The 72,089-nt window shown below is 49.5% G+C and overlaps 1 protein-coding gene across 1 annotated transcript; it reads left to right on the top strand.

Annotated features, from left to right (window-relative positions):
• The first annotated feature begins 14,234 nt into the window (after window positions 1-14,234).
• LOC147660665 (uncharacterized) lies at window positions 14,235-59,879 on the top strand. Its single transcript, XM_086951551.1, has 2 exons — window positions 14,235-14,573; window positions 58,336-59,879. The coding sequence occupies exons 1-2, from the start codon at window positions 14,378-14,380 to the stop codon at window positions 58,860-58,862; spliced, it is 723 nt and encodes a 240-aa protein (XP_086807677.1). The 5' UTR covers window positions 14,235-14,377; the 3' UTR covers window positions 58,863-59,879.
• Window positions 59,880-72,089: the final 12,210 nt, after the last annotated feature.

The raw sequence follows: 72,089 nt of genomic DNA, 5'->3' as shown, positions 1-72,089 counted from the left end.
GCTTGTGTTCACGCTTTACTGCTGTATCCTTCGTGTCAGCCAGGTATTTCATTAGTTGCTTTGGCGCTTCGCTTGCTTATTCGCTGCTTTACCTGCTGTTTTTCCATTGCGGGGAGCTTGTGCTCACCTCCCCGGTTCGGGCGATACGCGCCCGCCCCTCTTTGCTCAGTGGAATGGGAGTCTTGGGGCAGAGAAGCTCACGCGCGGTGCGCAAGTGCTTCTACATATTGTTTTGCGGGCGGCCGTTACCGCGCATGCGCGGCGGTCATTTTATTTGTTTGCCTCCGTTCTCACACGGAGTACTGCCACAGTAACAGCGTTTTTCGACTGCTCATGCCCACTGCCTGCAATTTTGGCCCCATTTACGCCCAAATTTCAGAAAATATTGCTTTGGGCTGTATAATTTTCATAGGCTTTGCCTAGAGTGGCTCATATTTTGGCAAGCCCTCCCTCCACTTTTTATTTGTTGATTAAGCAGGTTTCTGCCTGTATTCTATTGGCTTGCTTTGGGGTTGGTCAATCCCCCTGCATTGTGCCTTTGGTAACTTTGATTTGTACCTCCTCTGTGGGCATTATTTGATGCACTTGGTGTAATTATGGAAGGTTATTATGAGGAGGATGAATATTATATGGAGCAAGACTTGGTTGAGGCTTTGGACCAAGGAGTTCAACATTCTGTCAATAAGGCGCTTGTTCGCGCAATTGCTCCCTTGAAACGCCATCTCTCTAACTATGCACTGCTACAGGGCTGGTTACCTTCCTCTTCAGGTCGTGCTTTTTCATCTAAATCTCCCAGCAATCCCCACAAATCTAATTTTCAGAAATTGGCAAAGACTTTAGCCAGTGACCGTTCTGCTGCTAAATCCTCCAAAGAGGCTTCAGCGTTGCACGTTCATCTACAGACCAGGATGGTCCTCCACCTTCGAAGAAAGCTCGTAAGGAGCATTATGTTGATGCACCAACGCATCCTCGACTTCTCACATTTGAGCCATCTGAAATCGTTCATCCAAACTCTTCATCTTGGCTTCCGTCCCCAGCCGTGGCTGAATATGTTCAGACACATATTCGCCAGCCATTTGAAAAAGATGTCAGAGCTCGCCTTCGGTCTGAGTGTCCACGTCCTGACTTGACTGACAGGTTGGCCGACACTCTGGAGGTAGATCCTACTATGGTGACATATCTTAAAAAGTATGCTAAGGACCCAAAGAAGGGCATTGACAGGGCGTGGCGTTCCTGCCGAGATAAATTGTTGGATCTGCTGGGCCTTCTTATGAAGATGTTGGACCTAGGTTTTCAGGCCAAGGAATCGTCCTCTCTTGTGGATCCAGAAGATTTAATTGAATGGTCAAAGAAGGCTATTTGTCAATTGGGGAATGCCAATTGGGCAATGTCCTGCGAGCGTCGCCGCTCCATTTTACTTAAATTGGATCCCAAACTTGCGGAACTGTCCTCATCCGAATCCGGTCCCTTGGCTCAGGGCTTATTATTTGGCCAGTCATTCCTGAAGGAATTGACAAAATTTGTTGCAACCTTTAGTGGGCTGGATAAGGATCAAGTGTCCCTTCGGAGAGCCTTTCGCCCGTTTTTTGCAAGGGTCGGACGATACAGGGGACGATCGTTGGGCCGTCGGTCCAACCAGAATACCCAACGTGTATTCCAGTCCCAACGTGGCGGAGGACAAGATTCCGGCTACAACAACTGAGCCTCCTTCTATCCCTCACGTAAAGGGAGAGGTCAATATAAAAAAGGATGCTACGGTGGTACCCAAGGAGCACATAATGATTCCAACACTTCAGGTGAGGTTAATCCCGGCTTCGGAAGTTGTATTGGGGGGCAGGATTCAATTTTTTTCTACCAAATTGGCGGCTGATCTCCAACAATGCATGGGTGTTAGAGACTGTTCCGGGTTACAGGATAGAGTTCTACCATCCCCAACATCAGCCCCACCCACCTACGCCCCTGGTTTTTTCCCTTCAAGAGTAAGAGTTCATTTCAGCGGAAATCGATTACCTTCTGCAAAAAGGGGCCATTCTTCAAACTTCCCGCCATCCTCAGGGTATCGCAAGCACAGTTTTTCTGGTCCAGAAAAAAGGGGGCGGGTCCCGGTTAGTACTCAATCTCAAGGATTTCAACGGAGGGGTGGTTTATCGCCACTTCAAGATGGAAGGCATCCATCTTTTGAGGGATCTTCTTCGGGAAGGGGACTGGATGGTCCGTCTTGATCTGAAGGATGCTTATTTGTCAATTCCCATTTACGGTCCGCATCGTCGGTTCCTGCAATTCCAATGGCAGGGGAGTTGGTTTGAGTACAAGGTTCTACCGTTCGGCCTCTCGTCAGCACCTTGGTGCTTCTCAAAGCTTGTGAGGCCCATCTTCGAATCCTTGCGAGCCCGGGGTGTTCGTCTAATTATCTATCTGGACAACATTCTGATCATGGCGGATTGCCCTCAAAAGTTGATGACGCACTTGGAGTGGTCCATCACTCTTTTACAATCTCTGGGTTTCCTGGTAAACCCTCAGAAATCGGTCTACCTTCCTTCTCAGTCGATAGAATTTCTGGGTTTCCAGGTCAATTCCCTCTCTTGTCAACTCCTCTTGACGTTCCATCAAGAGGGAGTTGAATTTAGTTTTATCCAATCAGAGTGTGTCGTTGAGGTCTACAGCTCGGATTGTCGGTCTGTTAGCTTCCTTGATTCAGGCAATTTTCCCGGGCCCTCTTCATTACCGGGCGTTTCAACGTTTAAAGATCCGTCATCTCCAGAAAGGCCTTCGCTATTCAGATCTGGTCCCTCTTTCAGAGGAAGCGAGGTGGGAGATGCTATGGTGGTTGGACCACATGGAATCCTGGAATGGGCGAGCCCCGTTCGGAGCATCCCCGGAGGTGATGATAGAGTCCGATGCCAGTCTGTGGCGTTGCGGTCCATTTTCAACGGGAGGTCGGTGGTCTCAGGAGGAGTTGTCTCTCCTTATAAATTGCCTGGAACTACTAGTGGGGTCTTTTGCGATCCGTTGTTTATCTCCACGCCAAACCAATTGTTGCATACTTCTCCGCATGGACAATGTTTCAGTGGTTCGGTATGTCAACAAGTTGGGAGGGACGAGGTCCAAGATCTTGGAGGAAATCACCAAAGATTTTTGGCACTTCAGAGGAAGATCACAGTTATTGCAGAGTATCTTCCCGGTCACAGCAATCTGATTGCGGACTGGAATTCGCGACATCTTCGGGATTTCAGCGATTGGAGGCTTCATCCTCGAATGTTCCGCTCTCTATCCCGTGTTTGGGGCCGGTGTCAAATCTTGTCTCAATGCTCAACTTCCCCTGTTTTTCAGCTGGCGACCAGATCCGGGAGCTGCAAACCTGGCCATCGCTCCTGTGTTACGCTTTTCCCCCGTTTATGATGATTCCCAGGGTCCTGGCTCGTACAAAGCATTATCAGTTGGAGCTGATTCTGATCACTCCTCTATGGAGGGCTCAAGCTTGGTTCCCAGTTCTCCTGGAAATGAGTTGTGCAGTGCCGCTCCTTCTTCCCCAGCATTGGAATCTCTTGCTGGACCCTCTCGGCAATCCGCATCCTCTGATCGAGTCAGGCCACCTTCTCCTAGTTGCAGGCGAAGTTCGGGGATCGCTGGCAAGTCCCAGGCCTTTCGCGAGACGCTACCAGATTCATCAGCGGGGCTTGGTCACCCAACACTCACAAACGTTATGCAGGGGCTTGGAAACGATGGTGTGGTTGGTGTGTTCAACGGGAGGTGGATTCCGCTTCAGCAGTTGTCTCTCTGATTGTTAATTTTCTGGCTTCCATCGCCTCGTCCGGTCTTGCTTATCGAACGGTTAATAATCTCCATTCGGCTATTTCCGCAGGTCATATCAATATTGATGGCAAGCCTGCTGGAGAACATCCTTTGATTTCTAAGTTGCTTAAGGGTATTCACCTTGTGAAGCCACCTTGTCCAAAATAAGTTGCCTTATGGGATGTTTCCATTGTTTTGCGATTCTTGTAAGCCTGGCCATCCAATTCTTCTTTATCCCGCAAACAACTTTCAGCAAAATCAACTATGCTATTGTGTCTTGTTTCATGCAAACGCGTTTCTGATGTTCGTGCGCTGGACCTGGCAGGTCGCAGTTTCACGCCTGAGGGTGTTACTTTTGCTATTTCCAGACACACTAAATGTAATACATCTTCTGTTACCTATAAATCTTTTCTCAATAATCCCAAACTTTGCGTAGTTCAATGTGTTAAGGATTATGAGGTGAGGACTGCTTTTTTTCGTCATGATATGCAAGGTCATTTGTTAATTGCTCTACAGAAGCATTTTCGCCCTGTGACCCCAGTTACGTTGGCCCGTTAGGTCAGGTGGCTCATGACTGAGGCTGGTATTGATTTCTCTATCTTTGGTGCACATTCAGCACGTGGGGCTATGGCTTCTAAAGCTTTTTCGATGGGAGTGACTTAAATTGACATCATGAAGGCCGCTGATTGGTCGTCTGATTCTGTGTTTAAAACTTTTTATTATAAATCAATTGAACATATTACTCCTGTTATGGTGGATCAGCTTTAAACAAGCATAATCAGAGCCTCCAGTCCTGACATAGAATTCAAAATTTGCGAACATACGTGACAAGAATTTTCAATTCTATTAAGGACACGGAGGCGAGGATTATCCCACCCACTTTCTGCATTTTGCAAGTGTTACCTTGTTGATTATTGCTAATTGCATATGGTATTTTGTTTATTACTGTTCCTTGTTTTTACCCCCCTGCCCCCGTTTCTTGCTTTTTTCTGCATACAAGGAATATGTATTATGGCTCTATATTTTTTTTCCGGTTCTGATCCTAAATAGAGGCTTCTGTCCGGCCCGGTTCGCCCTGCCTGACGGTTATCTTCAATTTCCAGTTGACTACGGCTGCAAGCATCCGGACCTTCATTTCAGTGGATTTCTGTTGCCGCTGGTTTACTCCTCTTCTGAACTTCATATTGGACTGACCCTTTTTCATTTTGAACTGTTTTAGTCGCCAAAGAAAGAGGATTTGGTATTCTCTGTGGGGCGTTTTATACTAGTTACTCTATGATCTGTCATGTGATTCCCAAGTACTCATGGGTATTTCAGTTTGTTTTTTCCTGTTTTCTAATTGGCTGCTGAGCATTTCTAATAAAGAAATGAGAAAGCATAATCCTCGCCTCGTGTCCTTAATAGAATTGTAAATTCTTGTCACGTATGTTCGCAAATTTTGAATTATGATCCCAATCTGACCATGCCAGCAGCAGAAATCATGACACATGCTCTTATTCTGTGTTTATTGAGGGATGGGACGAGGACAAAATCATTTTTTATGGTGCAATAGAATGGAATATTCGGACGTCTCAGATTTCCCTTGACAGACCTCGTTTTTGGAGGACTGTCTTAGCGCCCTAACACCTTTTTACTGAACTAAATATATATCCCGGTTGTTAAGAGGATGGGTAAGCATGCGCACTAATTACAGTGTTGTTCACCTGCCCTTTCCTCACACCATGGACTAAAGTTCATTTATTTAAAAAGTTGTCTCCAGCGCTGCCTCATCTCACTTATGCATCACAGCAGGTTATAGCAATGGGGTAAAACTCTGTTAGAGAAGCCCATCAGCCAATGCCAAACCTGCCCCTGGGCTCAATGTACCATGGGGATAGAGTCACCAGCTTTTTAGTTTTATTCACTCGCCTCAAAAACAAAATGCCTCCATAGACTTTAAACACCCTTCAACATAGTGTTCATCCCCATTGACCGTCATAGGATCACCCTCAAAAAGACTGACTTCACTCGCATTTTTTAGGTTTAAAGCATTTTATTAAAACATAAAAAACATGGGGAAGGGAAATAGGAGGTCAAGTTTACATACAGTACACAAAGAGACATAGTGCAGCAATTCTGGTGGAAAGTGGGGAGGTCGGTAGTCCGGGAGGGGAAAAAAGGCATATGCTGTAAGGCAATAAGGTAGTGCGAACAACCCTCCAATAGTCCCCAACCTCCCAATCAAGCTAAGCATGAGTAGCGTCCCGCAACACAGCGAAAACAACACAGTCCCTCCAAGTCCCCCATCCCCAGAAAGGAAAGAGAAGAAAATAACACCCCAACATCCCCGTCTAATAGCCCGTTATAGAAACATTCACCCCAAGCCACCTACCCCCAACCCCCAATCCCCCCGATCCCATCCCTCTCAATCCGCTGGAGCCGCCGGCGGCGTCAGCCTGAGAAGGCGTAGATACCTTGGACAAGTAAGCTCGCGAAATTCCGTGGACAGCAGTGCCAAGAAAGGGTGCCAGAGCTCCTCGAACTGGTCTACATTTCCAGCCACTGTGAGCGACATCTTCTCCATACCCAGCACCTGCCAGAGTCTATGTAACCAGCCAGTGATAGAGGGGGCAGTAGGGGTGCGCCAGTGTACAAGGATATTTTGAACCGCTGAGCCTAGCGCTATAGCAATCTGCCTACCCCTGCGGGACTTCAGCGGGTACATCAAGTCGTTGGGAAGGCCTAGCAGAACATACGCCGGGAAGCGCGGGAGTTCAACCTCAAAGTGCTTGTCCACCTCATCTAAGACCTCCTTCCAATAAGCAGACAGTATCGGGCACCCCCAGAGAATGTGCGATAGAGTACCCTCCTGCCCGCAGCCTCGCCAGCAACCCTTGTCGGTGAGTTTGTGCATCTCGTAGAGCCTCTCCGGGGTGTAATACCAGTAGGTGGACACCTTGGTAAAGGTCTCCGTCAGCCCAGTGTGGTACGCAGAGTGCCTCGCCCGATATGCGATCTTGTCCCACTTCTTGTGGCTCAGGGTTCTGCCCAACTCCCTGTGCCAGCGCTCTCTCCCCGGGTTGTGGTAATGAAACGGCGGGGGTTGGAGAATTTTATATAGATCAGTGATAAGCTTGGCATCCGAGGTCCGGGTCACCAGCCACCGCTCGTAAGGTGTGATTTGTCGGGCAGCGACGTCGCGCACTGGGGTTGGAGAGCCCAGTGCCGGACCTGCATATAACGCAGTCTGTCCACCTCCGTCAGGCCAAATTCCTGTCGGAGTTGTTGGAAAGGGAGCACGCCCTCCGGTCCGTAGATCTGGAAGAGCACCCTGCAACCCACACTCACCCAGTGAGAAAAAGTTCCCGGTTCCAGGCCCGGAGTAAAGTCTGGGTTACCAACTATGGGAGTAAACGGTGAAGGGAAGGTAGTTAGCTCGCGGAGCTCACAAACCGCATCCCACACTCGCAGTGGAACCCGGGTAACAAAGGAGGCGTAGAGATTGGCCGGGCGATGTGCGCGCCGCAGGAATGGAACCTCTTGAAGGGTGCGACCTGCAACCGCCTGATCTTGAAAGAGCCAGTGCTTGTCCGATTCCCACCTGCTCCATTCCACCAAATACCGGAGTTGCGCTGCTTGAAAATACTTCCGGAGGTCCGGAACACCGAGACCCCCCGCCTACGGGGCAAGCGTGGAAAGAACCCTCTTCATCCGTGGCCTGCGGCCCTGCCACACGAAACGGGAGATGTCAGCCTGCGCTTGCTGTATCCAACCCACAGGGGGCTGGAGGGGCAGAGCGCGAAAAAGATACAAGATCTGAGGCAGTACGGTCATCTTCACCGCTGCGATACGGCCCAGCCACGAGAGCAGGCCCCTGCCCCATCGGCCGAGTTCCTCCTTAATCTTCTTGCTAAGGGCAGAATAGTTGGCTTTGACCATTTCAGGCAGCGAAGGTGCAAGCAGGATCCCCAGGTACGGCACCGTGGAAGAGGACCACTGCATAGGGAAAAGACGCTGGAGGTCTCGCCTGGTGTCCGCAGAGAGCGACACATCCAGGGCAGCCGATTTGGACATGTTCATTTTAAAGCCGGCCACGCGTGCAAAGGCGTTCAGTTCCTGGACGCAGGCAGGGAGTGACCGCCTGGGGTCATCCAGGGTCAGCAGGACATCGTCCGCATAGAGGCTAACAGTGTGGGTATACTGACCCATCTTAACCCCAATAGCGTCCGGATTGTCGCGAATCCTCTGGGCGAACGGCTCCATATAGAGGGCGAACAAGAGCGGTGAGAGGGGGCACCCCTGTCTCGTACCACGCTCAATGGCAAAACTACTAGAGCTGTGTCCGTTGACTCGCACCGCTGCTGACGGTCTCTTGTAACAATTGAAGACCATGGTGCGGAACTTCTCGCCGATCCCCAGTTTCCCGAGAACCAGCTCAAGGTACGGCCAATGAACCCTGTCAAAGGCCTTCTCCGCATCGACCGACAGTAACATCCGTTCCCCCGGGACGCGTGAGGCCTTTTCCAACACGTGCGTCACCCTTTTGGTGTTGTCGACTGTCTGCCTACCGGGCACAAAGCCAGCCTGGTCCGCCTCCACCAGGCCCGGTAGGTGCAATCCAAGTCTGGCCGCCAGGATCCCCGTGTAGAGCTTAAGGTCCACATTCAGAAGCGAAATAGGCCGATATGAACCGCACAGGGTCCGATCCTTCCCGGGTTTCGGAATAACCGACACCGTCGCGGAAAGAAGGTCCGGCGGGATGGCCCCCGGCTCAGAGAAGGAGTTGAATAGGCGAGCCAGGATAGGCGCCACAGCGGAGCACAAGGTCTTGTAGAACAAGGCCGTGTAGCCATCCGGGCCCGGGGCCTTACCGTGCTTCAATCGTGCGATGGCGGAGATGACTTCCTCCACATGGATGTCCCTCTCCAGGTGGTCCGCCTGAGCGGGCTCCAGAGCCGGGAGGGTCACAGACTCGAGATAGGCCTCAGCTTCTCCCGGTGGGGAGGGTTCCGCGGCATATAGCGCCTCGTAAAAGCTACGGAAAGAATCCGCTACATCCGCGTCACCGGAAACCGGAACCCCATCTGCACCCACTAGCTCCTTCACCACATTGCGTTGCTGCGCAGCCCTGAGTCGATGGGCCAGGAGCCTACCGCATCTATCTCCGCCCATATAGAAGGCATGCTTCAGACGCAACGCTGCGTATTCCGCCCGATCTAGATCTAGCGCAGAGAGGAGTTTCCTCGCTGCTTTCAGCTGCCTCCAGACTCGAGGAGCCCCCGTTCGGCGGTGAACCTGCTCAAGTTCCCTGACTTGCGCCGTCAGTTCATCCCTCTTACATTGCCGCTCTCTGTTCTCCGCCGAGGAAATGGAGATGAATTCCCCCCTGAGGACCGCCTTCAAGGCTGCCCACTGCGTCGCTAGAGACGTGTCGGAGTTGCTATTGTGGACCAGGTACTCCTGAATGACCTCCCCCACTCGCTTCACCACCGGCTTCTTGTGTAGAAGCGTATCCCGAAGCCACCACATCCCTCTGGAGGGGGGGGCAGCCGGCCAAGCAAAGACTCCGGAAACCGGTACATGATCGGACAGGGACAAGACCCCGATGTCCGCCGCCGTGGCGGCCGAGCGAAGCGGTCCGCTCACCAAGAGGTAGTCCAACCGCGAGTAAGTGCGGTGCGCGTGGGAGAAGTATGAATAGTCCCTATCGGTGGGGTGCATAGTGCGCCAGAGGTCATGCAGATCCATCTCTGCAATCTGGTCTTGCACCGCTCGGGAAAGCTCCCCCGTCTGCGGGAAGCGCTGGGCAGACCTATCCAAAGCTGAGTCGAAGACCATATTTAGGTCTCCCCCCAAGACAACATGGCGATCGGGCGAGGCAGTGACGTCCACCAACACTGATTCCAGGAAACGATCCTGGTGGGCATTCGGGCTGTAAACGGAGCCAACCGGGAAGGCGATACCCCCAAGCCGCATGCGATACACTAGGAGCCTCCCCTTCTGCTCGGCATATTTGTACAATACCTCGCCCCTGAAGGAGCTGGCTAAAAGAATGGCCACACCTGCAGTCTTGGTCGCCGCCGAAGAGAAGAATTGGGTGGGGAACTTGGCAGAGCGCAGCCTGTGACAATCTTTGGAAAGTAAATGAGTTTCCTGCAAAAGGCAAATGTCCGCCTGCGTCCCGTCTAGCAGGGAAAGGATCGCCCTACGCTTCACAGGGTTGTTCAGACCCTTAACATTAAGGGTCACCACCTTCAAGGACGGCATCGCTCCCAGGGGATCGAAACGCTATGCAGCAAGCGAGGGATCAGCGGAGGGGGCGCGCGGGTCAGGGGTGCAGGGAAGGCCAGAACCGGCCTCGTGTGTGCATGGGCAGTATCGGACGGGACCCCACCAACAACAAACCAACTCCTAAGCCCTCCCAGAACCAACCCATGGCAACTAGCCAAAACCATAAACAAAGAAAAACACCCCATTGTCTCAGTCCAGCCCAAACGGGCAAGTCTGCAGAAATCAATCAAGTGGACGTCCAGCCACTTACCTCCAACCGTTCCCCCCCAACCCCCAGCCCAAACCCAGCATCGTAGAAGCTAAGAATCTCTCCCCCCGGAGTGAAGTTAGGCCGTCATGGCCACGCCATTGGATTCAGGCAAGGTCCTGGTCGCCGTTCTCAGGGCCTCGGCCATGTCCGCCCTGATGGTAGGGGAATCAGGGCGGCTCGCAGTCGCCGGCGATTGTCGTCTCCTCGATCTTCGCCGGCCCCGTCTCTCGGGACGTCTCCATGCAGGCGTCGCTCCTTCTTCTTCCGTGGCTGTGAGTCCCAACACTCCGCAGACGTCTTGGAGGGAGCGCAGCTGGTGTAACACCCCATTCCATCGGAAGATTAGACGGAAGGGGTGACCCCAGGAGTAGGGGAACCTCATGTTCCAGCAGAAAGTCCGTAGCGATTCGGAAGGACCTACGCTTCTGCAGCGTGATGGCGGACAGGTCCTGGTAGAGCGCCATGGGTCGCTCTCTGAAGGTTAAAGGCTGCTTCCTGCGGGCCTCTGCCATAATGCGCTCCTTCAAAGGGAAATCCGGCAGGAACACCAGAATATCAGGGGGGGGTGCCGAGGACTGGCGCTGGCGGCCCACTCTGTGCGCTCTGTCTATACGGATCGGAAAGTCCGTGTCTTCCCCCAAAATGTCCCGGAACAGGTCCTGCAAATAGGCCACCAGGTCCGCTCCCTCATCCGCGGATGGAACACCCCGCACCCGGATATTGTTCCGCCTGGACCTGTTCTCGAGGTCCTCAGAGTGGGCCTGGAGCTCGACACACTGCTCCCGTAGGCGGAGAACGTCTTGCTGGAGATGGACTATCTCCTCATCGCGGCGCTGGGCTGCCGTTTCCACCGTGTCAACACGTTCGCCAAGGCCCTCGACCTCTCTGCGCACTTCTCGGACCTCGCTGGCCACCTCGGTCTTGAGCGTCTGGAAGTCCTCTTTGAGGGAGCTGAATAAGTCCTCCATGAAGGACCTCGTGACCGGTGGCTCGCCCCCAGTGGCGTCTGCCGAGGCCCGAGAGGACCCCGGGGACGGTTGTGTCCTGTCCCGCAGCTGCTGGGCCCTGCTGAGCAAGTCTGGTAGAGTGCGGTCTCCCCTTCTCGCGCCTCCTCTCCCAGTCATCCTGGCCTCAGCAGCGGGCAAAGCTCAGGGCTGGCCGCCGTAGATGCGTCCAGTCGCTCGTGGGCACCAGATGTGAAGACCCCGCTGGAGACGAGGCTGATGCGTCACAGGTGACAAAATGGCGGCTCAGGCCGGGGCGAGACGATCATAGTACTGACCAGGGTGGTAAACAGGGCCAGAGGCAGGGTCCTTCAGTGGTTCACTCCCAAGGAAGTTAGTGCAGGAGCCAGGGCGAAAGTAGGCACCTATTCGGCAAAGGCGCGGGTGAGGGTCGCCAGCTCCAGCTCCCCAGCGACAAGATGGCGGCAGGGCGAAACCAGGGAGGACGGCCCAGGCCGGCAAGACCGCCGGCGACCCTCGGGTTGCAATGGGCCAGGAAAATTCAAAGCCAGTGTCTCACAGTTGTACCAGCGGGTGCACCCAGATCGGCCGCCGCTCAAACGCCTCCGTCTTCTGCCTCCAGGTCCGGGAGCCACGTAGCACCACACACCGATATCAGTGGTGATGGGGCAGAGCGCCCGCGAGGGTCCTGGGTCCGCTGTGCAGCGGTGACTCTGGTCACGGAGGCTCCGGCCGGAGGGCTCCTGTACTCCGCGGAGCACGTCGGGTCCGATCCCTCGGGACCACCAGTCTTCAGCACCCAGCCCAGCCGAAGCGCTCGGACAGCGCCGCACTACGCTCCGCCTCCCAGGCTCCGCTCCGTGGTCCGATCCAGGCTCTTCTCCGTGGTCCGATCTTTGAATAAACTTTCAGGGCACTTCCTCCAGGGCGATAGGAGTCAGAGTAGTATCAAAATGCGCCCCAGGAACTCCGGCACAGTTCTCTCGCCCGCAAAGCAGCCGCGGGGGGAGAGAAGCGCAGGAATCGGGGCTCGAGCCGAGCTGGGCCGGAGGAGCTACGGGAGGAAGCGTCCGCTCACCCCGCCATCTTGGCCACGCCCCCCACTCGCATTTTTTAGGCATATTTTTTAGGGAAGGTACTTATTAGCGTTCTGAGGGGCCCTGCAAACTCGGTGTCACAAATTTAATACTGATTGTGATAAGGAGCAGGAATATTGTGGTGAAAAGGCACATTCACACACAGTAGTGAGGCTAACTAACCCACAGATATAGGAATCCCTTGGTAGGAATGCTTTCACCTATTTTAAGGTAGTCAATGAATACTCATGTGTACAGATGTAATCATAAATACATTCCCCATTAAGTATCACATGGAAGACATTTTATTCCTCGTTTTCGTACAGAAACAAACAGGTATGTATGGGGGAGAGAATGTTTTTTCCCTTCATGACAATCCTGCACAAAATGCACATCAACACAAAAATTAGTCTCCTTCAGTATCAGGGGACTAGTGGTGCAATGTGGTGTGTGTGTACACAAACAAACTTTTAGACTATGTTTGTTTTCATGCAATGCATGTCTTCATACAAAACCCAAACCTTCGATTCTTGTTGTTATGTACCCAATTTGTTTTTATTTCTATTTTTATTTATATGTATAACATTGTGTGCATTAATATTCATGTTTTTATCATTGTTTTTAATACCACGACATGTTTTAATTTGTATTGAAGAAATAAATTTGTACGTTTTCTACCAGAATGCAATCTGTTTTCATATTAATTTTGATTAGAATCACCTTGTAGTACAAGTTTTCTATGTCTTTTCAATTGAGGTTTTGAATATGCTTACAAATGGTTCAAGATAGCCTATTTACATACAAGCACATTAAAACAGCAATTGTATATCATTGTTAAATCCATACCAAGTCCGCCCAAAACCCTCCGACACGCAAATTAGTCCCATTGGACTAATAGGACCTATAGATCCACGAATGTGGGACATTCTATATTTCTATACCTATTTCCCCTAGTCCCAGACAAACTACCTAAGGGGGCCTCCTCATTATTTTCTCTTCATACAAAAAGCATCATAAACAAAATAAGCATCTCGATGTCAAATAGTCGGCAGCCAATGCTAGATTTATTGGCTTTTCCATCGATTGTTGGTTCCGAAAATATGGACAGAGCACCCTAGATAGAGGCTTGTTGCATTAAACGCCCCTGTTTCTCTGAACTGGAATCCTCCTTGGTGGTAGCTGTTATGTTACAGTAAGTCACACGGCGAGCGCAGGCAAAAGTGACCAAATCAGTCATCAGCAATCGGGAAAGGACCCGAACCTTCAGCACACAGTCATTGAGGAATGTTCTTTTTTTCCTCTGAACTACTTTTTTCGATCGGGACGCGGATGAGTTCGAAGGAGTAGGTGTGTTCTAATGTCGCCATGGAAACCCCTAGCGTCCATAGCACGCGGTGCGTGATTGAGAGGGAGACCGCGAGCGCTCGAAGCCTCTCGCGCAGGGCGAGGGAGAGGAGCTGCTCCGCGGGGCCGCAGGAAGAGACTGCGGGGGTATGGAGACGAGATGGACCTGTAGTTGCCGGGTCGCTGCTCCCCTCGCCATCTTAATCCCGACACTCTCCCTCGGACAATGCCTTTAGCTCGTCACTGCGCCTGTTCAAGGGCTGCTACATGGCCCCTACTGCGCTCCCGGCCTTAAGCCTGCCCCGGACCCTCCTCCGCCACACAGCGCTCCCCGTCACCGCGGCCTCCCGGCTGCTCCCGCCGTCTGCTGCTGTATGTTTCCCTTTGGATCTGACCCCCTCGGGCTGTCCCCGGGGGTATCGTGCAGGTCCTGGGCGCCTAGAGCCAGGAGAGGCGCTACTGATGGTGTCGGGGGTGCGGCCGGGGAGCCCCCTTCCTGGCTGCAGGGACGGTGCGTTTTGGTGGTCACTGGGGCTTTATGATTGCAACGTCACCAAACGTGCACTGTCCACCGAGCGATAGGTGTAACGGTTTGTCTGAATCAGCCTAAACTTTTGAATGCAGTGATCTGGTCAGAACAGGCAGGGCGCATCGGGTTTGAACCGAAGCCTCCTCGACAGATGGCTATGCCCGGGGGTCTGGCATGTATGGAAGAGGCCCAAGAGGGAGTGAAGGTGAAGACTGTGAGCAGGCAGCACTCCAAGACCGCCTCCGTGGAGAAGAAGAAGCACAGGAAGAAGGACAAGCAGGCAAAGACAGGCGTCGAGTCCAAGAAGCGCAGCCACTCGTCCAGCACCCCCACTTCTGACGAGACAGGTGGGTGTCCCTCTGGTTTATGTGCAAACCTTTGTATTTTAGGCTTGGGACGCTCCCCAGCCCCCTTCTCCTACCCCCACCACCCCGAATTGTCACGCTACTCCTTTCTGTGGGCACTTGAGTGTGATACAGCTCCTCGCAGGGGTAACCGCTGTAAAAGTGTAATTACAGTACAAAAAACTTGCCCATACTCCATAAACGCCACATTCTGATATGCATGATGGGTTTAGGCGTCAGTGGTCGTTTTGGGTTACTAAAGATGTTCACGCGTTTTGTTCCTACAAGAAACCTATAACTTAATTAATTACCCAGCATTTCTAAAATTATTAAATTCTGCTACTCATATGGGTTTTTTGATAACTGAGCACTGTGCATTGAATCATTCCTAGGCAACCGTCCTCGGCAAGATAAGGCCAATGATCAGAGGCTGAGGACGGACGAGAGAACAGTTCTTTAAATAGAAATACAGAAGTGCTTCTCCCATCTGGTCAGAGTGCCCATTTGCTCTTGAGAAGTGCTAGTACCTTCCCATTAAATTTATTGCAGCAGAGTTGAAAAGTCCTGGTACTAGTCTACCTTCCCAAAATAAAGAAGTGCAAGTACTCACTACTGGACAGTCCCTATTAATTTAAAGCACTGCAAGAGAGGAATCATAACGATGTGGTAAAGGGCTCTGATGTGTGACAGAGGCCCCAGAGAGAGAGGACAGACCCCTGTATGGAACCAAAACGAATTCACTTTAACATACACTCTTCCAAGTAAGCAGGTGTTTGCCTTAGGCTTTTTGAGGAATGGGCAAAGTGGGCCATTGGCAAAGCCCCCCCTTGTTAGATCATTAGGATAGTCAAAATTCTTGCCTTAATCACGTTGATCGTAACATAACAAATACTTCTTCTAATTTGACACTCCGGCATGCTAAACATAAACTTAGGGCCAGATCTACTGATGGTTTGTGCCAGAGTAAAGTAAAAAATTAGTTAGTCGCAAAGCAGTACAAACCTGTGTCAGGGTATTTTTCTTTCTAACGCCAAAAATGCCCTTTTCACAGCGCAAATAGCCCTTTGTGCTATTTTGCTTCAAGGGAGCGTTACTTGGGTGTCACTTAGATAAGCACAAACATCCATAGTTTTTGACGTAAAGTTTGATCTACTAGGCTAGCCAGACAGAGGTTAGCGTAAAAAAAGAACACTTCATTGAAGCCGGTACTTGTATAGAAAATGTTGAAATGGGTGGAGCCTGGGTGTTCCCACGCATCAACTCAATGGATTTTGGTGTCTTTCCAGATTTGCAATTAGTGGTATATCTGGGAATGTGCAAAATGCTACACCTCCCCAGGGGAGGCATAACGAGGAGAAATATCTTTATTACATCTCTTTTTTTAAGTCGTGAAATGAAGACGTCTAATATATACTTATATGTATATGTACTAGTGGGCTCTGGAGATCAACCCTAGGACTTGTCTGCTTCTGCTTAGGCACTTTTTTTTCTGTTCAACTGCCTCTGTTTAACTCTTGATAGAAAACGACAAGTAGAGAGGTCAGTAAAATACCAGAATTGCTTTCTGCTGAGGGACTTTATTTTTTATGTGTCTGGCAACTGTCTATTTAGCTTTCTTGATAGAAAACGACCAGCAGAGGTCAGTAAAATACCAGAATCACTTTAGCATTCTCTAGATTCTCTTCCACAGAAATTGTCTTCCACAATCACCCTAGACAATATTGTGTTTTTCAAATCTTCTATTTTTAGTGATATGACCACCGAAGACCCTGATTTTTTAAATTAAAAACAGAGCTTTGGACTATACCATTTCCAGCTGAAAGGCAATATTTCTCTCCATGTGTTCCCATACCTGGTGTGTCCGCAGTTTGGTGCTTACTTTCCCTCCATCTTAAAGAACAGTAGATTTTTCAGCACCCAGGCTAATGTGTTGCATAGGTAAATACATATAAGGTCACAAAGACGAGACCGATTGCATTGCAAATGCTTGTGTTTTCTTCTTTCTACTTGTGCTGCATTCTGCAGCACATGTAGAAAAAGGAAAATGCCTCTGAGGATTGTTTTTGTGCAGGAAGCTGTCCTTACTGCACAAAAACAATCCTGCCTATGAAACGGGCACCCTTGCACCATGACAAAAGGGTACCTGTGTTGGCGCAAGGCAGCACATTGTGCGCCAGTGCATGGTAAAGACAGAAATGCACAGTATAATGTTAAATACAGCTTATTCCAGCAAGTTCATGCAGTGCAGCAAGGTGACTTCCTGCATTGTGCTGCGGGAAAGTATGATACATTTGGCCCTAATGTGTAAATTGTTTAAGAATTCCTTTAGGCAAAGAATTGTGTACTGCAAGGGTGTGCTTTTGGTTCAAATCCGATTCTAGACTGCACAGCTCGGCACCATGGTGCAAAGATTGTGTGTGGCTTTAGTCAGTCTGTTTGTGCGCTATTGCAGGGTTAGTGAACAGCATCAGGGTATTTTTATTAAATATAAACAAATAGACCTAACAGTGGATCCTTCTAGATACCAGCACCTAACCTGTTATCACTCTATCAATCTTGTCCCTTCTGTGCTAAAAGGGATTTTGTGTGCACACTGAATGGCGCCCACCGTTACAGTGCTTGTTCCCTCAGGAACCTAACAATTCAAAACAAAAGCACAGGTGCACCACATAACGGAATTTAATCAATAAGGACAATTCATAAAGTCCATGTCCAGAGAAGAGAGTTTTTCAGTTTTTTATTCCATTTTCATTTTGCGTAGATAAAACACAGTCCAGTTCTAGTGACTCAACACACAATACAGCTGACGCGTTATGTCCTAGTGCAGGACTTCTTCAGGGCACTGGATGTTGGTAGAATCAACCACATGCGTAAACTGAAAGATCATAGGATTCCCTGCTAGTGAGCTGTATTCAGTCAGGTATATTGTTGTATTTAGAGATTTAAAGCCGTCTTGATAGAGACCATGGCAGAATAATGACTAAAAGGTACGTTCCATATTGGTGATGTCCAACACCGCCAGATTATGTTGAGAAGGTAAACCGGACAAATCTTGTCACAATTTATCTTCAAAATATCTTGTGAACATCTAGCGATAGAGTAAATAACACCACTTGTTGGGAGATAGGCTTGTGCAAAGAGTAAAACCGCCAGACCTTTAGTACAATCGAGCAGAGTGGACATCCTATTTCAACAATTCTTAAAATGCAGACCAGAATAGGTAGAAAATCAACAGCCGAAATCAGACTGTTGCCTTAAACTGGAGTGCTGGGGAACGTAGCAGCAAAGGAGAGCCATGCTGTTCGATTGTACTATAGGTACGCGGATTCGCAAATCCGCAAAATTCGCGAACGCGAGATTCGCAAAATTCGCCCATGCTTAAAGCACACCTACTAACCCATTGGTCTCTCATTTTCTGAAATGCCCACCGACTGCTGGGATTGTGAGCAGGATGGGACATGGCGAACACTACGCATGTTATGTGATTTGGACTTTTAAAGCGCACCATCTCCCGTGAGAGTATCCCGTGGTGATGTAGAATAGACAGTGCTTAATTTGAGAGGTGTTTGCCAGGGTTCGGCAGAGCAGTACTCACTGTAAAGCACTGGCCAGTACTTCATATATGCTGTTATTTGCAGATGGTCGTCTCCGGTAAATATTTTTGGAGACCAGGACTTCTTTTTTCCATTATTACACTTTTACTCGGAGTAAAAGGCAGACAATGAAAAGAAGAGGAAGATAAAACAGCAACATGAAGAAAGCAGGGATGAAAAAGTATCTCTACTGGTGGGTCAAAAATGAATTGTTGGGTGATTGGAAAAAGAGACATGAGATCAAAATGATTCAGCCTTGATATTTAGTTGGCTCAATCCAGTGTTGGACCAGCCTTTTTGGCTCACACACTCAGACTGTCAAGCTGCTCGAAAAGCCGCTCGAAAAGCCAGTGCAACGCTGGCTGGCATTTATTTGAATTCATCCATGCTTGCATTTATGATAGTACAGTGAGTGCAGTGGCCAGCCAGAAGCAGAGAATTATTGCTGCTGCAGCTTCGTTGATTTCAAGTGATGCGCACGCAAACACTCACAAAATATTTCTTTTAGTAATACCACTGCTACCGAGACAAAGGAGCAGTCGTGCCAGTGTCCCAGGAGGCCTCTCTGGCCCTTCCGCTGATGGTCTCCTATTGGTTGGTTTGAGCCAGGGCGGGCTAGGCCATTGCTCTCCTTCTTGCGAACCTCCTCCTAAATCATTTAGTGATGAGGGGATCAGGAGGCTAAATTGGCATTTGCATGGCATGACTTAGTTTTAAACTGAGAAATTCAGCTTAAACAAATGGGAGCTCTGAAGTTGGTCCACGGTAGTCGAGTATCCTGTGTTTTCTGTTATTATAGTGGCTGCATTACACAACACTAGAGGTGACCCCATATAAAAGGTTCTGATCTCTGACTTGTATTTAATTTCAAGAGCAACATTGAACGTAGGCCCAGGACTCTTTTACCAGGGCGGCTCTAAACGGGCTGCTGCCGGTGTCCTCCAGTCTCACTCTGGCTTTCTGGGTGCTCTGTCCTGATAGGCAGAATACGATCCTCAACAAGTCTGTTGATGGGTCCCTGTAGAGTGCAGCAGGCTACAGCTCAAAGGCTGTTAAAATACAGAAAGAATCGACTGGTGCAGAACATTTTGTTATGCTAACTGGAGGTACAACAGTTCTATCGTCTGTGTGCAAAATACCCCCTCCTCGCCTTATAAGGCCACCACCGTGCCTTGCACTACTACCCCCTTCCTCCTTTGCCCACTCTTCTCCTTTGCCCACTCTTCTCCTTGGCCAATGTTTTTCTGCAGGATTGTGCCCCTAGAGGACTGGAGATGAGGTTTTGGATGCTAAGATGTTTAACTTGTCTTTTGTGGATTCTGTGACATATGTGGCTTCTGCCGTGATAAAATGATTGAAGGGGTGGGGGTTATCTAGAATAGATGTGATAAACTTGGATGACGGACCAAATGTTATGGGTATGACTATGAACGATAGAGGAAAGGGTGATGAATGTGTAGTAGCTGAGGTGAGTAAAGGCGGGCAGGAGCGTGGCTATTCCTAGGGCTTGTGAAGAGATCTACGCGAGAGCTGAGGGCAGTTCCAGTGGGTCTGACCTGACATTAGTCTTTGGTGGCTGTGCCGGAGTCCATTACTAACCATGAAGCGCTGTGTGGGCTTTGTGAAGCAGTGCAAGGGCCTTGCAGTGTCAAGCACAGCTATATTCAAGAACGATATCTTGGTGCTGTTGACGATTTGAACGGGGGATCTGACTAACAGACTGAAGCAGGAGGGTCCCGCGAAGGCAATGTAGGGGTCTGCTTCGACCTTGTAGTATGCTTGACAATTGAGCTTTCTCTCAACATTATAAAGTTGAAACCTGAGGATCATTGCCCTACACACAGATTTGTATACCTTATTGAAATACATTTAAAGAGGAAATGGAGGAGACTGATCATCTACTTCTTTCAGTGCTGGCATTCTACATCTGCAGGTTGCCACAGTGAAGGAACGCCCTTCCCTGCAGGCTTGGCTAACTTCAGGAAACAGGGATAATGACTGTTTACTGTGTCAAGCGCCATGGGCATTGGGCAGATAATATCTTTTAAGACATTGAGATGAAAAACCAGGGCTGCTGTGTGTCAGTGCTATGGACCATGCAGAAGGACTTTAAACTCTATATGCTCTGAAGTTAGAAGCCGGTAAAGTGACTTGATCCTGGCACCAGAGGTGGCAAGGAAACACACTACTGCGTTCTGGAGTTTTGCATCTTGAGATTCAAAACTTTGTGGATGCCAAAGTGAAGGCTAACCGGGCAATTATAATAGCTAGAATGGCCCGGGTTTTTACAGAAAGTTTTGAACCTTCAAGATTCTTAGGTGTATATTATTAGCGTACTGCGATAAATATCGCAGAGCACGCTTAGCACAATTTTGTTTAACCCCACGTGTCGCAGGATCTTATTGCCGAGATATTGCGTTATTTTTAACGCAAATCTCCACAGCAATAATAAATCCTGCAATAGCAGTGAATTCCACGCACATCGTTAGGAATCCAGCGTAAAAACTGCAGTGATAAGCTAATCCTTGGTGATAGGAAGATGTGAACTCAGTCGTACAATCCACCTCCCATTATATGTATGGCTAAGTCAGAAATTTTGCAGACGTTCAATACCTGCGATAACGGATGCATAGCGCGATTTTTCTTGTCGCTTTGCGGGTCTGCTGCAGGCTTGTTAATACAGCAAAGCCATGTTAGCGACTATTTCCATGTTGTTTTGCTCCGGAACGTCTACTTTGCAGGTCATTAGCGATGGCATGTAGGGCGATAGAAAAACGGCAGCTAACTCACGGAAACTAGCACTAACACAGGTTAGCGCAAGCTTGTAAATAATAAATTACAGCGTCTGCTAACGCGGCAATAACTGACTTGATAATATGCCCCCAGTATTTAATGTTGATGATAAAAGCCTGATTTCGCTTCTGCAGAGAATTGTATGCTCCTAACCATTGTGATAGGCAGGTTTTTAACCTTCGACCTGCGTGTGTGGCAGGGACTAAGTGACCTTGGCGTGTACGCGTTGCTAGGTTGACTTTGGAGCAGCGAACGCCATGATGAGATCTGTCTTCGATGGATTCAGGAAGTAGATATTCACCCACCGTTTAACCTCGAGGAGTCAGAGGCCATATCATTGTTTCTCTTCCTTTTGTAATTAGAGCATGTCACGTTTATTAATTGGGATCGATGTGCATAGGTGTAAATTATTATGCTCCGTGATTTTACATCAGTGGACTACTGTGGTGTGTGTCTGTCTGTGTCTGTGTGTCGATCGAACACAATGCGCTTTCAAGTTGCCCCACAAGTAGACGAACTGCAACTGGAGGAGTAAGTTCTTAGTTTCATTACCTGTGACCTTTCAGATAGGAAAGAAGCAAGGGGGGGGGGGGCAAGTCATCCTGGACATCCCCCGTCGCAGCCACATCTCCGGACACCTGAGAGACCTGCACTGGCTCCCGGTCAACAAGAGAATCACCTTCCGTCTCCTCACCCACGCACACAAAGCCCTACACAACCAAGGCCCAGGATACCTCAACAGCCGCCTCAACTTCTACGCTCCCAAACGCCAGCTTCGATCGACCAGCCACGCCCTCGCCGCCGTCCCGCGCATCCGAAGAGCCACCACAGGGGGACGGTCCTTCTCCTACCTCGCCGCCAAGACATGGAACTCCCTCCCCACCCACCTCCGCCTGACCCAGGACCACCTCACCTTCAGGAAGCAACTCAAGACCTGGCTGTTCGAGCAGTAGCGGACCCTCCTCCCCCAGCGCCTTGATACCCTCTGGGTGAGTAGCGCGCTATATAAATGCGATGATTGATTGATTGATTGATTGTGTGACACTCCACGCTCTGGGTATCTTTGGAAAAGGTTAGTATGGTTGACTGTGTTGACACCCGATGATAAATATGCCCCCTTGTAGGGAGAATGGGAAGAGCCGTGGATCCAGGAATAGAGACACATCCCTTCACACACCTCATAAAATTGGAGAGGTGCTTTGTCTCAGGCACAGAACAAGAGCCTGATAACACCCGTTTTGTCTTAACAGGACTGTCCATCTTAAAGAGGCACAGATGGGACCAAGAATATGAGCAGTTACTATATTTAATCACTCTACATATCTCTCAGCATTACCGAAGATAGGAGGATTGATATTGTGGTTGAAGAGTTACAGTTTCCATCTCCCATTGAAAGGAATGCTTCGCACTTTGTCTCTAAATTAAAAAAATGCGAAAGACTCTATCTAGAAATGTCATGGTCTGGAATTCGGGAACTCTAATGCATCAGTACTTTTTCCGTAATTTCACTATTTGCCGCGTGGTGGCGCTCTTGATCCAGTTAATTGATGCGCCACTTGTCCCGTGGATTGTTTGATTTTTGAAATACTGGTACAATGGGTCAATGTAAATTATTTTTCGTTTTGTGTAATTCAGAGCAATACTCAGGTAGGTTTAGTGCGCCGAAATATAGTATTTTGTCTTACTCCTTTGTACCTTTGAATCAAACTGTGTAAATATACACTGGATGTCACTGCATAAAGTTGCCAAATGTGATCTGCTACGATGTTCGTCTAAGAAGGGATTGTGTGCGCTGCAGCGGAACGGACCCAGTATTAGCGACCTCGGGCTGGCTGAGGCCATGCAGTAGGAACCGAACCGTAACATATCTGCGGATTCTGCGCATAGAACTCCTCACTCGGTGCATTAACACAATGAGCAGTGTCAACCCGCCATCTTGCACTTACTCTGGGACTCAAAATATATTACTGGCTACTAGATGGCAATAATGCTGCTCAACAGTTTTATTTTCATTTCAAATTTTTTTTTTTTAATATAGTGCAAACTGGACCCAAAGGTATTTGAGTGTTTTACATGAGCACTAGTTACATTACACAAGGACACATTCACTTTTTGTAGGGGCAGGGACATTAATTAATTAATTAATTAATTTATTACTGACATTTATTGAGCGCGAACGAATACCCGTAGGCGTCTCAGCGCTAGACTAATCAGATGTCTTTCCCCAGAGCTTAAAAACGAAGGCAGATCACTAAGCCGTGTCACTGGTTAAACAGCCAAGTTTTTAATCTCTTTCGAAACTGCAGGAGTGCGGTACTGGTTCTGATGTGTTGTGGCAGGGTATTCCATATTTTTGGAGCCACAACTGAAAAGCGGCGGTCGTCCCAGGAGACTGTTTTAGATCGTGGAACCACTAATTGGTTAAGAGTTGTAGATCGGAGCTGTCTGACCGGTTTATAGGGAATGAGCTGGTCCTTGAGGGGGCGCGGTCCTTGGTCGTGAAGTGCCTTATAGACTATGCAAAGTGATTTTAAACTTGATCCTATTTTGGATAGTCAGCCAGTGGTATGTCCGTATAGTATCAGAGATGGGTGCAAACTTAGGTGTTCCAGACAGTAGACGTGCTGCTGCATTCTGTATTGTCTGCAGTTTTTTTGTTACCCTGGTTTGTGAATTTAGAAAAAGTGCATTGCAATAGTCTATGGATGATAAAACCAAGGAGCTGACCAGTGTTTTGGCAGCAGCATCGGGGAGAAAAGGGGTAATTTTCCTTATCATTCTGAGTTTATGGTGGGCTGTGGCCGCTATTTTGTTTGCATGTGCCATAAAATTAAGATGATCATCGAAGGTTACTCCCAGGTTCCTGACCTTGGGGGTTGGGCTCAGAGGGGTGCCGAAGGCTGGTGGCCACCATGTTGCTGACCAGATCGGGGAGAGGGGTCCAAAAATGACCACCTCCGTTTTATCGGAATTGAGCTTCAGGCAGTTGCCTGCCATCCACTCTCCAATAGCCATCATTCCATTTTGGAAGCGTTCTGCCACCTCCAGCCCGTCACCTTTGATGGCCAACACCAGTTGCGTGTCATCTGCGTTTAATTTATGTCATTAATTACAACATTAATTAACGTCGTGTTGTGGGCCCTGGGCCCACATGCTACTAAAGATGGACACAGACTCACCATAGTTGGGTACTAGAACTGCCCCAAGGCATGTCCGCCCGGCCCCTTTTATTTGCAGGGTCACCTGACTGGTGACGCCTGTGATGGGTGGGTGTATGGTTTGGGGTGCAAACACAGGCAGAACACTAGAACGTGTCCAGCAGGGCATTACATCCCTCCCAAACTTTAATGAAAAAGAAACTAAGAAAAAGTCCAAACTATTATGAAAACAAACAACAATACACAGCACCCATAAATCTCTTCAGGCCATCTGCCAGGCGGTGCTGGAGCTCTGGACCACAGGGTCAGGAAGCTTTGGTCTGCCTCGGTGATGCAGTTCAGACAGGCCTGGTCTTGCGGTGTTGAAGTCTCTTTACAGAGTTCCAATAGCAGTGCATCTGGAGCAGTGTAGAGTCCACTTTGGAGATCTTCTAGCAGGCGCTCAGGCTACGGTGGATAGCCAACCTGCAAATACTGAGGATGACCTTGGTGGATGAAGGCCTTTCCTTGGAGGCAATGATGCTTTCCGGTTCCTGCTGGCTGAGCAGCTTCAGACTTGGTCATCCTGCCAGGACTACCTTTTCACATGAGTCTCCTGGAGGGCCTTCCTGCAGGCTGCCAAGGGACCGTCTGGACTGAGCTGGCCTTGTGTAGGAGTCACTGAGGAACTGCCAACAGGACCACAGCCGCTCATGTAACTGCATAGGGTGGTGCCTCAGTCTGTATGCTTTCGACCTTTGGACTTCGGTTCTATGCCTTCCCCAGATGGTCTTTGGGTGGCCAGTCTCCATCTGCGACCTCCATGCTTCCCAGTGCCTGTCGTGGAGCTGCTGCCGACGCATCTCTCCGATGCGGATTCCCCTCTCACAGGAAATTTGTTAAGGCCATTGCCCCTGGATTGCCACGTGACCGCGCGGGCTGTGCAGGCCTTTCGTAGGCCGCCCGGAGGGGTCCCTGCAGAACTCCCAACAGAGCCACGGGCAAGCCTCGTGTAACCCCTAGGGTGGATACTCCAATGGTCGGGTATGCTCTTCTTTGGCAGCCTTCATGTTTACAGGGGCACACAGAAGGTTCCTGGGTGGCTAGCCTCCCACGGCGCAAGGAGTGCCTTGGTGAACTCCGGATGTCTTGAGTGTTTGGATCCACTCTGGTGGTGCGATGCTCCTCAGATGCTCTTGGTGGTGATGATGATGATGATGCGCCTGGATGATGGATGCAATAATTTTTTTTCAGTTGGGCAAACAGGCGGCGATTGTGAGAAGTTGGCCTGGCATATGATGTCCACTATTCTAGTGGGCACCTTGCACCAGTCCAAACGACCCTTATTGATGGTAGGTTTAAGAAGACCTTTATAGAAAGCTATCCTAGTGGTAGCTGTGGAGAGCAGCCTTCAGGCTAAGTCTTGAAGGAATGTAAAGCAGCTTGTTTTACCAGTCTATAATCTCTTGAATGATCAAATGAAAGTACACCACACAAGGTGTGTATATAATATATATATATATATATATATATATATGTGTATAAAATATATGTATTTATTCTAAACACAACCCCTCTAGTCTCTTTATGAGGCTAGAGGTCAAAGTACAATACAAGAACTTTAAATAGCACACAGTAAATAGCACAGTATACGTTTTGCCCTAGGAACCTCACAAACCATATACTATAATAGTGGTATAAGAACCACGTGAGGGATTGAAGTGAGGCCTAGGGCCTGTAGAACCGCTAGGGCAACCAGGAACCACCCAAGGTAGGGACGCAGGAGACCCACGGGGAACGCGTGCAGTGTCTAAACACAGCCACAAATCACCAACCACCAAGGGAGAGATGTGGCGCTGCGGCCAGGGTGACTGACTCCGGAATCTGGGGATCACCATGTGACTCTGGGCAATAGCTTGCTTTATCTTCCCGACAGCCCCTAGAGCCTAGAGACCCTAACGAGTGATGGTTCGCGCTTTACAAATGTGGATTATTATTATTATTACCATAGACTTCTATGAGGAAAGTTTAAGTTACAAAGTTAAAGATGTAGGACACTTAGGAGTGGAATGTGAGGGAACCCCTTCAGTACCGGACACTTCGAGAGTCAAGACCCAGGGGAGCACCGAAGTACTTGTGTTACCTCACCCAGGAAAGCCGGGTGCATAGGTGTCTTATCGTGTCAGGTTTCGTTGTCGATTCCTATTGAGAGCTGCAAAGAAGTGCTGGAGGCGACCAGGAGCAAAGTGTCAGGATGGATCCAAGGGTGGATCGGAGATCAGAAGAACCTGAAAGCAGAGGGGACAGAGTCTGTGTCACTAGCCAGTGACCAGGATGGCGACAAGAAGATGCCAGCAGATGTCGGGTGCTTTAAGGTGAAGTAGGTGAAGCTTGACTCTTCAGCCACGAGGTCCAGGAGGCGTCAACGACGACCAGGAGCTGGGTTCCAGCTGTTCCACAAAGGATGTCGAGTGCTGTAGCGTCGGTATCTGGATTGTACCCAACAAGCCTTGGCAACAGCAACCCACGCAAGATGACAAGATTGGCTTCAGTGCAGACTAGCAAGGTCTGAGGGACTCACCTTTTGGAGGGGAGTCAGAGCACGTCTGGAGCAACCAGGAAAGCTCAAGAAACAAAGGATCGTCCTTCGTGGGGACCCACTAGCCAGCGGACTTGGGATCGCGAACGAGCCTTGAGCTGCGGTGAAAAAAGCGGGCCCATGGAACACTCGTGGAACACTCGTGGAGTGTAGGCTTTTCCGCTTAGGTGCAATAGGTGCTCGGGGCAAGGGCAACAAATACCCCAATGCACAACTTCGGGAAGTAGGTGCAGTTGCAAAATTGCAGGATGTCTAGGTGTCCCAGTCCCACGTTGCTCGTGTCGGCTGCGTGTCTCAGTCTGTGTCCTGTGTTGCAGATTCTCCGGGTTCCGGCGGGAGCCTCAAAAATGCAGAGCGGAAAGATGCTTCTTTGGTGCCTGTTTGAACAGGGACGTCACTCCTTGACCCCAAGGGAGATTTCTTCCATCTTCCAGTCGATATGGAATGTCGAAGGTCCAAGATTTCGTCTTCAGAGTTTCGTCCAGGGTAATCTAATGGGAGGACTTGGAGAGGGGGTGGTTACACCCCTTCCTCTTTGTCCAGTTTCGCACCAGAGCTGGGTCTGAGTGCCCCAGCAACTGGGTTGAACTGGGAAATGCATGGAGCACCTTGTGTGCCCCAGGCAGTGTCTCAAAAGCATTCACTGAATGCATCCCACCCTGCCCCAATACATTAAAACCTGTCTGGGGAGGCGCTGGCACCTCCCTGGACAGGAAACCTATTGTCCAGGCCTTCCCTGCTGAGTTTCGTCCAGCAGCAGGAGGTCAGACTCGTGTCTGTGGCAGCAGCATCCATTTTGTGATGCTGAGGCTCTTTTAAACTTCCACCGGGTATACCAGTGTTTACATGCCTTCTCCCTCTTGAAGGGTGGAATGCTACCCCTGCTGCCAGAACTGGCAGGGGGGGGGGTAGTATTCCAAAGTGTTTGACACCAAACACATGTTTTGATAAAGCCAAACCAAAGTTAGCATTAACCGCGAGAATTATTATGCACTTAAGAGTATATGGTATTGCCATATCACAGAACAGCTATAAGGAAGGGATTCCGAAATCTGCTGAGGGGCTCAGCTCATGCTAGGGCACCCTCTCACACAAAACCAAGCACTCTGCCTTCAGGATTGTCAAGGCCTGCCATAGGAGTGACTTATTGGTTAATATGTGTCTGTTTTAAATGGTGGATATAGGTATACTATATCCCAGTAAGGGGTACCTACACCACCTTACCCAGGCTGCAAGTGCAAACATGTGGAGCAATTTTGGAAGGCTTCCCAGGGGTGGCATAATACATGCTTCAACCCCTGGTAGGCCTCTGTGGTACCCATGCGCTTGGTACCTAAGGTACCATATACTAGGGACTCATAAGGGTGACCCAGTAACCAATCTGGTACGTACCCAAAGTACATGCAATCAATGTAGAGAGACAACAGCTAGGCTGTGGTCCTGATTAGCAGGGCCGCAGACAGACTAAAGTCGAAAAACCAGTGAAACACAGCAAAAAGTGGGGGTAACCATAGGAAGCATATCCTAATCTCCTACAGTGATCTCTTGCTTTTATGGACCTCGTGGAGTGAGGAGGACTCGAGAGAGTTTGTGGCCACTTACGGTTGTCTTCAGGCAGGTGCACTTGCTAGATGTGGTGCCATCAATGCCAAGCAGCCATTGACAGGTGAGTAGACGGTCGCACTGTGAAGCATGGGGCCTGAACGCAAATCGCGCTTGCTGGCTGCTTACGGTTAGTCCTTCCGGGAAGCTGTTGTGAACGTATCTAGAACCCTAATTAAATATTCCCAATTTATGCCCTTATGTGGTTATAACAAATCATATCCTTATAAAGGCATAAGAATCATATCCATATTTAGTCAAAGCCAATGCAGTCCAAATACGGCAAGGCTACTTCCCTAAGATTCCTAGAAAGTACAACGCGTTCTTTAAACAAACCAAACCTCCAGCAGCCCGGGAATTCCCCCTGCTTTTGTTTTGATTTGTCCTAGAACTCCTGCGAGTCCTGAAAGAACTGCCAGTTCTTAGTGACAGTTCTTAGTGACAGTTCTTAGTGACGTCTTAAGCAACACACAGTGGTTTGGAGCAGAGCGGCTATCTACTTACCCAAAGCCAAGCTGATGCGAGTGCCGAAGGAAGCCAACCCTCCCATTTGACACACTGAGAGAGACGCTGTCTTTTCTCCTGTTGAGAAATCCAGCTCCAGTGTTTCCATTCACCCTTGCGAGTGACTGGGAGATCAAGTCCTGAGAAAGAGATACAAGACCTCCTTCATTCTAAAACCAAGGTACGGAGCTGATTAGACCTTTAGAGAATTCTTGATTCAGATTCTTGGCAAAACTAACTTAACTTAAACTGCAGCTCACTTACTCCTTCCCACATACTAGGCTTAAGTTAGGTGCACCGGGGTAGGCGTATTTTAGAAGCACCAGTTGAGTATGTTTAGTCAACTTTTATCATTGTATGTAACTATATATATTTTTTCCGTTTTAAGTATCATATGGCTCGGAAACCATATAAATGCTTTTACAGTATTATTTCATAATACCCCTTTTACTGTACGCACTTTACTTTATGATACGTATTGCAATTGTGGCAATTCACTTCTCTTGTATGAGAAAGAAGACTGCTCAATAAATAACAACTTCTATTGAAAACTCCCTTCTCTCTATTTCTCTGCACTCTAGTGAAACTAAGCATGCACGATTGACTGAGTGAAATAGCTATCTATTGTTTTCACACGACTCTGGAGATATACTCCTTATTCTGGAGGGAGCAAAGTTGTCCTGTTTATGCGGTTGTCAGAAACGAATCCCTTCTTGTCTAATCAGGAAAGTTAACTCCTTCCTGTTCATTCGAGAAAGTTTCTAGTGACCTCTGAGCTAGCTGGCATACCTAATTAAGTCTAACATATTCTAACATACTGGCTTCCCTTCCCCGGCAAGGTGAGGTATCTTCCTCGGGTGACAACCCCAGTTCTCAGTTTAGGATGTGATCAGTGGAGCTGGCCTCTTTTGGTACTGTCACTATGGAGGAAGTTCTCTCGATTTTGAGGACCATGAAGAGTGGCTCCCCGAAAGACCCGGCACCTATTAAATACCTAAAACAGGTGGCCTCTACCATCGGCGGCCCAGTGACGGACCTTATAAACTTGTCCCTCACTCAAGGTGTAGTACCCCCCAGTTGGAAAGGGACGGTTGTTAAGGCTCTTTTAAAGAAGCCTAACTTGGACCCCGCCGACCTCGCCAACTTTAGGCCTATCTCTCTGCTGCCGGGCCTTAGTAAGGTTGCTGAGAAGTTGGTGAACAGCCGCCTGTCGGACTTCTTGGAGGCCAACTCCCTCCTAGGTGATTCCCAAACGGGTTTCCGTCCCGGTCAGGGGACCGACACCGCCCTGCTGGCGGTCGTGGAGAATGGTAGGAGCATTTTGGATTCGGGGGGATCAGTGGCAGTGATCCTCCTGGACCTCAGTGCTGCTTTCGACACTGTGGACCATCAGGTGCTTCTCCAACGGCTGGCGGGGGTGGGGATCACCGGTTCGGCCCTCAAGTGGTTTGCTTCCTTCTTGGAAGGACGTACATTTGAGGTGTGGGAAGGCCATGAAAAATCATCTTCAATCCCTCTCCAGTGTGGTGTGCCACAGGGCTCTTCATTGAGCCCTACTTTATTTAACGTCTACATGGCCCCCCTGGAGAGTGTGGTACTGCCGCTGGGTATTAAAATCATCAGTTATGCTGATGATACTCAGTTGGTGGTAGGCCTTTCCCAGTCGGCACACCATCCTGACCGGCTGCACTCGTGTTTGGAGAAGATCTACACATGGATGTGCAGCTCAGCACTAAAGCTCAACGGCTCCATCTCTGTCCCCCAGCAGCTGGCCCGATTGCCTTGGACCCGTACCCACCCCCAAGCAGGAGATTAAGAGCCTGGGGGTCTGGCTTGAGCAGGACCTGTCGTTTAAAACCCATGCCAAAAAGACTGCTGGCGTGTGTTTTGGCCTGCTCCGCTCGGCTCGGAAGATTCTACCTCTGCTCCCAGCGGCCACTAGGAGACTTCTCATCCAGGGGCTCATCATCTCGCGGCTGGACTTCAGCAACGCGTTGTTCCTGGGTGCTCCAGAATCTACCATGAACAAACTGCAGCAAGTGCAGAATGCGGTCGCCAGGCTTCTGACGGGTCTCCCCAGGCATCAATCTGCTCGCCCTGCGCTGAAGGCGCTGCATTGGCTCCCTGTGAGGGACAGAGTGAAGTTCAAGTCACTTTGTATCGCCCATAAAGTCCTGCAGGGGGTAGGCCCACCTATTCTGGGGGAGATGGTTCAGCCCTATAAGGCCCTCCGTTCTCTCCGGTCTGACCACCAACATCTTTTGCAGGTAGGGAGGATGAAGAAGGCAAGAACTGGTGGCAGAAGGTTCTCGATAAATGTGGCCACCTTGTGGAACTCTCTTCCCCTACATCTACGCTCGGAAGCTAGCCTTCTTCGGTTCCGCAAACTTTTAAACACTTTTTTGTTCTCTGCATAACCCCCTCATTACTCTGGTAGTTTCATTCTCTGGTGAGCGCTGGGATGCCTAATGGTAACCAGGCGCTATACAAAACTCAGAATAATAATAATATTCAGTACAGACCTAGTCTACCTCAGTCCTACGTCTAAACTACCGTTTGTTATTCCAATGCGCAGAGCCTATTGGGAATATAGGAACTACACTACACTGTCTCCAGAGACGTCCCTGCACCCCGATGGCTGGCTTGTGCTGATGATCACCTTTTCCAGTGCTGGCACGAGTACTCTGTCCTGTCTTCTCCTTTTCCCTCTTGCGCGCCTGTGGTGGTTCTTTGCCCTATGACATTTTGCCACCCTCCTTCGCGGAGTATCGTCCTGATTGCTATGGTAGAAGAGGGCAGGTGCATCTTAGATTCAGGAGGATCAGCAGCTCTGGTCCTCCTGGATCTGAGTGCCGCATTTGACACGGTGGATCACAAGATCTTGATCCACCGGCTGGAAGAGCTGGGAGTAAGAGAGTTGGCGCTCACCTGGTTGACGTCATTCTTGAGTGATCGAAAGTATCAAGTGTGCGAGGGCAATAGAAGATCAGTGCCCACACCCCTTCAGTGTGGTGTCCCGCAGGGCTCATCGCTGAGCCCTACACTTTTTAACGTCTATATTGCCCCACTGGAGGGGGAGGTTGCACCCTTTGGAGTGAAACTCGCAACGTATGCGGATGACACCCAATTGATTGTTTCGCTATCGCTCGCAGAGAGCCACGGAGAAAAGTTTGCCGCCTGCCTTACCAACATCATGGCATGGATGGCAGACTCGAGACTCAAGCTTAATGGCTCTAAAACAGAGGTGATGCTTCTGGGAAATCTCTGTACCTCCCTCCCCAAATGTATGTGGCCTTCTTGTCTAGGGGAGCCCCCGACCCCGAAAGAATCCATAAAAAGTCTTGGCGTCTGGTTAGAACCGGAACTGTCGATGCACACTCAGGCGAAAAAAACTGCAGGGAGCTGTTACGGTCTGCTCCGTTTAATACGGAAAGCCATGCCCCTTCTTCCCCCAGAATCCAGAAAATTACTAGTACAGGGCCTTATTCTGTCAAGACTGGATTACAACAACGCCCTCTTCCTAGCAGCGCCAGAGAACACCCTGAACGTGCTCCAGAGGGCACAGAATGCAGCCACCAGACTGCTGATAAATACACCCAGAAGAGCATCAGCTAAACCGGCCTTGAAAGCGCTCCATTGGCTGCCCATAAGAGCGAGAGTGAAATTCAAAGCGCTCTGTACCGTGTTCAGAGTCCTCCAAGGGACTGGTCCTCCGATCCTAAAAGACCTGATCCGCCCCTACAAATAATCAAAAACGCTCCGCTCTGGCGAGGAGAACCTGGTGGTAATCCCGAGAGCAAAAAGAGCAAGGACTGGGGGACGTCGTTTCTCAATAAATGCTGGCCAGCTGTGGAACTCCCTCCCAACAGCAATGAGGAAAGAACCCAGCCTGGCTAGATTTCGAAAAACTATGAAAACTTTTCTTTTCCCCCATAACGACTAACATCTCAGGGTGTTGATCAGAGGAGTTCCGTCTGAGTGTACATTTAGCGCTGGGATGCTCAAGGGCAGCCATGCGCTTTAGAAATCCATTTTCATTTCATTTCATTTCATTTCATACAGCCACGTGTGGCCTGTCGATGGAGCACATGTTGTGGTGGCGGTTGGCCACGTGGAGTGTGCAACTCTCCTCTTGCCTGTCTTGGGTCACTGGCGACTCTGTCTTGAGGCAGTGTGAGGGAGGACACTCTGCTGTCTTCGGCCCGCTGCAGGGCTTCACTGGTGCAGTGGAGATGTGGAGGCTCTCTGCTGCCTTCAGCATTGCTACTTCTCTTTGGAGAGGTCACTCTCTCCTGGGTGCCTGACTATGCTGGCAGGTTCGCCGGTACCACCTTCTTCCCACCTCATGCATTCCGTCCTCTTCTTTGGAGCTCTCCTCTGGCACTTGGTGTATCCCTGTTGTAGGTTGCTGTGGTTTCCGTTCAGCACTGGGGGCGAGTGGTGCAATATCCCCACAGGCGGTGGCGTCTGGCAGCCACTGGGAGTTTTGCGCTCTGCACCTGTCTATCTCGTGCTATAGGTGGGGCATAGCTACCTTGAGACTTTGCTGTCTGAGTGTGTCCATGCTCTTTTCACTTACAGAGGTGTCAGAGGGCCACTCTCTTGGGCATTCATCTCTGAGGGCACACCTCGCTGGGCCTTGTCCAGTATGTCTCAGCAGTTTGGCTTGAGCCGGCAGTCTTTCTTATAGTGGCGGTGTGCACTCTTGCACCTGGTGACTGTAGTTGCTGGCTGATTAGCAGGGCTTTCCACATGTAACAGTCTCCTCTTTGATTGGGGCACCTCTCTGGTGGCATGCGGTGGCAACAGACAAACATCATGGGGAATGCAATACTTCCCTCCCTGTTTTGGGAGAAAGTCAACCAGTTTGTCCTCTCTGTTAAAAACTGCTAGAGGAATGCAGTGGTCGGTGTTTTGCGGTGATCAACTGGTTCCTGCAGTGCTCCAGGAGCCTGCAGTGAAGTCACAGGTTCTAGCATACTCTTTGGTGAACAGGGTATGGTTGTATAAAGCAGTATTCAAAATGTGGCCATTTATTTGCAGACTTGTGCTGTGCTCAGCAGTAGCTGGTCTGTAGGTGACACTGCAGCCACACTCCTCAATGCTCTGCTGCTCTCAGATACTGATGTCGGCCGTGGTGGGTAGTCAGTGTGCTTAACTGTTCTGTGGCGGCATGAGCCCGGATCTTCCTGCCAGGATCAGTTGTCCTTTCTGCTGATTCTGCCACTGCCGGCAGTTTAACGGTGCAGAAGGGCTCTCACCCAGCCTGCATTTGCTTTCTGGGGTAATGGTTGTGGGGCACTGCTGGCTATTTGCTCAGGCTGGGCAGCATGTCCCCTTTCCAACCTCTTGAAGGCCACCAGGTAGCGCCATGTGCGATTTCAGAGCGGCCTAGCCGCGTCATCACTCTGCAGTTTACTTGGCATTATAAGAGGCCTGACACCTCTCCTCATGTGGGCTAGCATGCCCATATTGGAAGATTTCCATCAGGCATTGCGCAGGGCACTGCCTGCAGGCACAGTGGAGGGTGCAGGAACTGTGGGTCATTCTGCCCATGCGGGTGCCGCCGGTTGGGTACAGGTCCTGGTGCGGCACTGCATTTGGCCACTAGATGGCACAAATGCTCTTCATACGGCAGCCTTCTTCATGCTGCATGCCAAACCGCCCGTGGGCGTTGTCGTGGCTGCACTTCGTGTAGAGTGATCCTCTTGTGGCAAGGTAGGTGCTCCCTTTTCTTTTCTTTATGATGCATGCAGGCGTGGGCAGCCTGCTGGAGATTTGCTGATGGGAAGGGAGGTACAGCGGGAGGCAGCCTCGCGCAATAAACAGACCACGCAGTTTTAAGCGTAAAAGGCCATTTATTAGACCAGAACTGCGCATAACAATAATCAACAATAACAATAACAGCAAACTCCCCAATCATACATCCCCCCCCATTCGTTTCATTCATCCATGTCATCACTGAGCCCTAGCGGCTCCAAACACCCTTCTCTTGTCCGTCAATCACCGTTCCAGCCCCCAGTCATTGCAAACTTCCAATCAAACTTCGATCCGTCCTGCGCCAAGTCCCCCCCCAAGGGATGGGTATGCCCGCTCTTGACTCCCTATCCCTTCGAAACCTGCCTACCGCAGCTCTGGCCTAAACTGGCAACGCAACCGACCGTCCCAAGAACCACCTCCAATTGCCGGGTGGGTGGGCGGCCTTTCAAGCTCCCTCCCGATGGTGCCAGGCGCAGAAAAGAGGAAGATCCCTTCCTCCCCCGCGCTTAAGTACCCACCCCCTAACTCCTCCCCTTCCCCTGCCTGGACTATCCCCTGCGCGAAAGACCCCGGGGAAAGACTAGTCTGCGACTCTGCTTTCCCCGGGGCCCGGCATCGCGCAATAAACAGACCACGCAGTTTTAAGCGTAAAAGGCCATTTATTAGACCAGAACTGCACATAACAATAATCAACAATAACAATAACAGCAAACTCCCCAATCATACATCCCCCCCATTCGTTTCATTCATCCAAGTCATCACTGAGCCCTAGCGGCTCCAAACACCCTTCTCTTGTCCGTCAATCACCGTTCCAGCCCCCAGTCATTGCAAACTTCCAATCAAACTTCGATCCATCCTGCGCCAAGTCCCCCCCCCCAAGGGATGGGTATGCCCGCTCTTGACCCCCTATCCCTTCGAAACCTGCCACCCAGTGGACCCCCTGTAGGGCGGTACACTGCCCCACCCCCCCCACCAAGGGGCCGTCCGTCCGTCACCGCCAAGTCACTCCCTCCGGCACCAGATCGACTCGTTCCACAACTTGCTCACCACATCCCTCAGCTCCATCATATACCACGCATTCCCCAGAAGAGACAGATGCACACCGTCCTCCCTAAAAGCTAAAGGCTCCTCCAGTCGAATCCCAGGATGCGAAATGACTTTCACCCCCCTGTCCACACAGTACAGTCTCATTGCCCGATTCAGTTTCCTCCGGGCCTTTTCAATAGCCCCGTGTTTCATGGCCCCCCTCCAAACTTTCCGGGGGACCAGCTCCGTCCAGGCAATGCAAGCCCCCGCCATCCTTGACTTTAACACCTCCAAGTCCCTCTGCATGAGTTGCAACAGAGCCAATCCAGACAATTGCACCAGGTCGTTCTCGCCCAAATGAATGATCAACAAATCCGGGCATCCCCTCTGTGGGACCATCTTCGCGAGCCAGGGCAGTAGTGCCCCCCATCGCATTCCGCTCTTTCCCCACCATTTCACCTCGTGCAATTGTCCCTTCAGTCCCAGGTTACGGCCGTAAACCTGCTGGTCAGCGTACTTGGATGCCCAGTGCACAAAGGAGTGCCCAACGATCCATGTCACCGTCTTACCACCCGGGCCACCCACGCAACCTACGAAGAAAAAAGATGTTAGAACAGGCAAACAAAACAGTGCAACACCAACAAGCCTGCCTGGGACCCCAACTACTTCCTCACATACCGCTCGCAACAGCGTGACTTCCAACGACCAATACTCCTGATCCTGTCCCAGGACCAACCCAGCCGGGCCGCCGCAGTCGCAGCCCCAATACGGAAAGAATGAGTACCGAAACCAGCCCCATCAATCCCCAGGTGTCCCAAAGCCATCCGCAACACCGCCAGCAACTGGCCAGCCGACACTCTCGCACCAGAAGCATGACGAAAAATCTCACCCCCCCGCGGGCCCCCCCGCCCCGCAGAAGGAGCGCCATTCCCGCACCGGGCAAACCGCCCCACCAGATTCATTCAGCCACACCCACGCACCACGTCCCACTTGATCAGTCTTCGAGCGGCCCAGCCATATCCCCAAACGCCCCGCATCAACCCGCACATCTTCAAACAAACGTCCGGCCCCCCGCCTTGTGCCCAGCAACTCAGACACCCGAAACGCCCCAAAAAACATCCACACCATGCACAGGCGAAACAGGCCCACCTCGGCCCCGTCATAGCAACACTCCGGCAACACCCCAACCAGCCGGACCAACAGGTCAAACGTCACAGCCTCCCGCAGGCGCCCCCTCCCAGTGCCCTTCTCCCGGCCCCACCCCCGCAACATGCGAGCCAGCACCACATCCTTGGTGGGATCGAAACCCAGAAACAAAACACAATAAAAGGAAATGCCTGCCAATTTTCCAGAAATCGTAGCAGCAGTCAGGCCACGGTCCATACAAGAAAGCACATAGCCCCTCACACCCTCCAGCACCTCCGACTCCCCACTCACCACACCACCCGCCATCCAGCCCATAAAAGAACTAAATTCAGACCATGCCAGTCGATATGTCCTCCTCGTGGACAGAGCCAACGAACCCTCCACCAGACCAATCATCCTCACTCCCCCAAGGCCCAGATGCCGGCCGGCAGCTCGGTCTTGCAGGCGTCCGCTCCCGGCGCCAGATGTCGGAACCGTTGCCACTGCGAACGAGACAAAGCATCCGCAATGTCATTATTCGCCCCAGGTACATGCTTGGCTCGAAACACCACATTCAACTGCAGACAAGCCAACATGAATCTTCGCAACAGCCGCAGCACTCGCAGGTCCCTCGCCCTTTGGTTATTCACAAGGTCCACCACCGTCATGTTGTCAACGTGAAAGAGCACTGTCCTGTCCCGAAAGTCATCCCCCCACACCACCAGAGCCACCAGCAAAGGGAAGAACTCCAGAAAGGCAATGCTCCTGCCTTGCTTGATCCAGGAGGCCGGCCAGCTCTCCACACACCACCGACCATCCCAAAAGACTCCAAACCCCGCTGACCCAGCCGCGTCAGAGAAAATCTGGCATTGCCACACCGCCCTCTCCTCATCAAACTCCAAAGGCACCCCGTGGAAATCCTGCAGGAACGTGATCCAAGTCCTCAAATCCGTCCGCACCCCCAGCGAGATCCTCACCCGGTGATGCGGAAGCACTGCCCCCGACATGGCCATGCCGAGCCGCCGACAGAACGTGCGCCCCGCCTGCACCACCCTGCATGCGAAGTTAAGGAAACCCAGCAGCCTCTGAACCGCCCGCAAAGGAATCCGCCGTTCCCCCACAGCCCACTCCAGACACGCCAGAATCTCCTTCACCTTAGTCGCAGGCAGGCGCGCCAACCATTCCACTGAGTCCAGTTCGATCCCCAAAAACGTGAGGCAACAGCTGGGACCAGCCGTCTTCTCAGGCGCGAGAGGCACTCCAAATTGCACAGCCAAGGCCTGGAAACGCGACAGAGCCCTGCCGCAATCCCCCGACCCCGCCTTGCCCAGAAAAAAGAAGTCGTCCAGGTTATGAGTGACCTCGCGGCACCCGCTCACCCGCTCACCCGCACCATGACCCACTGCAGAAACGTGCTAAACAGCTCAAACAACGCACAGGAGATGGCACAACCGATGGGAAGGACTTTGTCGACATAGATGGCACCCCCGAACTGCATGCCCAAGAGCCCAAAATCCGCCGGGTGAATCGGCAAGAGCCGGAAAGCCGACTTGATGTCACACTTCGCCAGCTCCGCCCCGGGACCACATGAACGCACCATCCGGACCGCATCGTCCACCGACGCATACAGCACCCTCGAGTCCTCCTCTGCAATGAAGTCATTCACCGACCTCCCCTCCGGCCAGGACAAGTGGTGAATCATCCTGAACTCCCCCTCCTCCTTCTTCGGCACCACCCCCAGCGGGGAAACGATCAGGTCCGGCAGCGGCCAGTCAACAAACGGCCCCGCAACTCTCCCCTCCGACACCTCTCTCTCCAACTTCGCAACCACCACACCCGGCAACTCCTTCGCCGACCTCAAATTTTCGGCCCACCGCCGCTCCCTGGGGCCCTGATAACCTACCCGAAAGCCTTCGGTGAAACCCCAAAAGAGCCGCGCCGCGGCCTCGCGGTCAGGATAGCACGCGAGCCACGGGGCCATAGCCTCCACCTTAACCGGAGTAGGCGCCCTTCGGGCCAGGCTGCCCCCGTCCCCTGGCGTTCCACCACTGTTCAGAAGGGGTGGCGAGCGAGAGGCACTGAGTAATGGGGTGCTTCCCTCCTCACTTAGAACACTCATGTTTGAACTTGCACGGGTACCTTGAGCAGAAACCCCGACTGTAGCTCCAACACACCCCCGCGGTGGCCCCTCCCGGTTTGGGCGGCTGTCCGGACACAATGGTGCTGGGCACAGTTCCGCCCCCCGCCCCGCCCTGGGCGGGACGCGTCTGAAAAGACCGATACAACACCGGTAAACCGCTGGCCGTATGTGTAGAGGCAGACGAGTGAGAAGACGCCATCCACTGCATCCAAAGCTCCTGATCCACCTCCCCCCAGCTCTTTTCCGGATCGGCGCTCGGGCGCACGGGCCCGAAACTCCTCATCATAGCTTAGCCATGCAAAACCACCAAACTGCATCTGGGCCTTACGAATGATATCCATGTATTTGAACAGCGCAATCGCCCGGTCAAGATACTTCAGACAATAGACGCTAGCATAGATCAAAAAGGCCGAGGTCCAATTTTCCATAGTGATAGGTACCCTAGGCCGCCTCGTCAACTCCCACTCCTCCTCCTTGGAACCCTCCTTCGCCTGAACCTCCCGGTGCAACAACTTAAAGACATCCACAAACTCATGTTTCCAAATCTTCTCCCTCATTTTCTCGGACAAATGCGACCCCAATGGCATTGCCAGCCCCATGTAAGGCATTTTCTTCGGGACCTTCACCCCTTTTTCATCTTTCCCATCACTTTTGTCAGTTTGCACCCCCAAAGTCACCGACTTACCTTCCACCTTCTTACCATCCACAGGTGGACCGCCCGAAGGCGCCCCCCTGAAGGACTGGGTTATTTAAAACCCAGCGGTGCCAGGGCACAACACCTGAAACCTTCGTGGGTAACCTGTTCCGGCGTACAAGTGACAGAGACACGGGACACTTCCTTCGGCGTCAAAGATTCAAGGTTTATTTACTGCAGGGAACACAGAAGTCACGACAAGCACAACACGTGCAACTTGGGGAGACTGCTTCAAATTGGTTCTGTGGATCGCTCCTTTTATACATGGTTTTCCCATAGAGTTACATTGAACACAAAAGTTTATGACCCGGTTCCCACAATTATCCCCCAGAGGGGCCGCTTTGGTCACTTTGATACACACAAGGCCCGGAACATAAGTGCGGAAACATTTGGCGGTTCCCAACTGTAAAAACCCATCTTCCCAACATTAGTGCATTCCAATCAGTAATAAACAGATCGAAATAGGAACAAGAACAGGTGTAGAGGAAGACGGAGACAGTGGGGAAATCGGAAAGGCTGTAAAAGGGGAGGTATCGAGAAACGCGAGATACAGGCATCAAAGGGACGTGCCTAATGAGATGCACGGCTGAGACAATAAGCCGGTACGGCAAGATGAGCCTCGAGCGGCGCCATCTGCTTTACAGTAGCATCCCCCTCATCATAAAGACACTTACAAAGGACATGTGTCTTCCGCAAATATCCTGGCAGTCCCAGGGTCGCGAAGGTGACATTGTCCGTTCGCTGGCTACTTGAGGGCAAGAGACAAAATGGATGCCGTATCTAAGATGGAACCCATGGGTACAGATAAAAATACCCATGTAACAGACGAACGGTTTAGGTTAGCACAGCGAAACTGCGCATACTTACTAAACTCGTCATTTGCGGTTCGTAGATACCAGACTCGACCATATTCGTGCGAGTCGAAAACACCACTTACAATTGTCACGGAACCTCAGACGCTCCTTTTGCCCTCATGTAGGCAAGCACTAGTCTGAATCATACTCAATATTCATCAGACCATCTAGATGTTGCTGTAGCATAGCTCTGTCCAACCGAGTTCCATTGGTAACAGGCGGCTGTCTCATACACGTTGTAGCACAGAGGCCACATAAGGCAGGACCGCACTGCACACAAAGGCAACACGTGAACAGGAACGCCACAACGACTCCGATAATCATCAGAATCTTCCAACCCCAAGTCGACATCAGGCCCCAAAACCACCCAAGTAGCGTCCAATCCCCTACATCCACGTGTATGGATTCGGAGATCTTATGCAACTTCGAGATGGCTTGATAGACAGTCGGAGCATTATCTGGAATGAAAATGCAGCAGCTCGAATGGATCACCTTACATACCCCACCTCGATCTGCCAAGATGACATCTAAAACCATACGGTTTTGTAACGTCATTAGCCTATCCGCCTGAAGTTCTGTGGTGATATTACCAAGGGCACTGGCAGTAATATTAGCTGTCGATTCTACCACTCGAGTCAACTGTCTCAGGTTCCTACTATTAACCATAGGTCCCCAAAACGGAAGGAAACCCTTGAAAAAGTCTCCCGCCTCTTGACCGGCAGTATCCTCTTCGCTAATTACACCTCTCACAACTCTAGTCTTATGATAATCGGCATCCACAGTGAACGTCGGAGGCAACAAATTTGCAATGAAACATGAGCCCATGAAGTCAGCGGGCAACCATGCATATGCACGATCATGGCAAATAAAGTATGTACCCTTGGCCGCCAGGAACACAGGGGACGAGACCATCGGCAAAATGTAATTTTCAGTGCAAGCACTCTCTCCAAGTCGGGCTTTCGATCTTCGGCCACGACCCATTAGACAAAAATTACCAATGTGGGGTACGACCCATATCGGAGGTGAGCTTTTAAGCTGCTTTTCACTAGTGAACACACTATACTCGCCTCTACTCAGGACCCTGTAAGCTTGCACCTCTTCTTCGGGAATAAGCGAGGGATCATAGATATCGCTGTCTAAGTCCTCGATTGCTATCGACAAAGGTTTTTGATACGAGGTGGGACCAGAGTAGGGGGAACGTGGTTCTCGAATGGGGTGGAAACCTAGTGCGCTTCGAAACATTGTTTGAAATGCTCGAGCAGACCCTTGGGAATTATACGGTAACACCAGATACGGAATTCCCTTATCCGTAGTATGTGGCATTAACCCACACACCCAACAATTAGTAGTGTTAACCACTAACTGATGCTGATGAAGGAGCTGAATAAAGGAATTATTGCGGAATTCTGCACGTCTAGCCTGCTCGTGTTCAGGTAACACATGAAAGGAATGGGGAGAGGCAACAGTAGTAAGTTTAGGATCAGGTGTAGGAGTAGGTAAAACAGGAGATAGATAACCAAAGATCATATAATACACCCCACCCGCCAAGAATGCAGAAACAGTCAAGAATAACACAAACACTTGAAATATAAAACATTTCGTACGACTAAGTTGTTGCAGCTTGAATCTTTGTATCTGAGCTTCTTCCAAGTCCATCAGCTTCGAAAATGCCTTTACCTACGACCGTCCGCAACGTTTCTTGACGCACTTCGTTCTGTGTAGCAGTAGTCAATCCCTAGGGGTTCCCAGGAACCGACGGTCTTTAACCTAGCGTCAAGACCTACTATCCAGAAGGAAGTACGCGCGCGTCCCTACGGTCTTTATTTCACAAATATATATATATATACACAAAAACAATATCTCTCGGCTGTGGAAGCAAAAAGGTATAAGGAATGAAGCTCAATGTATATACACACAGGAATAATCACAATAATATGAAAGTTCAAACTGATCACGGAAAACGGGATAATGTAGTTGTCAATACAGCAAAACAGGATCTTTTATTAGTCTCTGGTGCTAGATCGCAAAAAGTATCGGGTTTTCCCAGGTCGTGTCTGCTCGCCAAACAATGGATCCGTTAAAGAGACAGCGTCCTGCTGATCAGTCGAGTGTTCTGGTCTTGAGTCTTTTGATGACAATTGTTCAACAGTGTCTTTCTGCTGCACTGAGGATTCTCCGACAGGTTGTGCGTCGCTAAAAGGTACAAACACCGGCAATCCTTCGGTTTCAGTTGATGCAATGCCTCTCCTCACCCACGGGTCTGCCGGCAAAGGGATAGGGACTTTTTTGGTGTGGGTGGCGTGCACCCAGTTTTTCCGTCCCTCAAGACGAACAGCAGTCCTCGTGGCAAGGAGAACCTGGTAAGGTCCAGTAAACCTCGGGTCCAAGTTGTTCTTGCGCGAAAAGTTCCGCGTCACCACCCAATCTCCGGGTTGGAGCTGGTGGCCTGGAGCCTCCGTCTGCGTCGGCAGTGCGTCGTGAACCTGTTGGTGAATTAATCTCAGTTTAGCAGTCAAGTCATGAAGATAATCGATCAGCATTGGATACTCAAGAGCACAGAAAATACCTGGCCTAGGAACCCCCCAGACATTCGCAGGACGACCGAACACTATTTCATAGGGACTAAGCCCTACTCGGGAGTGTGCAGTCGCCCTAGTTGACAGTAACGCTAAGGGTAAAGCGTCAGGCCACGAAAGACCAGTCGTAGCCTGAATCTTTGCTAGTTTCAGTTTAAGGGTGCCATTATACCCTTCAACCAAACCAGCTGACTGGGGATGATTGGCACTATGGAATTTCTGATTAATTCCAAGGCCCTTACACACACTCTTCATCACGCTCCCCACAAACTCACTTCCGTTATCTGACCACACGACTCTAGGCATTCCATACCGAGGAAAATATTCCTTCAGTAGGATTTTCGCAGTAGACAAAGCAGTATTGTCTTTGAGAGGATAAGCCTCGATCCATCGGGAGAATGCGCAAACCACAACTAAAACGTATTTCAGGTTATTGCATCGCTCCATATGGATGAAGTCCAGTTGGATCACCTCAAAGGGACATGAAGGGGGAGCAAAACTGCCAGGAGGAGTTGGGGTTCCTTTGCCAGGATTGTACATTATACACACCATACAATTCTTAACCAAGCGTTCAGCACATTTCGTGATACCGTCATTCTTCCACACAGGGGACAACAACTTACAAATACCTTTCGCGCTAATATGTGCTAACCCATGTGCCATTGTCACAACGGCCAGTACATACGCATCGGGCAACAACCATCTTTTCTGATCCGACAAATCAATCCAACAACCATTCGCATCCAACTTTCCGGTACTCTCTTTCCACTTCGTCTTCTCAGTCTCGGTGGCCTCTTTCTGAATTTCTTTCACACTCTCAATAGTGTCTTCACACATGCTCGACTCTGTAGGCCACCTAACTGAACTCGTCACATACATTCGAGTGCTAAGGTTCTGGGCAGTCTCCTTAGCAATCTCATCCGCAAACGCATTACCACGACCAACATCATCCGTCACCTTACGATGCGCACTACATTTAACAATCGCTACCTGCTTAGGCAACGTAAGTGCATCCAAAAGATCATTCACAAGCTGGCCATGCTGAATCTTCGTACCGTGCGACGTCAAGAAACCTCTCTCTCTCCACAATCGTCCAAAGCTATGTGCGACGCCAAATGCATATTGGCTGTCGGTAAACACATTCACACGTTTCCCTTTCGCTAACACGCACGCTCTAGTGAGAGCGATCAACTCTGCAGCTTGGGCAGAATTCTGATTCAACCTTGCAGTCTCAACAACAATATTCAACGTTACAACAGCATAAGCAGTAGTCACATCGCCATTCGGCAACTTAAAACATGACCCATCCACATACAGTGTTCCATCCGGGTCTTCCAATGGGGTGTTTTTTAAGGTCCACTCGACCTTTTGTTTCCTCCTCCGTCCTCAAGTAACAATCATGTTCCACTACTTCATCTGACTCTGCACTAATTGGTAACAAAGTTGCCGGGTTCAGGACATTACAACGTTTTATTTGAATGTGGCTCGCCAACAGCGTCAACTCATACCCAGACAACCTTGCACTCGTCAAGTGCTGAGTTTTCGTACGATTCAAAAGAGTGTCGACTGCGTGCGGAACCATCACCGTAAGCATATTATCCATGACCAATCCTGCTGATTGTCGGATGGAGACCGCAGCTGCCGCTGTTGCTCTCAAACAACTCGGCAATGCTCTAGCTACTGGGTCCAAGGTCGAGGAAAAATATGCACATGGACGTTGCTTACCACCAAAAGGTTGCGTTAAAAGACTTAAAGCACAACCTTCTCTTTCGTGAACATATAATGTGAACGGCTTACTGTAATCAGGGGTACCTAACACAGGAGCCGAACACAATGAATCACGCAATTCAGAAAAACTATTCTGACATTCTTCCGTCCATGGTAAAGGAGTTGAAACATCCTTGCACGTAAGAGCCACTAATGGTTTCGCTAGCAATGAAAAGTTAGGAATCCATTGCCTGCAGTACGACGTGATACCTAGAAAGGCACGCACATCTCTTTGGGTTTTTGGCACAGCCATTCGGGCAATCGCTGCAATTCTCTCTGGGGTCAACCGCCTTCCCAATTTATTGCTCAAATCGGGCAGTAAATTCGAAACAAATTTATCCACAAACAATCGCTGACCACCCTCTGTACCCATATCCTGTCCACTATGGTCAATGAATGCTTCCTCAAACCTCGTAAAGAAGTCGGAGACACTCTCGTCCTTCTTCTGTTTACAAGCTGATAATTTATCCCAATTTACCCTCATAGCTGGCATAAGAGTTTTCATTAACGTTATTATCCTTTGAGGAAGATTAGCGACCAACTGCTCGGGTTTAGCACCACCAATTTGTCGAGCATCCGCCGCTACTATGGCAGCCCAAGCACCACCTAATTCATTCGGATGGTTTTCCTGACGAATCTTAGCCCATACCGGTTGCGGTACAACATTGCCAAACAACATATCAATATCGGCAAGATTCATTATCGTAGCGTCTACGAGCTGCGATAATTCCTTGTAGTACCCTGCAGGGTTTTTGCGAGGGTCAGGCAAGGATTGCTTCACCTGCAACACTTCGGAGCGTTTCCATGGGAGATGTATCCACACTCTCTGAAAAAATGGCGGAATCTGGGGATTTGCCGCAGGATTACCAGGCATCCACACTGGTGGAACCTCTCGCATAGGAAACTGACCAGACTCATCTGGCAGTCTTTCAACATCCTCAACAAACAAGGCTTGGGGTATAGGAGTGGGACGAAAGGATAACAACCGCTCAACCGCACGTCGAACGTTGGTATCCACTATCAGTCGGTTCGAGAACTGAAGCTGAAGATCAGACAGGGCGGTCAGCACCTCGTCAGGTGCATCGGCCGCTATCTGATCGCGAAGAACCTTACACATTTCTTCGAACACAAATCTCTGGGTTGGTATATTAAATTGACAAAATGTGTTGAGTACAACACGAGGCGGGTTTCGAAGAGGATACATCATCCAACCCATCGCCATATTATATAGCGAAGCGCGTTCTCTGTTACCAGGAAGCTGACTACGTCTCTGAGGACCATCGGAACCAGCGGACCCAAAAACAGGTCCGAGCGAATGAAAGAAACTAGCCACAAGAGGAGAATTACGAGAACGAGTAGAGGGAGAAGTATAGGACACAGGACTAACAAGCGAAGGAGTAGAAACAGTAGCAACAGCAGGAGTTAACGAAACAGGAGCAGTAGCGGGAGCAGGAGTATGTGGAAGCGGAGGGGCAGTAGGGATAGCAGTAGGCAAAGGAGCAGGAACAGTCGGGAGAGCGGGTGCAGGCTGAGGAACAGGCACAGGAAGAATAGGTGGAGGAATAGGTACAGCAGGAACCACGGGAGCTGCGGTACCCTGTACATACGGAGGTGGCGACTTCATAAGATAAGACATTAAAGGATCCTCAGCTGACTCTTCCTTCTTTTCCGACTCCGTAGGCAAAGCGGGATAACATTTATCTACGGTCATACGCTGTAGTCTATCGAACACTTCCTTTTCCTTAACCTCCTTGTCACGCTGAAACTGCTCTGCTTTCTTTACAATGTTAGCAACATTATCTCGCTGATTTCGTTTAGTCTGTCTGATTTCTTTCTGTTTGGCTTCTTTACGCCACAACCGAAAGGCATCAAACATGGCCGGCCTTGATTTTTTCGCAAATAATTTAGCCTCTAGGTTATCTAAAATCGGAGTTTCAAAACTACCATGAGGTGGCCAACGAAGGTCACCGTCCTTCTTCGTATATTTAATCCAGTATTCATTAAAAGTAATCGGGCCCAATCCGTGCTTACTGTACAGTTCATAAGTCGGAGTTCCAACCGGAGGTATCGGACACGAGTCCTCCAGACGGGAATCCGTACCACAAGGTCTGAAACAACTAAACAAAGTACTGCGACCAGGCATCTTGCACACTAGCCGAGTTTCACAAACTTCAAGGGTTACGGGATTTACCAAGTCCCAGCAAAGAACAAAACCCTCGGTTTTTGGCGGCTGCAGTCGTCAAATATCACAACAAAAAAACGCTAGCAAAGTGTCATCGACAAAAACACTCTCACAGCGTCAACAACAAAAACACTCGCTAAAGTGTCAACAACTAAGGACTCTGGGAGCGACCCACAAATACTTAACTCAAAGATCGATGGCGTCACCAGGAAGGCCCGTCAATCGTCTCGCTATACCAAGGTCTACGCCAGGCGCCAAAACAGGTCTACAGTCAGGGCAGCAGTCCGTCGCAGCCGTCAGGAGGCGGGAATCTTCGCGGGAAAAGTCTTCGGGCCACTTATTTCGACAACCGGATCGATGAAGCGGGGTGCACCTTCCCTCGGAGATTTCACACGAAGTTCCTCACGATCGTCGGGCTTGGACCGGTACCACTGATGCAGCCCTACGTTGGGCGCCAACTGAAGGACTGGGTTATTTAAAACCCAGCGGTGCCAGGGCACAACACCTGAAACCTTCGTGGGTAACCTGTTCCGGCGTACAAGTGACAGAGACACGGGACACTTCCTTCGGCGTCAAAGGTTCAAGGTTTATTTACTGCAGGGAACACAGAAGTCACGACAAGCACAACACGTGCAACTTGGGGAGACTGCTTCAAATTGGTTCTGTGGATCGCTCCTTTTATACATGGTTTTCCCATAGAGTTACATTGAACACAAAAGTTTATGACCCGGTTCCCACAATTATCCCCCAGAGGGGCCGCTTTGGTCACTTTGATACACACAAGGCCCGGAACATAAGTGCGGAAACATTTGGCGGTTCCCAACTGTAAAAACCCATCTTCCCAACATTAGTGCATTCCAATCAGTAATAAACAGATCGAAATAGGAACAAGAACAGGTGTAGAGGAAGACGGAGACAGTGGGGAAATCGGAAAGGCTGTAAAAGGGGAGGTATCGAGAAACGCGAGATACAGGCATCAAGGGGGCGTGCCTAATGAGATGCACGGCTGAGACAATAAGCCGGTACGGCAAGATGAGCCTCGAGCGGCGCCATCTGCTTTACAGTAGCATCCCCCTCATCATAAAGACACTTACAAAGGACTTGTGTCTTCCGCAAATATCTTGGGAGTCCCAGGGTCGCGAAGCGGACATTGTCCGTTCGCTGGCTACTTGAGGGCAAGAGACAAAATGGATGCCGTATCTAAGATGGAACCCATGGGTACAGATAAAAATACCCATGTAACAGACGAACGGTTTAGGTTAGCACAGCGAAACTGCGCATACTTACTAAACTCGTCATTTGCGGTTCGTAGATACCAGACTCGACCATATTCGTGCGAGTCGAAAACACCACTTACAATTGTCACGGAACCTCACCCCCCTCCCTCACAGACCCATCTCCCACTCCCACCGACCTGCAGGCCCTCTTCCTCCCCTCCCCACCCCGGGGTGCGTCATCCCAAACCGCCCACCAGGCACTCTCACCTGTTGGTGCCTCCGTCCGCTCCCGGGGCCGTCCTCTGGACTCCTTTCCACGGGCCTTCCCAGTTCCCGTCTTCTTCCGCGACCCGGGGTCGACCTGCAACACACCAAGTACGTCAACCCCCGCTGCGCGGCCTACGCCTTCCAGGTCATCCCGCACCTCCCCTTCTTCCAACTCCTCGCTCTCCTCGCTGTAATCCAGTTCAAGCACCGGCTCCAGATCCACACCTCCACTCGAGACACACTTCACAGCACGTTTCACTCCTTTAGGCACACACTCGCGGCCACGCGATCCGGTGGCGCCACCAGCAGCCGTTGCCCGATCCCGCGGAGGAGGGACAGCCGCCGCGGACTGCCCTACTTCTTCCGGCCTGCGTCTCGGAGCCGTGGTGCGCCCCGCAAGGCCTCCCTTGGCTCTGCCGACAACCGCCGACTTGGATCCCCTCCCGCCCCCCAGGTCGCTCGAACCTGGCAGGGCCCCGGCACCATCGGGCCTCAAAGCCGTGCTGGCCGTCCCTACCCCGGCCGCGCCCCTGGGAAGGTGGGCGGCCGGGCCTGACTTTCTCAACCTCGCCTGCCGAATCTCTTCCTCCTGCCTCTCCGCCTCCCTCTCCTCCTCAGAGGTGGGGGTGGGAGGCCCCTCAATGCCGGCGCCCCACACCGAGCCCACTCTGGCCCTCGTCTCCTCAGCCCCCCTGACCTCTTGAATCTGTTCCAAGATACGCTCCCCTCTGGACCTCTCCTCCCAGGAAACGGAACCCCAAATCGGGGGGGGGGACGGACTGCCCGTGGCCAAAGAATTCTCCCCCCCGGGGGAAGAAACCCACCTGATGGAAACCCTGTACCCAACCCGGGCCGCCAATGGGAACCAGAGCGGGGGAAGCGCTCCTGCCCACCGTAAACCCGGGCACCGGCGGCCGGACCACAGCCGGGGTGCCCGCCCTAGAGCCCCGGGACAAGTCAATCGGGCCCCCCCCGGACCCCACCCCTGAGTCCCGCAAATCAAGCCCAGGCCCATCCCCACTAAAAGTCGCCTCCCCCAAGCGGGCCAGGGGCCCAGCAGCCCCGCCGCTAACCACCGTCCCGTCCAGGCCCGGAGCGGGCCCGGCCTGGGCGTCTCCTAGCTCCTCCTCCCGCGCAGCGCCGTCCGGCGCCAACAAGGGCCCGTGGAGCGGAAGCGCATCAGGGACGGCCCTCGCGGCCGCCCCCGAGGCCCCAGGCAAAAACTCCAACTGGAGGAAGGGGCGCGCGGAAGTCGTCCTGCGCTTCCCGCCCCGCGCAGTATCCTTAGGAACACCCCCCCCCCCTTCTGACCCCCGGGCCACCCCCCTGAACCTGGTCGTCCTCCAAGCAAGCGAAAACCGCCGCATGCACCCCGGCCGAGGCAGCCCTCGTGCCTCTGGTGGCCCCCACCCAGGCTTGGTCCATGACCCCGGGCCTAATCAGGTCCTCGCGGCAGGCCCTAGCGAGCAGTAACAAGGCCTCACGGACCTGTTCCGCAGGCACACCAGACATCCTACCCGAATCAGTAACAAGAAAAGGAAAGCAAGATAAACCCCAGCTGCCGTAAAAACAGCTCCGAGTACAATTCCAAAAGTAGCACTAGGCCTCAAACTACTACAACTCCTTTCGAGCTCCCTCCCGATGGTGCCAGGCGCAGAAAAGAGGAAGATGCCTTCCTCCCCCGCGCTTAAGTACCCACCCCCTAACTCCTCCCCTTCCCCTGCCTGGACTATCCCCTGCGCGAAAGACCCCGGGGAAAGACTAGTCTGCGACTCGGCTTTCCCCGGGGCCCGGCATTCTGGTGGTCTCGCACTGTGCACTGCTGATGGTCCTCTATTGCGCTGCGTGCGATTCTTGCTTGAATGCAGTGGGGGCACTACAATTGCGGTACGGGCCTTCTTCACTTCTGGGGCGGCCTGTTTGTCCTCTACCGTTCACACAGTCGATTCCGCTCAGTGCTTTTTATTTCTTGCTGCTTTAGACACTGGGTGCAGTCGCTTTCTTTCTGTTGCTAGCCATGGCTTCCTTGTTGTTGCCTCTCCTCATAGCTGCAAGGGTAGGTGCGCGATTTCTGCTGACTGTGAGTGGCAGTCGCTCTGTGGGGGTTTGCCTGGAGGCGTCACTACTGAAATACCACTTTCCGTTTCTTCTCTGGCAACGCCCCAAAAATCTGGAACTCCATCCCAGTCCATATCAGGATTACCCCCTCTTTCATACAATTCAAAAGACAGCTCAAAGACCTCTTCCTCAACCACTCTCTCCCGAAAGGATAGCTGTTGCTGAAACGCTCAAGCCTGCACAAATCGGACACTTTGTCATTAAGACTTCTACCTCATCCCCTTCCGGACTCGTCCCTCTATTTCCTCCCACCCACCCCTCCCTAAAGAGAAGGCACTGCTCGAGTCTATGCGCGTACTAGTGCAACATTCCATGTCTTATTTGCCCTCAATGCTGTTTAGCGCGCTCATTATTGCATCATTCTGTGTCTTCCATGCCTTCAATGCTGCTCAGCGCACCGCGACTTCCGATATGCCAGAAATCTATTTGTATACTACTACTAAACTGTGTGTTTTTCGCCATGTTTTAAAGCGCTCCAAAACCTTCGGGTCTGGCCAGCGCTATATAAAACCCCGCAAATAAATAAATACATTTTCCCCCCCTCTCGCAGTGGGCGCCATCTCTTCATCCATGTGTGCCTCATATACAGGAGTGGGGCCTTATTCAATTTATTTTATTTTTTAAAGTATATTTTATTAGCATTTTCGACCGTAAACACAGTTCATTCTCAACAATACATATATCGCATGTTATAAGGCCTTATTCAATGTTGGTGCGGTGATCCTCAAACATTGAGGGAGCCATGTGTCAGCTGATGCACTCCCTCTGTCTTGGTTCCCTTATTGCCAGACAGATGAGCATTATGGCTGCAGGGGCTTTACCGGTTGACGCCGTTGGGCTCGCTGGGTGGCCATGGATGTGCTTTGCCAGGCTCTGTTGCCGTCGTGTTGGCAGCAGGTGTGGTGTGCCTTATCTTCTGGCCATTACTCTCCTCACGACAAGACACTCAACAGATGACCGCTCACAAGCGGGGTTCGACCCACTCGTCGCCATTGTAGTGTTGCGGGCCCTGGGCCCACAAGCTACTAAAGATGGACACAGACACACCGTAGTTGGGTACTAGAACTGGCCCAGGACACGTGCCCCGGCCCCTTTTATTTGCAGTGTCACCTGAACGGTGAAGCCTGTGATGGGTGGGTATATGTTGTGGGTGCAAACACAGGCAGAACACTAGAACGTGTCCAGCAGGACACTAAAATTAAGTGACTTGCACAAAATCGCAGGATGTTGAGTTGATGCCGAAACTCAAACCTTATTCCCCAGTACCAGGGTTGGCAGCTCTGGCCTTTATGCCACATCTTCTAGTTTGTTCTGTTATTATTTTTCAAGTGCAGAGGTTTTCTTCCTTAAATGATTGCCTTCCAGGGAGCAATGCAGTCACTTGCAGATGTCATACGTTGGGTGAAGGGGAAGTAGGCGGAAGGCAGTAAAGGAGTCTATAAGTGATAGAGGAACACATTTTATTTTAAAGGTCAACATATTTAGAAGTAAAAGTGGTGCAAAAAATGTGAAGCACTTGTAGCTTGTCAGTCAATGCTAACTTTCAGATTGTGATGAAGGTCTTTATAAAATGCACTTTGATGTTCCTGTCAGTACACATTCTGGCAAGAGTGCATCAACGCAATGAATCTGTAGACGGCAAAGTATACAACGTCATTGAGTCTCGCCTAGGGTGAGATTGCACAAGGTACTCGACTCCATAAGGACTGTGCAAAGTAAACACTGTGATCCTCAAGTACTAGGAGGCCATAGTGTGTAAGTGACACTTATGGTGTCTTCTATGTAGACTTGGCTGACAGGTCTCTCTGGACGTTTGCCGCTCATGTCTCATCATTGTAGGTTCTCAGTCCAGGTAAACCTACTTAACACTGAGCAGGGCGTGATGTCGAATAGAGGCTCTAGAACATTACTTTGGGAAATATACCTCACAAGCTCCTTGCTCGTTACGGGCACTGTGCTTCCCAGCAGCTTGGCAACCTCGCCTTGTTATATTTTTAAAATGTTATATTTATTGATAATTTATAGCAAAAACACATTTGCATTTACCCTTCTCTAGTAGGCAGGGGACCGTTCACATGCCACAACTACCCACTTCAAACCATCACATTTCTGAGAAAAAGTATTGTGAAGAAGTACAACAGGCACAGTGAATGTAGAGATTATCTTCTTTATTGTAAGCTTCATATGTAGCAACCTCCTATTCACCTGGCACCTTGATAATAGCCGACTCCTGAACTCTCAGCCGTGGCGCCTTAAGGATAAACATTCTAGAGTACATAAAGGTTCTGCGTAGAATGGGCTGGCGATACGACCCATGAACCAGGACTGTCGGTACACACTGATACCAAGCTGTATCCTTATTACTAGCTCATGTCACTGTAAATATATATATGCTTACCTCATTATAGCTGTATAACTACCTACCTCTTATATTTATGAATCGTTATACTATATATGTTTTACCTCTAACCTACCTCATGTAATGTGAAGCGCTCTGAATCCTAAGGGTCTTGTTCGCGCTATACAAAACTCTATAATAAAATAAAATAAAATACCAAAGGTATCAATACATTTATAAGCAACAGTTCAATAAACAACTATACTTCATGTTCCTGTGGGCCTCAGCCCTGTGCGCTCTTCCCTTTCAAAATGGGAGCCTTATATTTACGCCAGATTGAGATCTATAGGGGCCTAGACTGCTAGATGGGCTTTAAAACAAGAGTGGAGAGGAAGGAGAGATGGAAAGGAGGAGGAGGAGGACCCAGAGTAACTAACAGGGTGGGAAAAGGTTTAAGACTGCATCCCACTTACATGGTTTCCTCTCAGAGGGCATCCACGGTGCTTCTAAACAGCGATGCTGGAACAATTTTCAGAGTGGTAATGTTGCCATCAGTGTTACGTCATTGAAATCACAGGGTTTGTGAAAAATCAGAATTGCTACATAAAGGACAAGTGTAGCAAATTAGCCTTGTACGTTCAGCAGAAGAATGGTACCATATATGTGAGCAAAGCATGGACTGGCAGGGTACAGTCGTGTACAGAGGCACATTTGTTAATTAAAGTGTCCTCTTAAAATGCCATTAAATTTGCATCAAGCATACAGTTTTACTAGTAAATGTATATAGTACGCAAACAGTCATTTGTGGAAATTTGGTGTCTGGGTATTTTCATCACACAAGTAAAGTCACGTTCCTCTGGAGATCATGCAAGGCTATTCTGGGGCTGCTCTGGGTATGCTGCAGCACGTCCCTCACCCCTAGTTCCAGCACCCCTACTTCTCTTTGTCAGTGCATGCCTTTTGGTGGAGGGAAGATTGGAAGTAACAGCAGGGAGGATTTGAATGTTCAGTTACCCTACTCTGCTACTGGTCAGTTAATTGGGCTCCCTGTGTGAGGGCACCTCATGACCAACTCGCTCTTGGTCTCCTAGGAGTTCCATGCATGTCTAGGAGCTGCAGTTTTACAACCTCCATCTTGTCGCTGTAGCCTGCAGTGTTTGTGAACGCCCGGTGTATGGGGATCACTGTCCTAGACTCTCCACTAAACAGGTCACCTCGCTTCAGATGCCCTACTCCGCTGCTGCCATCAACCGTCTGATGAGCCCCTCCAGATGCTAGCATGTTATAGCATCTATATTTGCTTAATGGTGTCTCCTAGTTGGCTTCTGCCTCAAGCGTTGTTGTCATTCTTATTGCAGTGTTACCTTGTCCGCTGCATCATACCCCCATAACCTCACTGTTTTGCCTCTTGGTATTTTGGTGGTATCCGCAAAACATGCAAACACATTTTGTGGCTATTTGGTCGTTGAATTTAATGCTGAAGGCAGATGCTGTTTGTGGGGGGTCTTCTGTAAAGCTTGGCATTGATCCTCCAGCTCTCACAGCTGTTGTCTCCTCTTTAAGCAATTACAAGGCAAATTAGCATGATCGATTCAACTGCTGGCAGCTGACGTATCTTTTCTTCCATCTCTGCTGTGTCTCTTTTAGGCTACATTCTTTGTGTTGTTTCCTTCACCTTAGTAAGTTCCTCAGGCCTGTAGTCCTCCTCTAGTTGAACGTTCATGGATCAGGGCAATGCACCCATCTCACCCATGTGCCTAAACCGCTTTGGGTGAGATCACCTTCCTAGAGGCTCCTCGATTGCTTACAGGCACTTTTGGCCCAGGCATGCCTATTATCACTGTGCCGATTCACCTCTCTAGATGCAAGTGGCAGGTGTGTGACTGTACAGGGCAAGCGGCTTGTCGCCTCTGTTCTTCATTTTACGTAGGCCAACTATGTAACAAATGCCTCCATGATACTTGCTATTTGCAGTCAAGCTTCCCAAGATGTGGTTTGGTTTGGTTGCCTCTTACTTTGCCCCGTCATAGTGTGAGCAGTAAGTGCTCTTGATATTGTGTTTGGCATCTTGGCTGCCGGGCCACAGCTACATTTCTACACCAATGAGTCCAGGTCATTGTTGAAATTGGACAAATTTACTCTGGGAACCCATAAATTGCTGGTCAAGTTGTGACTGGGGACAGTTGGTAGAGTCACGAGAAGCGGAGCTTGAAAAGCAGAGTCTGACAATCCACTTATTCGTTATTATTATTATTATTATTTTTTTTATCTCACGCGAAAATATTGGTAACAAAGACATATGTGATAAATGTTTTCTAGATTACTTAATTGGGCACTAGGAGGAAATATCTTACTAGGTTAAGACACCCGCTGCAGAGATCATTGTGTGCCCAGAAGTTTAGTTTTGAGGGGAATATAATAATGGTAAGATAACTTTAGCGGTTAACACAGTTTTGGGAGAATTCTGTGTTTTTATCCAGCCACAGTTTTGACTCCTAGATTAGTATAGAGGGCTAATGTGCCCGAAATACTCCCGTACCGTTCCCATCTGTCTGCAGTTGTAACGAAACATAATACGCATTAACTATTGGTCAAAAAGGATTTGACATTCCTTGTCTAAGGTCCATGGCATGCCGGGCTTGATCTGAATCCCTCTAAATTTTGCCCAGTCTCCCCATATCTGAAAATATTTGTATGGGCAATCGCCTTGCCGCATATAGCGGGTCTGTCATGCTCATACAATGGTTTAAACCAGTCTTCCAGTGTGTGTAATTGTAGGAGGGGTCCCATACTTTTCAGATTCTGAGCAATATCTTTTTGCAACCAGGAGAGCAATCCATAGTAGGACTGTCTTTTATCTGTTACCATCTAGATCTACCGGTATGTAAAATGTCCAGACTGGGGTCTTGCAAAAGTTGCCAACCCAAGACTATACCTATCGTTGAAAGGAACCCTTCCCAGAAGGGGACTAAAACCCTACAATCCCACACCGTATATACCTGGTCCCCTTCCTCCTCTAAGCAATGCAGGCAGCATGAAGAGGCACCATGCCAGTCTCCCAATCATGTGTCTCGTAACGTATGTGTGATGGAGATCGTGCAATTTGATAAGTCAGAATGGAGCCACCTCCCATCAGTCATCGTTTTTGAGAGACCCCAGCAAGGCCTCCCAAACCTCTGATCATTGTGGAAAAGAAACTAGTGCATTAATCACCAGAAATTTATACATTTGAGAGAGTTTCTACTCTGAGTTCATCCACCAGTATTTCAGCCAGTGGATTGACGTCTGGCTTCTCCGAGAGGTCTTCCACATGTGGCATTAGGGCATGACGCGGCAGGAGGGATCTGGAAAATTGACTACAGTGAAGTTCAAACTCAGCATGTAGCACATCGAAGGACTTCAAGGTTGTTCCCTGCATCACATCCCGTAGCATGGATATCCAATCAATCCATTGTCGATATCCCTTGAGTTGAGTCGCATGGGGGAGTAGTTTTCTCAACTCAGAGGTGCCTTCTCCCCAAGGGTCTGTCCCACCTCCCCAGCAAATTTGTTGCATCATGCCAATCTTCAATACTATCCGTGTGGCCAGGGGAAGAGTCATTGCCCCCTTCTCAAAGGTGAAAGCTCGGTCATTGTCCAAATCGTATCACAATTCATTTAGAATCAGTTGGTGATCAGTTTTACAGTAAGAGTCTATATCTGCTGCTGTTATGCCCCCGTTATAGGTAGATTTGTAGCATTAGCTTATGGCAATTCTGGCTACTCCCTCCTGCCACAGGGAGCTTCTCTGGGCACTATTAATTTTAATGAAAAATCTCTTTAAAAGTATGTTGGAATAATTCTGTAGCTGATAGATGAGGCCCCTGGTTTCCCAGTTCAAAATCAGTAACTCTGGCTGTTCAGCTACACCATCCCCTGATGAAGTTCCTCAATAGAAATGCCTGTCAAGAGCCAAACGTAATCTGCACACTATAAACTGTTAGTATGGTATTTGATTCTGCATCATTCTCATTGACCCCTGGCATGCCCCTTGTGACCCCTGGTATGCCCTTTGTGACGAACAATACACCAATTGGAAAAGGGGTCTCAGGGAATGTTTAAAGACCTAGCGTGGATACACTCACCATAAAGAACAGATACTACACATACCTATCCACGGGTCTGGAAAAACACGACAAAAAGAATCTGAAAGAGTAAGGAATCTCCTTCCTACCAAAAGAAAGCTTATTAGTGTCCTAAAGCGATTGGAAGTCCTAATCACAAGGACGGATTCCCATCAGTCACCAATGGTGCCATGCTTCATCATCATTTCCCCAGACCGTTCGGGCGACCGACTGAGGTCTCGACCGTCAGAGCGGTGCCTCCTTTCCCTGAGCCAGGTGAGGTGAGGTTTGATCCCCATGCACTACGGTGGCTGATTACAGCACGCCATTTGCAGAGGATTTGTTTCACACCTAAGATTCCAGGTGATATGGTTGTACTGATTCCAACCTGCACAATTTACTTTTTTGTACCTTTATTGTTTATTCACCATGCAGTAGCAACATTATTGATGTCGTGAAGAAGGCAGAGGATGAGTTTTTCCTCACATTGGTGAAACATGTCGGCCCAGTCAACTATCATGACAGTCATTTGTTGAAAGCTGTCTATTTTTGCACTGTTTTTAGATTTGAGCACTGAGAGACATTAATTAAAGTCTTTTCTCTCATTGCCCAATTCTAACTCACTTTTTGTCAATATATTTTTTTGCACTGCATTTATTTCCCATCATGGTAAATAGCTGCTCACATGTATAGGTCAATCAATAACCCGCACTATGTTAAGAACATAATCAACAGTTCTTAATTCCAACAATTGCGAGTTATGTTGCCGTGTCTATGAAAGGGGCATAGCCCTTAGAGTCACTACATTGACACTAGGAGGAGACCCAAATGATGATGAAGCATGCCTCTTGTGACTCCTGGCACTGCCTTTGCGACGCCTAGTGTCAGAAGTGGCAAAATCAGTGGCAGGAACAGAAGGAGCTTGTCTTTATGGCTGTCGGTGGGGGCTTCACTCCTTGTTTTTGTCATTTTTTTATTATACTAATAGTGAATAATATTACATTATTCTCTATTAGTTTAATAAAAAAAAATAGCGCACAAAAATCTGGAATATGACTTTTCCTGGCAGCTGAGGTAAATTAAAAAAATGCTTTTAAATGTATGTATGTTGGGTGCGTGCTTGCAGTTTTGAATGTGTTCTTGTAAGAGTGTGTATGTGATGTGTGTATATGTGAGTATGCGTGTGTAAGTGTGAGTGTGTGTGTATGTAGAAGCTTATATGTAAGTGCATGTCAAGGGTCATGTGAAGTCACTTCCGCTACCCCAGGCATTTTGGTGAATTGATGTCCAAGATCATTCTCTGCATGTCGTGAGGTACTCGTTATGTTACTGGCGAGATTCATATTGCGTTGTACTTTTTTATCCTACAGCGCATAATCAGAAGAACTGGAAGCAGCCCCCGAAGGCCTCGCTGTCTGAAACCGTTGACAAGAGTTCAAGAAAATCGTCCAGAAGGACCTCAAAGAAGGAAGAGAGGAAGGCTATCTCATCCTCCTCCCCTTTAGGTGTCGCCTCCCTGAACCCTGTCCAGGAGCTTTCCGACCAGATCAACGAGAGCCTCCGCTGGGAAGGGGTTTTAGACGACCCCTTGGCCGAGGAGGAAAGGATCCGCAAGTATAAAGAGAACCGAAGGCGACGATACATGTTGGCTGCAAATCCGGACTCCAGGGTGGCGGCTAGAATGTCCCAAGAGGTCATGGAGAGCCGCTACTCGCAGGAACAGCGCCCCCAGCTGGTCGCCGACGTGGACTGCCACAGGCTTTGCACCAGGAAGGACATGTCCAATGCCTATTTTCTTGGACCTCTGGGCTCGGGAGGTCTGAGGGTCGAAGCGGGCACAAAGCTGGCACCTCTGAAATCGCCGTCACTGGGGAAGGTGTCGCAGGAAGTCATGTGACTGTGCCATGTTTGTGTTCTTGTTGCCATTCCAGCTTATTTTAGGCAAAAGGCAAGAAATGGTGGTAATGTTCGGGAATAAGAGCAACCATTTTGTCATTACAAATAATGTACCCTGTCTTTTTTAATAATTTTTTTGAAGGTGCTGGACATTGCAAATTGTTTAATAGACAATGTACTACTACCAACGGACAAATGTCACAAGCCTTGGTTGAAGTTGCATTGCAAATTATTGGTTAACAGACAATGTAAATAAGGTTTAGTGTCACATGCCTTGGTTGAAGTCCATAAAAAAAAAATCATCGAAACCTTAATGGTCAGTGCAGTGGTGGTGTGTAGTGGGCAGTAAGGGCAATGTCTGTAGGGTGGGATGGGGCCTAAGGCGTTGCTGAAACTGCAAAATGTCCTGTAACTAGTTTAACCTCTCGTCTACAGGTAACTGCATACAAAATAAACGGTCCTACTACACACAACTGATAACTTAAAATAACTTGATTTCTAAATTATAGACTGCTGGCATTCAAACACATCCTCAAAATGTGAGAAGTTTACAATTTTTAATCACTGCTCTGAGGGAGGTTTCTTTATCTTACTCGAATCAGATCCTCTGCCACACAGGTTACAAAAAGATATCCGAAGTATGCACACTTACCACTGATCTATATCACTAACATTGGAGACTGTAACCAGTATGCCATTCACAAAGCTTTTCTGCAGGTAAATTTACCCATTAGGTTTTCTCATTGGGCTCAGAATCTCTGGACTTAAAGACAGGGATTTCTGTTACCCTGCAGAGTTTGACTGTAATGAGAATGTATGACCTATATGGTACATGCCAATCTCTGCAGTCAATCCGTTCACTCACAACATTATTTTGTAAGGATTCCAGCAATTGAGCTGCATACTACTCGTAGGACAAAACATGCAGTACTGTATATTTTCTGCAGTTTTCTTTCCACCTTGATTATTTTCACCTATCCTTCCATCTTTTCCTCAAATAAAGAAGTACAGCTTCGGCACAAATATTTCACGTTTCCTCATTTACCGAGCACAAAGTATACAGGGCGAAGCAGTGCAAGCTTCAGTCTCACTAGTCGCACATGCAAAAACTTACTGATAAGTTACCGACACTGGTCAAAGTTGCAGATGTCGAATTTAGTTCCAGTGTGCGCCCCGAAGTTGCAGATTAAGACTGCAAGATTGATTTGGTGTCCATTCGGTCCAGTGCTTCTTTGCTGAGGCCACCAGTAAGATTGCCAAAAAGTGACACTTACAAATATGGTTTTGTGCACACCTATTCTTTCGAAATGGAAGTAATCTTTGCAATTCCTTTTACATGGACCATAAACTGCCTGGTTCTTTGTAACTTGGCTAGTAAAATACGCACAAACGATGCCTCTTCTTTGGAATGACTGTTTCATACTATACTCTCATCCCTACTCCCTTAATTCAATTGAATGCGTAACATGTCTACCTCATTTAACTGGCAATCTCCCTGAAGATAATGAGCTACTCCTCAAATAGCATTCAAGATGACTGAAGTAGTTAAGAACGTGTTGTTCTAATTCCTGTGCAACTTGCGGCCCACAGATTTAAAAATACCTGGAGGGGTGGCTCTAACTTTCGCCTCTGACGTCGAAGAAATGTGTACCCTTGCAAAACATACTGGTAATATGAATTTGTTATGACTCTTGGAATAGTGGTTACTATAATAAAATCATTTCCTGTATATGTATTTCCATAGGATCTTTGCTTCTTTCTTCATTGTTGTTCTGTCCTGAGGCATAAGGTAGTTTTATGTGGCCTGGGTGTGTGCTTTTGTTTAAGGAGAGGTGATTTAGAGACTAAATTGTCAATAGTCAAACCTGGCATACTCTGGTTCAAATTCTTTTTTTCTTTTTTTATTTTATTTTAACATTTTACCTAATTTACAGAAATGTGTTATCCTGGGCAAAGTTGTATTACCCACCCCCTCTCTCCAAATCTTGTCTCCTAGTACTTCAGTTGATTTTCCTTCCAAATGAATGAAGGTTTAAACAGGGATTAAATCTGTCCATCATCTTGTGTGTTTTGCTGTGGGATGTTTCACATTAATAAAGTTTTGTAATTGATATTCTTTGTCAGAATTCAATCGAATTATGATAATTAATGGATTTTCTGTGCCAGGAGGGAGGTTGGACTAAGTAGACCTGGGACCAGCACCCAAGCGCCTTTGTGAAAGAGTTAGTCGTGCACATGTGAGATTTGTGGTACCACTACGTTCTAAAACTCCCCCAACGATTACTGTTAACCCAGACCATATCAACCAAGCAGCCATCCAGATGAATGTAGCGTTTCACTAAATAAATAACCAAATGCACCCCTGAGATAAAAGGTCCCATCAAATCGGTTCGCAGAATTTCATTTGCAGTCAAGCAGTGTCTCCCTAGCAGCAGTGCTGATCGCCCTACTGAATATAACTAGTCTTACCTAAAGCAGACTCCAGTGGAAAAGGTGGACCGCAGATGAGCGTGTTTCCTTTTTTTTCCCCTTTAGGTATCCACTTTCTGTGCTCGCACTGTACACGAGCACACCTCTTATTCCATCTTAGCCTCCAGCAGGTCAATGATAAACATTAACTTTTCTGGCATTGTTTTTGTATTTTTGGAAAGATATATCTTTTTTCTTCAGAAAACGAAAAAGCTTGGAAACCCTATTCACAGCAGTTCAAGCCACCTCAATATCTATACTCAAGACATTTTAAAGAGAGCCTGAAAATTTTGTCCACTCACCTGATCCATGTATCCGAGCGAGAGGAACATTTGGCAAACAACCAAATGGAATAGAAATTTGTGTAGCCTATCTGAATGTAAGTTCCAATTCTATTAAGGATGCGGAGGCAAGGATTATGCTCATTATTCCTTCACTTTATTAACAATTTTTAAACAGCAGCTCATCACTTATATGTAGCAAAACTACATTTCCCATAACACTAATGAAGAAAAACAGCCCATAAATCCTTCTGTCACATCCTGCACTTCCTCTTTCTTCGCTGGAGGATCACTCCCATGGTTAAATATTCTGCTTTGCATTTTCATTCGCTGAAAGAGAGTACAGCCATCAATCACAGTATCATCAACCGAAACACCAAGTCAACCAAAGTACAACTTAATCATGAAACATTGCTGAAATACCATAGCAAGGTCAATGTTACATCCTCAAAACCATCAACCTATGCCAAGAAGTTTGAAATCGAAAAATATTACTTACATCCATACGGCGTGGGACAGCAACCAACGCGCCTGCTGGGCGGGATAATCCTTGCCGCCGCACCCACAAAAGAATTGAAACTTACCTTCTCGTAGGCTAGGCAAATTTCTATTCTATGTCCGGACCGGAGGCGAGGATTATTCTCCCTCAAAGCTTGTCCACCACCACCTGCGCCACTTTTAGCAGTGGCTTAAAATAGAACCTTTTGAAGGTAGAGCCAAATAACCACTCTACTGCCTTCATAAGGTGCTCCAAACGCACACCAAGGCTAAACGCCTTTGAGGCCATCGCACCACTTGCTGAATGCGCACCAAAAGCTCTTTTATTATTGCGCGCTTCCTACATGATCCACGGCACCCAACGGGCTATAGTGGGAGAGGAAACTGCTTTAAACAGCTTCTTGAGGGCTATCCGGAGTTGTCCCTCGCCCGAAGGACGAACTTCCTCCGTTGCTTCCTCATAAGCTTTTAAGCATTGCACTACACAGAGCTTAGGCACCTCCACAAAAGCCGGATAGGAAATCGTGCGAGTATTGGACTTGGTACATCTCCTCACCGTGAAGGTAACGCCTTCGGGGAAAAACCCTGGCTGTAATGTCCAAAGCCCGGACATCTGAGACACTCCTGCAAAACACCAAACATAACAACATGGCCAATTTAGCAGATAATTCCTTCCTGGAGAGAAACCGATTCGGCTGCCAGGATAACAAGAAATGAAATTCAAAACCTGGTTCACGTCCCAAAGGACAGAGTAATGGGGTCCTGGGGTGTAGATAATCGAATACCCCTGAGAAGCTGGCACACAAATGGGTGTTCCCCTAAGGGCGCTCCGTCCAAGTGTGAATGGCCCGCCAAAATCGCCGTACGGAGCCTATTCACTGACCTATATGCCAAACCCTTCTGAGACAGCTCTGCTAGGTAATTCAAAACGTGGGTTAAATCTGCGACCACGGAATCCACTTTCTGTCGCATACATCAACATACCTACCGGGTCCAGGCCGATTTGTATCGTTTGTACGTACTGTCCGCCAGAGCACTGGACAACAGGAGCTCAGCGTGGCCCGAAAGACCCGGCAGTCTCCAGTGTTGCCTGTAATCCGCCAAGCCATAAGCTGGAGTGAGCCTTCCTCCACCAACGGGCGGGGACTCTCCTCTGGACTCAACAGGAGATCGGAATTAGGGCGAGTCGGATTGGAGAATCCCAAGAAAGTTCCAGTAGAGCTAGAAACCAAACTTGCGACCTCCAAAACGGCATTATCAGAACCACGGATGCTCCCTGCCTGCGAACCTGGGCCACAACCCGAGTGATCATGGAGAAGGGGGGGAACGCATATCCGCTCTCCCGACTCCAGTCCTGGCTGAACGCATCTGATGCCACTGCCAGAGGATCGGATGTATGTCGTTACAACGCATGCTTTTTCTACGCATGCCTTTACAACGCAGGTTTTACAACGCAAGTCGTTACAACGACTTGCGTTGAGGGGCGCTGGATAGTGAATAGTTTAATTTACTATTCCAACTCTAGTCCCCGTGGATAGTAGGGAAGGTTTTGGATAGTAAATTGAAACTATTCCCTATCCTACAGCGCCCTCCAGTGCCAGTCGTTATAACGACTTGCGTTGTAATTCCTGCGTTGTAAAGGTACTGCGTGGAAAAAGTTTTGTTGTAAAGGATGTTTCCCAGAGGATCAGGCCTCCAACTGGAGAACCGGGGGAGTTGTCGATCGAGCCGGCATGCAAAGAGGGCGATGGAGAAAGGGCCCCAGCGATCCTGCAGGTAACTGAAAAGCTCCGGGTCCAGCTTCCAAACGCTGGTGTCCCGGAGATAGCGGGAGTGCCAATCTGCCACCAAATTCTCCTTTCCCAGAAGATTCTCCGCCGTGACCGATACATGATGAGAAAGGCAGAATTCCCAAAGCTGCTTTGCCATGTTCGCTAACGTCTTGGACCGCGTGCCGCCCAGGTTGTTGATGTACTTGACTGCTGACACATTGTCCATTTTTAGTAGGACCCACGCTTGTACCCGGTCCTTGGTTCAGCACTGGACCGCAAAGGAGCCTGCCAGAACCTCCAGACAATTGATGTGAAGCATTGGTTCTTGAGAAAACCAACTTCCGCTGGTGTAAAACTCCCCACACCATGCTCCCCATCCTACCCGACTGGCATCTGACTGTATCACCAGATCGGGAGCGGAACCGAAGATTGTTCTCCCATTCCAGGCCTCCATGTGGGATAGCCACCACTCCAACTCCTCGTGAACCTCCTCCATCAGCGGGACCACCTGTGAATACGTCAGGCCCTTCGGAGGTGGTACGCTTTTAAACGCTGAAGAGCCCGGTAATGCAATGGGCCCGGAAAGATTGCCTGAATGGAAGTCGAGAAAAGGCCCACCAGGTGCGCAATCTGTCGCAACTACTTTCCTTGTTTGGCCAAAGTCTGCCGGATTTCGTGGCGGATCTTTGCCACCTTCCTGGAGGGCAGACTGAGCGTGGCTGAGACGGAGTCTATCACAAACCCTAGAAAGGAAGCTTTCAGAGTCAAAACCAGGAGGGGTTTCTGGTTGTTGATCACGAACTCTAAAGACTGAAGGAGGGACACTGCCATCTGTAGATGTTCCTGCAGCCGCTTAGGGCACTGGCTCAGGAGGACCATATCGTCCAAGTAAACGATTAAGCGGACCCCATATGCTCTCAGGTATCCACCACCGGCTTGAGGACCTTGGTGAAACACCATGGGGCCGACGAAAGTCTGAATGGAAGACAACGGAACTCGTAGACCTGACCCCGCCAAAGAAACTGAAGAAACCGCCTGTGCGGTGGAAAGATCGGTACCACCGGGTATGCGTCCTTTAGATCCAGCCTCACCATCCAATCGAGTGGCATGAGAACATCCCTGAGCAGGTAAATGCCCTCCATCTTGAAGTGCCTGTACACCAGCCACTCGTTGAACTCCCGAAGGTTGATGACCGGCCTCCGACCTCCGTCGGCCTTGTCCACCAAAAAGATATTGCTGAGGAACCCCATGGGGTGGACCTCTCTCCGACACACTGCCCCTTTGCAGAGCAACTCGGCCACTTCCTCGTCTACCAAAGCTGCACTTGTCGCGCAGAAAACTATTGGGCGTGGACGACAGTCTTGTCTGGGGGAGCCGTAAAACTCTGTGGAACCCCCTGACCGTTTGGAGTTCACAAGCATCCCCAGTGAGCTTTCAGCCCGCAATCTACTCCGAGCCTCATTCTCCAAGGGCTTCCTGAGACGAGAAGCCATGTACAAAGCCACCTTTTCCGCAGGAACACATTCCGCCGATCTAGGATGAACAAGATCATCGGGATCCAACATGTCTGAAATGCCTGTCTTTGGAGGGTCAGTAGACCCCGGCGGCCGCCACAGTTTTGAAGAGCCTGCCTCGTCATCCGAAGTATCCGGGGTGTCCCCTTGCTTTGTGACAGGGGAGGCCGGCTGCGGGTCCTCGCCAGACGGCGTTGGACCCTGAGGCAGAACTATTGAAGCCGGGTGTTCCAAAAAGGCCTGCTTAAGGCGTTTTGAAAGCGTCTGTGTCTTGGGGGGAGTGGGTCTCGGTCCGTCCGGTTGGGTCAGCTCTGACTCGCCTGATGGTACCAGGGCCGCAGTAGCGGGTTTCCCCACCTTTGCACACAACTGCTCAATCTTATCAGCTAGTCTTTGCTCATCTGGGTCATGAGCTCTGTGATCGCCTTATAAATGGAGTTGTCTTCTTTGTTGTAGAAATCATCGTCCCATTGTAAATATGCCAAGGAGTCCTCTTCCTCATAGTATTCGTGTTCCATCCCCCCAAATCACTAGGAACAAGCACAATCAACTGGGAACAAGCACTGGGTAACCCCAGGAAGTACACTCACGCGTAGCTTTGGGAATTAAAACTGAGGAACTCTCAGTAGTATTGGGAGGCCAGAGGCACAGGCTTAGTGGGCATTCACATGATTCGCAATCATATATCGATACACCCTCCACTGTCAAACCTCTGATCTCCCAGACCTCAAAGGAGCAGAGAGCATGGGCTTTTCAATTAAGGCCCATGACTCGTTTACCTTCACAGGAGCCCAAATATATCGACCACCAGGGAAGCATACAGACTTTCTGGGAAGTATCTGGGAAGTGCTCAGCAACTTAGCCCTTAAATCAGCCAATTTCACACTACTAGGAGACTCCTCCACAGATCCAGCGGCCACATGTTTTAAGGACACAATGAGTGTTCTGGGACTAACCCAGCTTACCACACACAAGGCAGAGCACATTTTAGATTTCATCTGCTCAAACTCAGATACTCTTAGGGTGGAAAGGCCCCAAATACTAACTTGGACAGACCATAATTTTATCCCCTTTGAACTTACAGTTAGGGCCGGCCAAACAATAAAGAATGCAGGGAGGGTGACAGCTCGACCTCAGGGGGAACCCTGTTGGAAAAACATCATACGACAGCCGGAGTTTTTAACGGCAGCTGCGTTAAATACACCCACCCTAACGAGAGATCCTACTAGAGACATCCAGCTCTTTGGGGAGTGGATAAATACACTCAGCTTAGAAACTACCTACACTGCTCTTAGGACAGACATTAGAAAGCTCTCACAGAGGAAGAGGGTATCCGCTCCCTGGTTCTCATCGACCCTAAAAGAAGAACAACGGAATGTGAGGGTCCTGGAGCGAAGATGGCGTCAAAACTATGAGGAAAAGAACCGGAATTGTTACAAAGCTTCGCACCGTCAGTATCATAGCATGATAAAAACTGCAAAAAAGGAGCACTACACTGAAGCCATAAATAACAGCACAAATAAGCAAAAATAAATATTTAAGATAGTCAGTATTTTTATGAATCCTGTAACCATGCAGAAAGACATTCCCCCCCTCTCAAAGCCTCTGCAACACAATAGCTGGCTACTTTGATGACAAGATCCGCACACTCATCAAAGACTTCCCCCTCTCCGCCGACCCAAGGTGATACTGGGGGCGCTAAGCTAGACACAGCCATGGCCAGTATGTCCAGGTTTTATCCGGTTAGCCTAGAGGAATCCCGGACAGCAATCTTGGTGATCAAATCCGGCTCCCCTTTTGATCCCTGCTCGCCCCTGGTCCTCCATGCGATGGTGACATAGTCAACCCCACCATTAACCGCATCATAAACTCCTCACTCCAGCTAGCCTCAGTCCCCGACGAATGGAAGCTAGTAGCGGTAAAACCCCTACAGAATAAACAGCTACCTGACCCAACAACCCTTTCAAACCTACGCCCCATCTCACTGCTCCCGGCCCTCTGTAAATTAACAGAGAAAGCCGTAAATAAACAGCTCACTGCTTTTTTGGAGGCTAATAACATCTGGCACCCAAACCAAGCAGGTTTCAGGGCTCAACACTCAATGGAGTCAGCCCTCATCTTTACCTCTGAAACCCTGCGAGCAGCTATGGACCAGGGAAAGAAGGCCATCCTGGTACTCTTGGACCTGTCCGCGGCGTTCGATACTTTCTCTCATACTATTCTTGTAGACCGTCTAGCCGCGGCCGTGATAGCTGGAAACTTATTGGGTTGGGTAAAAAAAATTCTAACTAACAGGCGACAAGTAATCACCCTAGGCCATTTCAGGTCGGAAGAAAAACTGCTCACCTCAGGAGTACCACAGGGCTCCTGTCTGAGCCCCACTCTTTTCAATGTATATATGGCTCCCCTGATTGCACTGATATCATCCTTTAAAATTAACACCATCTCGTATGCGGAAGATACGCAGCTCATCCTGGTATTGGACGACGACACCAGCTAGGCTGAAATTAATGTCACAAACTGCCTCAAAGCAACGTTTCAATTGATGAGCAACAACTATCTGAAATGTAATTCAGGGAAAACTGAGATCTTGCCATATGGGAAAGATAATCAGTTCAGCCCCACATTATGGTGGCCGGAAGATGCCTCCGTTCCCCCTAACACCTTTATGACAGCTAAAAATCTAGGGATTACATTTGATGCCACTTTGGCATTTAAACAGCAAGCAGTAGCCGTGGCAGGAACTTGTTTTAGCATCATAAAAGGCCTAAGAAAATTCTTTGACCTGATACCACTCTTAGCACGGAAAATGGTGGTAGTAGCACTCATTACATCGTGACTTGACTACTGCAATAGCCTCTAAGCAGGGACAAACAAGACGGTGGGTCATAAGTTACAAATGGTGCAGCATGCCGCTGCAAGGCTGGTGTTCAGATGGCATAGGAGGACATCAGCCACAGCGGCAATGGACACCCTCCACTGGTTGCTGATACACAAGAGGGTGCTTTTCAAAATCCTTTTAATTACTTTTAGGGCCTATCACGGAAAAGGACCCAGCTACATCCAGGGCATGTTTGAGCAGTACAATCCCACACGAAATCTGAGGTCTGCAAAAGCGAACCTCCTCACGAGTCCCACTTTTAGATTAAAGACTAGGGGAGGAAAGGCCTTGGCGGTCCTGGGCTCAAAGACCTGGAACAAACTACCACCGCCTCTACGACAAATTACATCTGAAGAGGCATTCAAGAAGACCCTAAAGACCTGGATTTACAGTCTACCCGATGCCTTATGCAAAAGTTTAGTATTACTTAATATGCTTGATCTGACATACAGCTGACTCAGTGCCGATTGTTTTTCCATCCCTTTCGAGTTTCTCAAAGCGGCAAGATGCTCCGTGGAGCGATTTGATGCGCTATACAAGAACCCCATTACATTACATTACCTTCAGGGACACCACCAAACTCCCCACCAATGCACTGGGACAACTGCCTGCCGGTGGCGTCCATGTGGAGACTAGCGCGAGGCCCCCCCCCCACATGCATATACCTACCCGCCAGAGATGGGCGTGAAGAGCTCAAGCTCAACAGGTGCACCCCACCAACTACCGATCCGCCTAGTGGGCGCTTAAATCAACTTGGGGCTTAATACAGACCCAGAAGCACTGGGCGATTACAGGCAGCAGGGGCGCGGATGCAGGGTGACCGGAGAGCGTTCTGTCACTTTCTGACTGAAATCGTGCTCCGGGGACCCGAGTCGCGTCGCCCCCCAGTGCCCTCTAGTGGGCGGAAGTCCGCACCGTGGTTCCCGTCGGAAAAACACAAGCCGCGCAAGGAGCGCACAAGCGTTCCTGCCGCCGAGAAAAAAAGAAATCTGCGGGACAAAAGCATGCAACAGCAATCAAACCCACGATCCCCCGCAAGAATCCGTAAGAACAGAGGACAAACATTATGACCATAAGAAAAGCACTTCACTCTAGCTGCCGAGCAGCAAAGAAAGAGGAAGTGCAGGATGTGACTGAAGAAATTAATGGCCTATCAGTCATGGACACTATAAAAGGACTTCATAAGAGACAGTTTTTTCTTCCCTAGTGCTATGGGAAATGTAGTTTTGTTACATATTAGTGATGAGCTACTGTTTAAAATTTGTTAATAAAGTGAAGGAAGAATGAGCATAATCCTCGCCTCCGGCCCTGACATAGAATTCAAAAGAGAGTAAAAAACCTTTAGAGTCCCTTCATTCAGTAAATTCAAATTGCAATAAAAATAAAAATAAACTGTTTGATTGAGATTCAAAAAAAGCTCTATCTCCTACTTTTCCATTTTATCTATTTGCCAGTAAAATGGGCTCTTAAATTCTTTGGCCGTATTTCTAAATCTTGGCAACCGCTGGGGTAAACTGAGGTGCAGATTTACTATTTGCACTTTTACAGTGCATGGTGTTGCAAACCGGCGCTGGTCCACTTTTACATGCAAAAACACTATTTTTGCCCCAGAAGTAGAGGAATGATATGACCACATTCCTTCGTGTTAAGATGCACCTAACACCCTGTAATTTATATAGAAGCATTGAAGTGGGGTGGAAAACAATTGATTAATGTACGTTTTCATGCAAAGCCGGAGCAACTAAGATTGCTTGACATCAAAGGAACCGGGCGCAAACAGAGCTCAAGTGGAAACTCACGTTGCGTGTATTTGTGGCACAACTGCACAGCTACAGGGCAGCTCTCCTCTTATTGTGTTTTGTAGTGCATGGTTTACGTCAAGTACACATCTTGTGCAATGCACCGCTGGGTTGCCTGGGCATCATAGGATAACACTTAAGGGCAGAGTTATCATTCTTTCACGTAACACAACACAGTAAGACATCTTGCTGCGCTGCATTGAATGAAAGTATATGAAGTATATCTGTGCTCTCCTTGCGCTGGCACACTCTGCTGCCTAGCGCCATCACCCTCACACCGTAGGGGAAGGATTGTTTATGTGCAGAAGGGATACCTTCCTGGGCAAAAACAATCTTTAGAACCTATTCCTTTTTTTAATGTAAGCTGCCTCTGTTTGGTAGGTGCACCATTTTAGTGAAAACCCAGGCTTATATGGGCCGAGATGCCCGCCACCCCCTCCCAACACCAATTCCCCATGGGAGGAGACAGACACAGGTTTGAGCTTTTGGAAGGCGAGGGGGAGTTACCCCCCCAGCCGTATTTATTAAAATATGAAACAAAATTTAAAACTTTAAATTAAACGTTTCATGAATCATGTACAATTTTATCTTCCATTACATTTTGATGAAGACAAGTTCTTTGGCTAACCTTAACAAATCTCTAATACAAAGGTTTCCTAGCCGAGTCTAGCATCCTGAAAATGCATAACATTCTAAAATAAAATTGTGCATCCTAGCATTAAGGGCCAACGGCAAGGTCTTAACCGGTGTCAGATCCCTGTACCAAATTCCCGCCCTCACGGTGTGAGTGGCGCATGCGCAGAGGGCTTTACCCTTGCTGCCAACTCTAACTTCGCTTGTCGTGGGGGCCCCCTTTCACTCGACGCCATCTTAAAGGTCGTCCGAGTTCTCGTGCGAGGTATCCGTAAGAAGGACAGCGTGGACTCCCCCCCCCCCCCCTCCCCAACACTCTCTTCCGCCGGAGCGGATATCCGGCCCCCGGGAAATTCCTAGGAGGGGCATATAGCCGTCTTTCCCTGGGAGGGGCCTATGGCCGTCTCCCCCTGGGCGACCTATCCGTAGTGGGTGCCGCCCCCCCCGTGGGAGTGGCCAATGGCCGCCTCCCCCCCGGGCGCTCCTATCCGTACTGGGTGGCGCCCCCCTAGGGACCTTGAAATCACTGCTCACCGCTCATGACCTTACTGCCACAGGCCGGATAGTTGACCGACTATCCGGCCCCCCCACACCTCCTAAAGGTCATGTCTCCTCAATGCCCTTAGCCATGCTACGAAGTCTCCTATGAGTAAGTCATTCCCAGCCCCGGACAGGTGCACCCCATCATTCAAATAATAGTGATCACCCCGAATACACCCATGAGGAATGCATTGTAAATGAGTAGAGCGAAACAGTTTCTCAATCTTGTTGTTGACCCTCTTTACCGAGTGGTTCAACGGCGACACAGACAGACCCCCCCCGCCAAACTCTTCTGGGAATCATGTGGGACCAGGCAATCGTACACCCCGGGAGCCTCTTGGCCAACCAACTGACTGCTGACAATATGTGCTCTACCAACACCCGTCTTCCCAGCCTTACCAAGTCATTGCCTCCCAGATGCACTATGATTACAGATGGCGGTGACCTTTGCCGCCCTAAGAGTTCCTCCACAAAGCTCTGAAATTGGTCAAAACAGAGGCCTCCTTTCCCATGGAAGGACACTCTGAACCCATATTCCTCAGATGCGTGAATCGCGTCACCTGCTTTGAATACATCCCCGGCACGCCTCACGTATGAGTGGCCCACGACCCATACCACTTGATCCCCAGTCAGTGATCCTTTCCCGCTGGTCCTTTGATGTTGGGCCGATCCCAATTTTCGCCCCGCGTGACAGGCTTGCGAAACTGTAATCCAAACAAAAGACAACAAGCGTGAGTGCATTTCATCAGTCTTTTACAACATGTGCAGTCGCACATACCTCTTAAAACAGTTCGAGGACCAGCGGCCTAACTGTTTCACTTCCTCCGTACCCAGACCCCGA

This window comes from Lissotriton vulgaris, unplaced genomic scaffold, assembly GCF_964263255.1.
Source record: "Lissotriton vulgaris unplaced genomic scaffold, aLisVul1.2 SCAFFOLD_743, whole genome shotgun sequence".
Taxonomy (NCBI): domain Eukaryota; kingdom Metazoa; phylum Chordata; class Amphibia; order Caudata; family Salamandridae; genus Lissotriton; species Lissotriton vulgaris.
Note: the sequence above shows the minus strand (reverse complement) of the source record. Positions and strands in the feature narration are given on the sequence as shown.

Bases quoted from the DNA above. Each gene is read 5' to 3' on its own strand.
- LOC147660665 (XM_086951551.1), top strand. From the start codon at position 14,378: ATGGCTATGCCCGGGGGTCTGGCATGTATGGAAGAGGCCCAAGAGGGA. The intron at 14,574-58,335 runs GTGGGTGTCCCT...TTTATCCTACAG, and splicing joins CCCCACTTCTGACGAGACAG to CGCATAATCAGAAGAACTGG.